Consider the following 72089-nt stretch of genomic DNA (forward strand, 5'->3'; position numbering starts at 1 on the left):
GGACTTCTGTCTTCACTGACTTAAGTTTTCATCAACATGATGTAATTACCTCTTTGAGTCCCTACCTGACCTCTGCATGTTATCTTTTGTATGTTTACTGATAGCCACTCTTATTGATAGCAGACTAATGCTCATTTTGGTTTTAATTTGACTGGTCTGGTATTTTAAATATTATTATGTGCAATTATTGAGCACTTGCACGGTGTCTTTTGAGAAATCTACTAATGTGCATTGCTCATTTTAACTAAATTTACTTAGGGATTTTCTATAGGAACAAATTCTTTATATGTCTTGGATAACAACGTTCTGTCAAATATGAAGTTAGTAAACATTTTCTAGACATTGTATATTTGTCTGATTTATTACCTATTTTTCTATGTAAACATTTTTGATTAAATGTAATTAAATGATCTATTTTTAGATATTTAATTAGATATTTATTAAAAAACCTTTTAACATCTGAACATCCTGAAACATTCTCCTGTATTGCTTTCTTTTCTGTTGCTATTAAGAAATGCCATGACCAAAACTAATTAAGGAAGGAAAAAATTTAATCGTCTTATACCTCCAGGCCACAGTTCACCATTGAAGAAACTGAATCTGTCACTGTAAGAACTGAAGCTATGAGTGGAGTTGAGAACACAGAGGTACACCGCTAACTGGCTTATGTTCAGCTCTCGTTCTTACACAGCCGGGCCCCATCTGCCTTTCTCACAGATCAGATGATTGATGCTTTTACAATCTTCACTGATAAACAGAACAGCTTCAATTATATATGAGTTCTCATAATTGCACTGGATCTTAGCTTTGGTTTGTCTTTTCTCCCAGTGTCAGTGATGGTTGTGTTGAAGAGTCACAGTCAACACTGTTGATTGCACTTCAGCTTCTGTCAGCCTTCCTGCACCTGAGGGAAATAGATTCTGTTTGCAAAACACCGTGAAGTATATGCTTTTTGTAGCTTTCTATTCCCATAACGTGTGCTTATTACCATAAGTGTCCTCTTCTACTCTAGTTCTCCTAATTGCTTGTTTGTTTGTCTTTGCCCTTATTTGTTTTTAGTTTTTGGTTTGCTTTTTATTTCTTCATTATTTTAGTTTTGAGTGTCAGACTAATAGTCCTCCTGAAGGTGTGGACCACCTCACCAGTTTCTCCTAAGAGTCAGCCATCGCAATAAGACATAGATACTCCCACTGTTGGCCAGTTCTCTAGCTACTAAGAACACTCAATGAATAATTTTGCTCTTTTCTGATGATATTTTTACCCAGAAGTTTTAAATTCTGAATCTAGAAAAGCAATGCATAAAACAGTGGATCGTAGTTACTTTTGGCTCTCCTAGGCAGCCTTCATCTAATTGGGCCATTCTTCTGGTGCCTCCCAGCCTTGCATGTATTCATTGAGCTCAGACATTGCAGACCATATTCTTCCCTATTATCTTGCCCGGCATACTCCTGACTAATTTGTACAGGGTCTTATCTCAACCTAGCTTCAGAGCAGAACTATGTCTGTCACTGGGGATAGTGAAGGAAGGGTGACTGAGTACCCTCTAGTGCTGTTAGAAAAGGTCATCTAGCTTTTTAAGCTCTAGGCTTTCAGGCATATCTTCTTTGAAGACATCTAACTGAGATATGCCCAGACAGCCCAGAAATGTGTCTCAACCCCAGCATTTTAAAGTACAGAGCTCCATAGCTCAAATCGGTCCCCAAACTGCTGTTCATCTTTTCTGTTTCAGGACTTCATTTAAGATATCAAATAATTTGTGAACTGAAGTTCCCAGAAAAGAAAAATGTCATGTGTGTGTTTGTATGTGTTGAGCTCTCAAGGCTGATTGACTGGCTATAGAAACCTGGAGTGTTACAGGTTGGGGGTAAGATTTCCTCGGATTATCTTAGCTCCTAAGTAGCCTTTCGTTGCCTGCCTCTTAGCATGATCCTATATCTGTGTGGTTATCAGGCAAAAATACTTTAGGAATGTACAAAGAAAAATCTAAGGTTTAACCACATAAAGGCTAAGCAAGTCAGCATCTAAGGGTACATCAGAGGTTTCCTGCTTTGTTGTAACACATCTTTCTTTTTTCTTTTTTCTTTTTTCTTTTTTCTTTTTTTTTAAGCTCTACCACTGAGCTAAATCCCCAACCCCCTGTCTCATGTTCCTACCAAAAGTTCAAAAAGTGTGTTGTCTTTTGAATGTCCTTGTTTGCTCACTATAAAAACATCATGAAACTACAACTACAATTCGACATTTTATTTGAGCTTTCTTGAATCTACTTTCCCATGCCTGGATGTTCATGTTTGGCCCTGGAATAGACTGTCCTAAGCTCTTTGTGGTGAGTGCATTTGTTTTGTTATAATTATTTCCATAGGCATGTTCCTATGTTGCACACTTGGACTTTGGCTGCTTTATTAGGAACTCAAACTCAGCCGCAGGGTGGGCAGTAAGTAGGTCTTTCCTCTGTCCTTTTGTTCATTTTGTAGTAGGTCATCAGTGCTAATAGTGTGTTTCCTCAGTTTAAGAGCTGTGACAGTAATGGCTTACTACCATATTGAGAAGCAGCATGCTTGATATGGACTCCTCTGTGTCCTAGGTCATGGCATGTGAGCCAGTCTAGATGTTCTGTGACATTCTTGACTGTGTTGTTTCACTTTATGCCATATAAAAAGGAAATAGCTTGTAGGCTCCCAAACATTCCAGGTTCACTACCTCTCCTCCACAGTCAAGTTAGCAGACACAATTCAAAATGAAAAGGGGAAAAGGAGATACATTTAAGGTGCGTATATTAGGAAGAGGAGCAGAGTAAAGGAAACTCCAGACCAGCTTCACGATCTTAATGGGAGATTTAGGCGTAAATAGAAAGCAAAAAGTTGTATGCCTAGCTAAGCAGTTCCAATCAAGATGAACTCCCCATTCTACCCATCATTGCCTCTGTTCTAAGGTGATCTGACAGTCAATCAGAACGATGTGAAGCCAGTTCCAGGAGACAAACCCACCAGCTTTTGAAGCATGAGACTCCTGGGCATATTCCAATTTCTTAAAAGAGCATCATTTCAATATTATAATAGCCAAAGGAGGATGTATAATCATCTCTGTAGACTATATCTGTTTCTGACAGCATGATTATAATAAAATAGGATTTTAGGTACAAATGTACTGAAATTCTCTTAAGAAATGAAGAGAAAGATTATGAAAGGGTATCCTCACACCACATTGTGATGGTTTTACTGTGAATGGGAATAGGGATAAAGGATGGGTTTGGGTAAATCTTAGTACAAGGTGCAGGCGTGAGAATGCTCAGCAAGGAGAGGCTGACAATTGTTTGCTAAGTAAAATTTCCTGTTATGGAAACTCTCAAGCAAACATGACACTCAAGTCACTATATCCTATTTTTCATTCTTGAGTTCTCATTTAATTCAATATCAAAAAAATTTAAAAGCTCCAGTCTTCTCTGAAGCTTAAGTACAAGAACAAAGGCTGCCACTGTGCACACTCTGCTCTTCACATGCTGGGGGTCTATAGAAAGGTCTTGTGAGAAATCGCATCCACCGCGTGAAGCTGAGCACCTTAGCAACTCACAGTGCTTAAAAATGTTGATTTTTCTTTAAGTACAATACATTTTACTAGGAGAGACATTTACAGGGTCAGAGTGCAGATACACTTTCCAGAAGTACAGAGCTTTTTTCAAACAGAAAATCATCTTTCCCTGGTTATGGAAAAGTCACATGCTTGTTGACTTTCTTGAGTGTTTAAGTCAAGGACTTCAATACATACCTGAAGAGTTGCACTAGACCCACTGAGAGGGAACCTAATTAACACATCAGTGGATAAGCTTTCAAGGCACTGTCAGAGACAAAGTGCTCAAGATTATGAAGTGACCTCTGTACACTTTAACCAATGTTTATTTCAATGGATGCAAAGCAGAAAAATGATGTTAATTTTAAGATTTTAGAAGAGATTTTGCAAATAGTCCAGCAGTTGAGTATTTGAAATAAAAGTATTAAGTTTTATTTCAGGGAGAATGTACAATACTGTTGAAGGCCAAAGAAATTCTGTATCAAGAACAATTTTAGGATCAATATTGACTTAGAGGTAGAAAATAAGCAAGAAAAAAAATACATGTTTAGGAAGTAGAAATGTCCAAAACCTTCCAGGATTTAGCTGTTTTAATTAGTTCCCTCTAAGATTTGGGTTGCAGAAGGCTGTTCCCCGGTGTTTTGTGGGTAAGAATGGACCATTCAGCAGATGCTGGCGAGGATGTGGAGAAAGAGTAACACTCCTCCGTTGTTGGTGGGATTGCAGACTGGTACAACCATTCTGGAAATCAGTCTGGAGGTTCCTCAGAAAAATGGACATTAAACTACCTGAGGACCCAGCTATAACTCTCTTGGGCATATACCCAAAAGATGCCCCAACAAAGACACGTGCTCCACTATGTTCATCGCAGCCTTATTTATAATAGCCAGAAGCTGGAAAGAACCCAGATCCCCTTCAACAGAGGAATGGATACAGAAAATGTGGTACATCTACACAATGGAATATTACTCAGCTATCAAAAACAATGACTTTATGGAATTCATAGGCAAATGGATGGAACTGGAAAATATCATCCTGAGTGAGGTAACCTAAAAACAGAAAAACACACATGGTATACACTCAATGATAAGTGGATATTAGCCCAAATGCTCGAATTACCCTAAATGCACAGACTACATGAAACTCGAGAAGGATGACCAAAATGCGAATGCCTCACTCCTTCTTTAAAAGGGGAACAAGAATACCCTTGGGGGGGAATAGGGAGGCAAAGTTTAGAACAAAGGCTTAAGGAACACCCATTCAGAGCCTGCCGGACATGTGGCCCACACATATACAGCCACCAAACTAGATAAGATGGATGAAACGAAGTGCAAGCCGACAGGAACTGGATGTAGATCTCTCCTGAGAGACCCAGCCAGAATACAGCAAATACAGAGGCGAATGCCAGCAGCAAACTACTGAACTGAGAATGGAACCCCCATTGAAGGAATCAGAGAAAGGACTGGAAGAGCTTGAAGGGGCTCGAGACCCCATATGAACAACAATGCCAACCAACCAGAGCTTCCAGGGACTAAGCCACTACCTAAAGACTATACATGGACTGACCCTGGGCTCCAACCTCATAGGTCGCAATGAATAGCCTAGTAAGATCACCAGTGGAAGGGGAAGCCCTTGGTCCTGCCAAGACAGAACCCCCAGTGAATGTGATTGTTGGGGGAGTGCTGTAGTCGGGTGAGGATGGGGAGGGGAACACCCATATAGAAGGCTAGGGGGAGGGGTTAGGGGGATGTTGGCCTAGAAACTGGGAAAGGGAATAACAATTGAAATGTAAATAAGAAATACCCAATTTAATATAGATGGAGGAAAAAAAATTCTATGTCTCCTTTTCCATACAGTTGTTTATTCTACTCTTCCTATATCTCCCCTTTTAAAGTCCAATAAAGTAGTATATTAAATAGTCTAATAAAAGATGTTTATGAATGAGAATAAAAATTCAAATATAATTTAAATGATTTTACTTTAAAATGTTAAGTACACCTTTTATAAATAAAAGAAGACATGTACTTTTATCTTTATCAGCCTGTAGATATTCATAAAGGCACTGAAGTAATTTAATTTTAGAAAAAGTTAGCAACTACATAACTAATCAAATGCAAATATACATCTAAATCCTTGTGTGCTAATTGACCTTAAGTGATTTTAAAACAAATAAATTTAGAAATATACAAAATAATTTTTATTAATACTCATTGATTTACAAAAATCTTTACTTCTCTCTTGCTGTACTAGGGTAGGACCTAGGGCCTATTAGAAGAATTGTCAAGCACTGAGCTTTATTTGAGCTTCTTCTACATACATAAATACATATGTTTTCAATATTTTACATATGTATATATTTTATAATACATGTTGATATAATATATGCATGTTTTACATGTGTATGTATATATGCACATGTAATATATATGTGTACCTTCTCAGTAAGTTATTCAAGCAGGACTTGAACCTCTGACTCTTCTGTATCTGCCTTCTGAGTAGCTGGGAGCATAGATGATCCAGAGACTCTTTTTATGGATCTCATTCTGTCATTATCAAATATGTCCTTTGAACATATTTACCTCGATTATCCTTCCTGTCTGCTAATGTCTGCTTCCTCTTCTCAAACAGTTCCCTTCTGCTTTTAGGACTTTTCGTCTACATTTTGAGTACATAGGAAATATGAAACATCTGTTCTTCTGTAAATATTTGGTTTACTTGGCTTAATATGGTGATAACTAGTATACCTGAACACAGGAATTTTATATCCATATTCATTCCCTTTCTTTCTCCCACTCGTATTTGTCTCATTTTCACACTTACAAAGTCACAATACTGTTTTATTTGTTTGTTTTCATATACTGAGGAAGGAATTCCTGGCAGAATACACCAGTGTTGTCTCCAGAGTGATGTTCTTGAACCATGTATGCAGTACCTTTAAAATTTTAATTTAATATTTTTATACTGGAAGCATGTGTATAATGAGAAGAATGTGTGTGCCACACATGTGTGGAAGTCAGAGGACAATACTCAAAACTCAGTTCTTTGCTCACACCTTGAGTTCCAGGGAATAAATTAAATTTCCTTGTTATGCAATGGCCACATTTTTTTCTAACTCTCCTGCCTCATACTCAGTTTTTATATCAATCTACTAGTTCCATTTTCCTTGTTAGAGTTTTTTGTTTCTTTAGTTTACTTTGTTTTATTTCTCCAAAAAGACATGAATTTTGTACTACTGCTTCTTGTGGTTAATAATAAAATAATAATAATAATAATAATAATAATAACAAGAAGAAGTAGTAGTAGTAGTAGTACCAGCAGCAGCAGCAGCAGCAGCAACAGTAGTAGTAGTAGTAGTAGTAGTAGTAGTAGTAGTAGTAGTAGTAGCAGCAGCAGCAGTAATTGAAAGTTTTACTTTAAAAAAAAAAAAGGGCTGGAGAGATGGCTCAGTGGTTAAGAGCACCGACTGCTCTTCCAGAGGTCCTGAGTTCAAATCCCAGCAACCACATGGTGGCTCACAACCATCTGTAATGGGATCCGATGCCCTCTTCTGGTGTGTCTGAAAACAGCTACAGTGTACTTGTATACAAAATAAATAAATAAATCTTTAAAAAAAAAAGAAAGTTTTAATTATAATAAATCACTTTTCCTATTCCGTTTAATCTTTGTTGCGCCACTCAAGTCCTCACTCTCCAATTCATTCCATGCCTCTCTACTCTCAGACTGATAGCTTCTTTTTCTTTGATTATTGTTACACACACACTCACACATGCACATGTGTGTGTATAAATATACATGATAAAAATACCTGATGAATCCATATTTGTTGAATGTAATACTTGAATTTATATTAAGATATATAAGATATATAGAAATAAATATGGATGATATAGATACAAATATGCAAGTATTGAGAACTGACCACTTGGTTTTGGAAAGCAGTTTAAGGGCTCATCCCTAGGAGAGGCTAATTTATCCTCACGTGGCATTCATTACTTGCCTATAGTTCTTTGTTACATATTAATTTTTTGATAATTTCAAATACAAGTTTAGTATTTATATCATTCCCACCCTTCTTCCCTCCTTCTTTACTTCTCTTATGATCTCTCTACTCCCTTCAATTCTTGACCTTCCGGGATTTTTTTTTCATTTTTTTCTTTATATTGCATATTTTTTAAATTACTTTTCAAAAGTTATCCCCTTTCCTGGTTTCCTGTCCATAGGCCCCCAAACATATTCCCCTACCCCTGCTTCTATTAGGGTGTTCCCCCAGCCAACCACCCACCCCTTCCCATCTCCCTGCACAGACATTCCCCCACACTGGGGCATCAAACCTTGTTGGGACCAAGAGCTTCTCCATCCACTGATGCCCCCAAAAGGTCATCCTCTGCTACATATGAAGCAGGAGCCATGGGTCTGCCCATATGTACACTTTTGATGGCACTTTAGTCCCTGGGAGCTCTGGTTGGTTGGTATTATGGTTATTATGGAGTTGCAAACACTTTCAGCTCCTTCATCCTTTTTCTAACTCTTCCAAAGGGGACCCCCTTCTCAGTTCAATGGTTGGCTGCAAGTATCTGCCTCTGTATTTTCATACTCTGGCAGAGCCTCTCAGAAGACAGCTATATCAGAATCCTATCAGCATGCACTTCTTGACATCAGCAATATTGTTTGGGTTTGGTGGCTGTATATGGGCTGGATACTCAGTTGGGGCAGTCTCTAGATAGATTTCCCTTTAGTCTCTGCTCCAAACCTTGTCTCTGTATTTCCAACAGTGAATGTTTTTGGTACCCCTTCTAATAAGGAGTGAAGTATCCACACTTTGGTCATCTTCTTTGTGAGCTTCATGTGGTCTGTGGATTGTATCTTGGGTAATCCAAGCTTTTGAGTTAATATCCACATATCAGTGAATGCATACCATGTGTGGTTTTTGTTTGTTTGTTTGTTTGTTTGTTTGTTTGTGATTGGGTTATCTCACTCAGGATGATACTTTCTAGTTTCACCCATTTGCCTTTGAATTTCATTAAGTCATCATTTTTAATAGCTGAGTAGTACTGCATTGTATAAATATACCATATTTTCTATATCCATTTCTTTGTTGAGGGTAATCTGGGTTCTTTCCTGCTTCTGCTATTATAAAGAAGGCAGCTATGAACACAGTGGAGTATGTTTCCTTGTTATATATTGGAGCATCTTTTGGGTATATGCCCAGGAGAGATATAGCCGTGTACTCAGGTAGTACTATGTCCAATTTTTTGAGGAACCTCCAGATTGATTTCCAGAGTGATTGTACCAGCTTGCAATCTCATCAACAATGGAGTATTCCTATTTTTCCACATCCTTGCCAGCATCTGTTGTCACCTGAGCTTTTGATTTTAGCCATTTTCAGTGGTGTGAGATGACATCTCACTGTTGTTTGATTTGTATTTCCCAGATGACTAGGATGTTGAACATTTCTTTGGGTGCTTCTCAGCTAATTGATATTCCTCAGCTGATAATTCTTTATCTGATCCTGATTTAATTTTGATACCTGGTATCTAGAAAATTGTCCATTTCACCTAAAATTTTCAGTTTTGATGAGTAGAATCTTTTGTAGTAGGATCTGACAATTTTTTGATTTTCATTGGTTTCTGTTTTTATGTCTCACTTTTCACGTCTGATTTTCTTAATTTGGATAATATCTCTGTGCCCTCTGCTTAGGTTGGCTAAAGGTTTATCTATCTTGTTGATTTTCTCAAAGAACCAGCTTCTTATTTTCTTGATTCTTTGTATAGTCCTTTTTGTTTCTACTTGGTTGATTTCAGCCCTGAGTTTGATTTTTTTCCTGCATTCTACTTTACTTGAGGGAATTTGCTTCTTTTTGGTCTAAGAACTTTTAGGTGTGTTGTCAAGCTGCTAGTGTATGTTCTCCCCATTTTCTTTTGGAGGCACTCAGATCTATGAGTTTTCCACTTAGCACTGCTTTCACTGTGTTCCATAAGTTCCAGAAAATTCAAAAAAGTCTTCAATTTCTTTATTTATAATTTCTTCCTTGACCAAGTTATTGAGTAGAACATTGCTCAAGCTTCCACGTATATGTGGTCCTTTCTGTCATTTCTATTGTTATTGAAGACCAGTCTTAGTCCATGGTGATCTGATAGGATGCATGGGATTTTTTTTCAATCTTCTTGTATCTATTGAGGCCTGTTTTGTGACCAACTATATGGTCAGTTATGGAGAAGGTACGATAAGGTGCTAAGAAGATATATTCTTTTGTTTTATGATGAAATGTTTTATAAATATCTGTTAAATCCATTGGTTTCATAATGTCTGTTAATTTCTCTGTGTCTCTGTTTAGTTTCTGTTTCCATGATCTGTCCATTGATGAGAATGTGGTGCTAAAGTCTTTCCTACTGTTATTGTTTGAGTTACATATTTTTATGAATGTAGGTGTCCTTTCATTTGATGCATAGATATTCAGAATTGAGGGTTCATCTTGGTGGATTTTTTCCTTTGATTAATATGAAGTGTCCTTCCTTATCTTTTTTGATAATTTTTGGTTGAAAGTCTATTTTATTTGATATTAGAATGGCTACACCAGTTTGCTTCCTGGGACCATTTGTTAGGAAATTTGTTCTCCATCCTTTAACTCTGAGGTAATACTGTCCTTGCCACTGGGGTGTATTTTCTGTATGCAGCAAAATGCTAGGTCCTATTTATGTTAGTCAAAGTCTTTTTATTGGCAATTAAGTCCATTGATGTTGAGAGATATTAGGGATAAATGATTATAGTTTCCCATTACTTTTATTGTTAGGGGTGGAATTATGCTTGTGTGCCTATCTTCTTTTGGGGTAGTTGAAAGAAGATTACTTTCTTGCTTTTTCTAGGGTGTCGTTTCCCTCCTTGTGTTGGAGTTTTCCATCTATTATCTTTTGCAGGGCTGGATTTGTGGAAAAAATATCGTGCAAATCTGTATTTGTCATGAAATATCTTGTTTTCTACATCTATGGCAATTGAGAGTTTTGCTGGATACAGTAACCTAGGCTGGTATTTATGTTCTCTTATGGTCTGTATGACATCTTTCCAGGATCTTTTAGCTTTCATAGTCTCTGGTCAGAAGTCTGGTGTTATTCTAATAGGTCTGCCTTTATATATTACTGGATATTTTTTCATTTCTGCTTTTAATATTCTTTCTTTGTTTTGTGCATTTGGTGTTTTGACTATTATTTGACAGGAGGAATTTTTTCTGGTCCAATCTATTGGAGTTCTGCAGGCTTTTTGTATGTTTATGGGCATCCCTTTCTTTAGGTTAGGGACATTTTGTTCTATAATTTTGCTGAAGATATTTACTGGCCATTTAATTTGGGGATATATGCTTTTCTTCCATATCCATTATCCTTAGGTTTGGTCTTCTCATTGTGTCCTGGATTTCCTGGATGTTTTGGGTTAGGAGCTTTCTGTGTTTTGCATTTTCTTTGACAATTGTGTCAATGTTTTCTATGGTATCTTTCTGCCCCTGAGATTCTCTCTTCAATATTTTGCATTCTGTTGTCAATGACAAGGTGTCCATGACTCCTGATATTTTTCCTAGGTTTTCAATCTGCAGGGTTGTCTTTCTTTGTGATTTCTTTATTGTTTCTATTTTCAGTTTTAGATCCTAGATGGTTTTGTTCAATTCCTTCACTGTTTTGGTTGATTTTTGTGTTTCCTCTTTAAGTGCTTCTACCTGTTTATCTGTGTTGTCCTTTATTTCTTTAAGGGATTTATTTATGTCCTTTTTAAAGTCCTCTAAAATTGTCAGGAGTCGAGATTTTAAATTAAAATCTAGCTTTTCTGGTGTGTTGGGGTATCCAGAGCTTGCTGTGGTAGGAGAACTGGGTTCTCCTGATTCCAAGTGGCCTTGATCTCTGTTCTTTAGTCTTTTGCCCTTCCCTCTCACCATCTGCTTATCTCTGATGTTAGCTGATCTTGCTGTCTCTAACATTGGCTTGACCTTCCTGTAAACCTGTGTGTCGGCACTACTGTGGGACCATCTCTCTCCCAGCAGGATCTGGTTATGGAGAGTTGTGGCACAGAGTCAGCTCAGGGTGCAGACAGAAACCTGAAGGATCCTGACACACATTGTTCCTCGATTACTGTGTCCTGAGTGCTCCAGGCAGGTCCCTTGGAGCAGAAGTGGTGGTCTTACCTGTGCTCTCAGGTGTGTCAGCACTCCTGGGAGACTAGCTTTCTCTCAGCTGGATCTTGGTGCAGAGAGCTCTGGCACATGGTCAGCTCTGGGCTAGGCTGCCACTTTGTATGAACAACCTTCCATTTAATTACCGCTATAAAATCAACATGATACACAAATGGATGCATGCATACAGGTATGTATAGCTTATCCAGTTCATTGCTTGCATATACATGTTTAGGGATGACTTCTTTGGTTTGGGTAACATATCAGGGAACTCATGCCTAGAGAAGATGCAGTATTTTTTTCTTAGCACTAATTGATTGTCTATAGCTCTTCATCTAGGGATGGGACATTGGGAAAATTCCCTTGTTCCCAGCATTGTCATATCATCTGATAAAGTCATTAGACAGGCCTTATTTAGGTAACTTTCTGTTGCACCTCACTACTAAGGTTAGGGTCTATCATATCTGGACCATCTTCCTGAGCTCAGTGCAAAATAGAAAACACTCTTTTCTTAGTGGGACTTATTCTTCTCCACAATACCTGGGGAGCCCAACTCACAATCTTCCTGGAGAGTGCCACAAAATCCCTGGTAAAAACACACCTTCAACTTCCTGGAATGTTTCTTCATACAATAAGGTATCCCCTGTACCTTAAGCCTCAACCAATGAAACTTTACCCTAAGAAGAATCCCTTCTCATTCTATGTACTGGCTAGTTTTATGTGTCAACTTGACATAAGATGGAGTTATCACAGAAAATGGAGCCTCAGTTGAGAAAATGCCTCCATGAGACCCAGCTATCAGGCATTTTCTCAACTAGTGATCAAGGCGGGAGGGGAGGACCCAGCCCATTGTGGGTGGTACCATCCCTGGGCTGATAATCTTGGGTTCTATAAGAGAGCAAGCTGAGCAAGCCAGGGGAAGAAAGTCAGTATGTAACATCCCTCCTTGACCTCTGCATCAGCTCCTATTTCCTGACTTGCTTGAGTTCCAGTCCTGACTTCCTTTCAGTGATGAACAGCAACATAGAAGTGTAAGCTTAATAAACTCTTTCCTCCCCAGCTTGCTTCTTGATCATGATGTTTGTGCAGGAATAGAAATCCTGATTAAGACAGTCTCCAAGGCTTATATATGTATCCCTGCTGCATCCCAAATGAAGTATATGTATGTATACAAGCTCACCCCAAATAAAGATATGTGCATAAGCTAAGATTGTCATCAGGGAAGTCCTTATCTAAAAGAGCTGTAACACTAAGATCCTCAGGGAAGGCCTCCTCCCTTTCCCACCCTACTCCACCACTGCTCCATTCACTCCCAGCCAAACTAATGTCTTGGAGACCCTACTTTTTTTCGGTTCTGTTTCATCCTTGAAGACATTGTTGAAGGAGGATATTTCTGGTTTAAGCTATCTCCTTCTCCCACCCTGAGAAAGACTGGATAGAGATGGCTTGGTTGTGATGGTTCATTAATTCCTTTGTCCAGAGATGTCAAACAATATCCCCATAAATCATCAGAAAGCATTATAGGTTTTTCTGTAAAGTTATGGGATTTTAGATGCCAATATCTTCTTTAATCAGATTGTGGAGAAATAAGATTTATTTTATTTTATTTTATTTTATTTTATTTTATGTGAGTACACTGTGGCTGTTTTCAGACAGACCAGAAGAGGGCATCTGTTCCCATTACAGATGTTTGTGAACCACCATGTGGTTGCTGGGAATTGAACTCAGGATCTTAGGAAGAGCAGTCAATGCTCTTAACCATTGAGCCACATTTCCAGGCTTCTTCACTGGGGTGACATACTGTTTTGGAAACTATGTGTTCCCTTTCCTTTTGTGAGATGGAAATGATGTTTATTGCCTAAAAGTCAAATTCCTTAAATCTGTTTAGTAATCTCTAAACAGTCATGTACCCTTGGGATTATTATCCCTGTTAGCAATGCATATTGTGCCTTTACACACTGAAAATATTTTTCTTTGCAAAAGAAGAAAGTGTGTCAGGCTTATCCAGACTTCTAATATCTGTCAAAATTCTGAAATCAAACAGGTATTGTTGTTTTGTGCTATTGCAGACTCCAGCGATCTCATGGTAAGATGTTTCTTGAATATTAATTTTAAATCCCTGCACAATGCCTATGTTATGCTTGTCCAATTAAGTGTTTTCATATGAGAAATATTTTGTATGCCTGGGTGGTCAGTAAATTTTAATTTATCTATTTGGAGGCCGAATCAAATAACTGTTTTTTAGTGTATGCTATTTTTCCTTTTCTAAAAATTATAAAAATCATCTAAACTTCTATGGGAATAGCACAGAAAATGAGGTAGGAAGAATATAAAAGTCAGCTGACAGATAGGGGAAATGACTTCAGATTGCCATTTTCTGTGCAATAAACCATCATTGAAATCATTAACTCAGAGCAACTAGGGATGCCAGCAGTGTATTTATATAACAATGTGTCTGTCAACAATGTGTCAATGAGGCTTGGGTAGAAAAGGAGCTTAGGAGTCTTTCCTTTTCCTGAACTAAATACTTGCTACAGATAGATGGGAAGTCGGGAGCTGTGAACTGTGGACTGCAAGTACAACTCTACTTAGGGTGGGAATCCAGATAGAATTAAGAATCAGAATCCAGCTCCCACTAAGAAGTCAGCTGATACAAATATTCTTAACAGGAAACATAAGTATCTCCTGGAAGTGTTGCCTAGCACTTCCCAAAGGAGCTTTTGTGAGTTTCATTAGTACAATACTCACAGGTGGAGGTCCTGGGGAGCAGTAGCAGAGTCTCTGCTTTGTATAATGTTTTCAACTCGGTGTCTATTTCTGTGTTGTTTAAAGAATAAAGACACCAAAAAGTTAGGGGGAGGGTAATAAAGACATCAAAATTTAGAAAAGAAGAAAAGAAAGAGAGTGAAAGAAAGATAGGGAGAGGGAAGGAAAGAGGGAGGGGCAGGGGGAGGGAGGAAGGGAGGAAGGAAGGAAGAAAGGAAGGAAGGAAGAAAGAAAGAAAGGAAGGAAGAAAGGAAGGAAGGAAGGAAGGAAGGAAGGAAAGAAAGAACAATTCAACACCCAGATTTTGTCTTGTTCCAGAGAAAGCCCAGCTCAACTCCTTTCACCACAAATATCTCGTTGGGTATCTTTTTCAGGCATGGAGGATAGCATGATGTGCTCATATCATGAACACTAATGTATTCTTTCCTACGGCACCTGGAAGTATATTTCTTTTTCTCGGTGCTATGTGCTACTCCTAATCCCTTAATGATGTGTCTAATTTCTTGCTTATTGAGCATGAACTTCCTCTTATATGATCATGTTTTTAATTAAACTCTCCCATTTTTATGGTTGAGTTACTTTATCAATTATATTAAATCCTGACTGTTACCCGTAACTGGAAACACATCTCAGAAGCCTTTCTATCTATATAGGGAATAGATGGAGCCAACAAAATCTATTGCGGCATTTGTCTATGCTTCTTTGCCTATTTTTTGTTCAATGAACATTATGTGTGAACTTCGTTATTATTTTGAATAATTTTTAGCAGAGTCTGTCTTAAATATTTGATGCTGGGTTTAAACATATGAGTTTAAATATTCAGACTAAAACACAAAATTAGTATGATATATGATCACTGTTGGTTAAATAGTAAGTATAAAGCCAGTCTACATGAGGCCCTGTCTGAAAAAGCCAAAGACAGAAAGGAGAGAGAGACAGAGACACAGACAGAAACAGATACACACACACACACACACACACACACACACACACAGAGAGAGAGAGAGAGAAAGAGAGAGAGAGAGAGAGAGAGAGAGAGAGAGAGAGAGAGAGAGAGAAAGAGAGAGAGAGAGAGAGAGAGAGAGAGAGAGAGAGAGAGAATCAGACAGACAGACAGACAGACAGAGAGTCAGGGAGACAGAGAATGCCAGGCAGGTTGTGTCAGGAGTTCATTGTATTTTCTTCAGTATTTCTATCCTGTCATGAACAAATTTTGGTAGCACTTAAATAAAAATAATTTCTAACCATAATCTTTGGAGTGATATATCATAAAATCAGTAATGTTTGGTCACTTAGCTTCCCAAGCTGTTTTTTCCGGTTTATATGGAAATATCTCTAAAGTCTCAAACTCTCAATAAAGGACATGTTTGCTTGATGCTTGTCCTGGGAGTACACTGTTCTGGTTGCATTGAAAATACCCTGTGTTTTCTCAGCTCTAAGGACTTGGTTCCTGGATCATAGTGTTAATTTGGGAGTACAAAAAACTTGAAGACTTAGTTGATCAGATAGGAAGAGGTTCACCATGGTAATGCCTTTGAAGGGTGTCTTGACTCTCCTTTCTTTCTGTTTTCCCATCTACTTCCTAGCCACCTTTAGGCAAATATCCTTGACCACTGCATTGATATCGATGTTTTTGCCTTACCTTAAGTCCGAATCCATGGATACAAATGTGTTTTGATAAAATATCTTGAACCATTAACATAATTGATCTTTGCTTTTTGCAAACTATTCCACTCACTCAGGTATTTCTCCCAGGACTGGTGAACTGATCCAACATGCAGCAAGCATGTGGGTGTTAGGGTTGAGCTTGAGTCTCCATACTTGTTCAGTAAGCACTTTGTAAGCACCCCTCTTCCCAAACCCAAGATTTTTGCCTCTTTTTTAATCATTCTTTTTCCTTTTAATTCTTAATGTCCTTATTGATTCTTACAATTATAAAATGTAGAATAGCTGTGGAGGCTGGCAAGTCGCAGCAGATTGTGGACTTCCTAGGTCTGAGAAGCCCTACAGTTGCTGCACAAGAAACAGTGGTCACAGAATTCCAAATTGGAAAGCTCAGTGGCCATGAAGCCTGACCTGGGAGAGCTTAACAAATAGTGTCATCGTGAAGAGAGCCAATGACCATGGAAGAATACAAAAATAATAATTGCACTATTGCATAGGAAGAAGATATCTGGATACTAGAGTGATAGCTTTATACTGATGAGTGCCTATTAAGTTTCCCAACAACCTATGTTCCACTCCCAGAACATACCCACTGTCTCTTAAGTGCCTTATGTCTCTGGGACTTGACTCACTACCGGACACTATAGATATAACATAGGTGGCACAAACACAGACACACATGGATAAATAACTTTTGTTCATCATTATTTTGATCTGTCTGGGTATTTTGTCTGCATGTATTTCTATGCACCAAATGAATGTATTGCCTGTAGAATCCAGAAGAACATGCCAGATCTCCTTTAACCTGTAGTTACAGGCGATTGTTAGCCATTATGTAGATTGTGTATACATATTGAATGCAGATTTTCTAGAGGAGCTATTAGTCAGTGCTCTTTACCACTGAGCCATATCTTCAGCTCTAAAAAATATTTTAAAGCCTGTAAATTTCTATGGGATCAATTTTAAAAGTACCCTGAAAATCTCAGGGTTGCATAAAGGATGGGATTGTTGCAACCAAAGGAACAATAAACTTGTTCTAGACTCATAAACATAGGCAATTTAAATCAGTAAGCATAATAGAGTAGGAACTAAAAATAAGGCGGACCGCATTCTCCTACAGGATTAATAATGGCGACAGCCAGGTTTAAAAAAAATGACCTTCAGATTTCAGAAAACAAAACTCCGTTTAACATTCAAAATGTTATGTTCGAGATCTCTTAGTATCTTTTAAAATGTCCGCAGCCATTTACTGCTGCCAGAAAATGATCTAATTCCCTAGAGTTTCAGTTTTATAGGAATGGCCCTCCACTTCTTAGAAGACTCTCTACTATAAATCAGTTTCACCCAGTGTGCTGGAGTTTATTCCATTAGGGGTTCTTAGGATGTGGACATCAGTGAGCCTGCTCAGATCTCCATCAGAAAGCACAGGTTTTCTTAGCAATTAAGTAAAAATTTATCCAGGGATAAAAAACATTAAGATCATAAACAATAGGTTAAAAATCTACTGTAATTAAATATAATTACAGCCTTGATAATATCCCAGGAAGTTTTATGAGGAAAAACTAGCCAGGCAGCCTGAAGTCAGTGGTTCTTTGGGGTTAGAGGAATAGAGTAGACACAAGGAATTTATTTTTAAAGGAGTAATAATTCTAATGAGAACTTGAAGGAAATGTGTGAATCAGAGAAAAGAGACAGAAGAGTGTGTTCCAGGCAAAGAATATCAAAATCTGAGGTAGGAAAGTGAATGTAGCCCATTCAAGTTAACTTGAAGAAGAAAGGTCTGCCTGGCAAAAACCCAGAAAAAGCTGCAGTAAGAACGTTATCTCCTAATGTGATCTTGCTTTTCCCCCTGAATGCACTTTGTGAAGACACAGTCATTAACATCCATTGTAATAAAGAGTTATTGCTGGACTTAGCTTGGTATATTCAGCCTTTGAATTGTCTCTGTGACTCACACTCTGAAGTACCTACACACAAAACTTGTATGTCTCACTCATCTGATTCTTTTAATGACATCATATTTTCTGTTCACTCCATCTCCAGAGAGTTTCGATCATCTCTTTCATTTGACTATTTTTGCCTTGATATCTAGTTCACATATTTCTTTGCAAACACCAAGCTCTCAACAGATACTTACAAGAGTGTGAATTGGCTTGAGTGATATGTCTTACACATGGATAATATACATCACATTGCTGTCTCATTAAGTATTTATGAACACCATCTTAGCATGAGGCACACTGCTGAGAATTAAGCTGCAGTGATACTTTCTAAATGGTGTTGTGTGTATCATCAGGATTTCCAAGCCATGAAGAAGAGCATTGCCAAACGTGAAACTGAAGGGTAGGAGATTTAAACAAAGACAAGCCTCCTGCCTTGGCACTGGACTTAACATCTGAGGGCAATGTCCACACACTCTCCTTTCAGCAGATATCTATGGACAGATAGCTTGTGCCATTGTTCTAGAAATATGACGTAGTCTAGAGAATAGGCACCTACATACAGAGCTTGTATTGTGGTTGAAGAAACAACTAGGCAGATTATCAAATTATGTGGTCTCCATTGGCCATTGCCAGTGCTACTTCAGAACAGTGAATGATCTGATCCATGATGCCACATTGGCTGAAGCTCGGGCTTCAACTATCTTCTGGGAACAGTTTTTAATTAATTGATTATTTTATTTTATTTTATTTTTACTTATTCACCTTACATCCCACTCACTGCACCCCTCCCAGTCACCTACTTCCACAATTTTCCCCCACTTCTAGCCTCTATAGCCTAGTAAGTCAATGGATAAAACAGTGAAAGCATCTCAACTCACTGCTGCTGTGAATGGATATGAGCCAGAGAAATCTCAGGAAGTCTACTCTTCCTTAATCATAATATGATCACAAAATAATTTCATGAAGTAAAGAAAACCTGAAATGGGTCTTTAATTGTATTGCAATTAAAACACAATATATTGATGGAGAACTATCATTAAGGTAGCAGTCCCCCATGACCGTATGGCATTTTGAGCTCCATACAGTAAGGCTTCCCTGTCTCTGCCTATCTCTGTCTGAAGAGTGTCTCTGAGCGCAGGTGGCTGGGCTCGGCTAACCATGTCTAAATAGTATAGAACTATCTGCAAGGTTACTTAGCTCAGCACACATGTACAGATCTGGCTTCCTGCCCACATGATAATTAGGGGCTATGTTATAAACAGTCAGCCCTTCTTGTTCACCTCATTCTATGACCAATTAGCCCTTTCCACAAATAACCCTAAAAGACCCCTAACACACCATCTTTTGAAACAATAAAGTAGAATCTTCTTGCTACAGCAGTCTGTGAAGGTCATTCTGTCATACCCATGGAGGTCTAAACCCTGCTTTCCACCTCTATCCTCTTTGTTCTCTCTTGTTCTTTTTGTTCTAGACAATATTTTATATCTCCTATAAAATTTTCTGTTTCTCACTTTACTATTGCCTTTGTCTATTGAGCTTTATTTTCTATCTTCATATTAGACAGAACCTGGCAGCCTCTCTTCATTTGTGGATTTAAACATCTGTTCAAAAAACACCATGTGTTGTTCAGACTCAGGTATCTAGACAGAGAGCACCATGTATTGCCTAGGCTCAGGTATGTGAACAGAGTTGCAGACACTTAATGTAGCTGCTTGTAGTATGAATGCTAATTATGTTCCTAAAAACACTCAGTTTGTTTGAAAGTGTCTGCCTGGAGCTTCTGGGAATCTGTCCCCAGTTGCTTCTGATTGGTAAATAAAGATGCTAACAACTGATAGCTGGGAGGAGCAGATATAGGGAGACAGAATTTCCCAGGCTTGAGACTCAAAAGGGGAGGAAGGAGATCTACCATGCCAAGATAGTGTGGAGGAGAGGAGAGGTGTCATGCCTGAGAGTAGTACAGAACAGAGAGGTATAGCCACCATATGAAGGAGCCAGGAGAGCGCAGACCAGAGCACAGCACAGCTGGGCAGTTCTCTACATCCAGAGTAGCAGATATAGATTATAGAGGCTAGCAAGTAATAATTTGGGATTGCTGGAGGAGGTGGATTAACCATGTGGAAATGAGGCAGTCGCCCAGCTGTTGTGCTGATTAAGGCATATCAAAATATAAAGGCTGTGTGTGTGTGTGTGTGTGTGTGTGTGTGTGTGTGTGTGTGTGTGTGTGTGTGTGTCTTTCTTCTGGAATGTAAACCACTAAGAGAGGTAGCAAACTCACTGCCACGATTTATTTATTACACATTAATACTACTACACCCACACTGTTCAGAACATTAGTGTTTGCGCCCACGGTCACCCACAATCATATTCACAATGAAGGTTTTCCTATATTTTACCTGAAGTTTCCTGTCACTATTGTCAGTAAAGTTGAAATAATGTGAGGCTGGACTCTTGACTGGACACACACTCGCTGCTTTTGTTTTCACACTACATAATCTTCTGCTTTATCAGTCACTCTGTGGACATCTGTGGACAGAAAAACAGTCCACTCAATCCTTCTGAAAAAGTGCTGTCAACAGAAACAAAACCTTGACTTACATTTGCTACATTGCTTTTTATTAAGCAATTAGCATAAAACTTGGTGACATTTGTGTTTCTTCTTGGAAGATCCCTTCTCTCTATTTATTGGAATGACATCCAGGTCATATTATTGTCTTCTTATCAATAAAAGTAAAAATAAAAGACATTGTTCATCATCAGAGACATCTTTCCATTTGATTTCAAGTAGGAATGGTAACAGGATCAGCTCTGTATGGAAAACCTGTGTTCTGAATGGTGTGGAAGCATGTGCCTGAGGCAGAGACAAATCAGTGCTATTAGCATGATCAACTATGTGCTGTCTTCCAGGTTTATCATGTCCCTATTTATTTTGTGAGTGTATGGAGGTTTTTTGTAATTTTTGTATATTTAATGTATTCTTATTGTACTTTTTTGATAATATAATAATGCACTCAAGGCTTAAATTTGTTTCCCTTCAACTTATTTCAACTTACAAAATATTGAGATATTACCATAGAGAGCAAAGTTGGTGTGTGACAAATAGGAATAGGATTTTCCTTTACTTTTTCAATTTTATCAATGCTGAAGATAAAAGCCAGGACATTATATCTTTTAGCTACAGCCTCTACTACTGAGCTGCATCTGTAGACCCATGATTTCTTTCTAAGAGGGACAGGCCTTGAGAGTTTGAAAGTGTTGTGTTCTATAAGTTTATTGTTGGAGATATTTGTTCAATCTGTGTCTGGAAATTAAAACTATAAAGATATAAAGAAGAAAGAGGAGGATCTATAGGATGATGAAGAATTATTTATGACTTCAGAGAGGAATTGTTTAAGATTATTCTAGCTGTGAGACTCTAGCAAAGTAGAAACCAAAATTATAAAATTGTTTTATCTTAGAATTATATTTTGCTCTTATCAAAACATGGTAATGGATTCTGTTTATGTCTCAATTATAAAGTGTCTTCTTCTGAGTAAACATGTGCTAGTAAATGACTACCCTTCCAGACTTGACACAGTCAGATATATAGGAAGGAGCAGAGTGTGTGTTTTGTTTATTACTGGTATGAATTGTTATTCAGTAGTTACCATTTATATTTTGTGTTGTCTGGGAAAAAGATTTCAAAAAAATATGATGAAGCTCTCAGATAAAATGATTTATAAATAATTTGATTGGATTGTGGTGATGCAGAGAGAAAAAGAAATGTGATTCCAATTGGAAGATTCATTAACTTAATAAATTATAAAATAAATTGGTTTATATATGTAATTAAACCAATTACATATTAAAAAGATGAAATATTAGAAACCAGCATCCTATGCTATTGCCAGCTAGGCACCAACAGACAAGCCTACCTGTTCTTAGCCCAGCAGACTGTGACTCAGAGTTCTGAAACAGCTCTCTCCTCCTGGCTCACTAAGTTCCTATGGCTAGCTGTTACACTTTTGCATACTATGCTCTGCCACTGTACATTTCTCAGGAACCCAGGTGAGTTGCCGCAGGAAGGAAAACACCACACAATCTTAGTTTAGAATCAATAGGTAACACAATTGCTGGTCGCAGAGCCTAACACCCTAAATTTGTAAATAGGGAAAGGGGATAACATGTGAAATATAAATATATAAAATATCCAATAAGAAGGAAAGGAAGGAAGGGAGGAAGGAAGGAAGGAAGGAAGGAAGGAAGGAAGGAAGGAAGGAAGGAAAAGCAGATCAAAATCAAAACCAAACCCAACTATCCATCCATCCAACCAACCAACCAACCAACTCCAAGAATAAAGCCAGGTTTGCCAACATGAAAAATAAAATCCTTGAATGGCAGATCCTAGTGGATCCTTCACTTAATCAGACAGCCTCTGACTTCCTATGTTCTGTCTGCCTTCCTTGTTCCTGCTGCCCAAAGAGGCCAATCCTTTCCCTGCCTTGCCTCTTCCTCTTCCTGACCCGGACATCCTGCCTACTTGCCCAGTGATTGGTCCCTTGTAATTGTTACTCATTAGGGAAAAGTTCTGCTACAGATGTAAGACAGAAAACATTAACATAGTGATAAAATAGTGAAAGCTATCTAAAATAGAGCATAGCAGATTTTTTGGATGTTTTTGGTGCTGAAAGATAGAAAAGACTTCATACATGTGTGGTGTCTACTGTCACTGAGCTACACCAAAGTCTGCAAAGCTCTTTTTATACTTGTTTTACTACTTCCTCTTGTATAGATCACAATTTCTCTCACAAAAGCTTTCTAGGGCTAACATGTTTAATTTTATACAATAATGTATTAATATTTGTCATGGCTTTAATATGTTTGGCCCAGGAAATGGCATTATGAGGACATGTGGTCTTGTTGGAAGAGGTGTGGCCTTGCTGGAGGAAGTGTGTCTCTGTGGACTGGGCTTTAAGACCTTTGTCCTATGTTCCCCCTGTGTGCCCTCAGACAAAATGTTGAACTCTCAGCTCCTCACGTGCCATGTCTGCCTGGGAACTGCCATGCTCCCACCTTGAAGATAATGGGCTGAACCACTGAACCTGTAAGCTAGCCCCAATTAAATGTTGTTCTTATAAGAGCTGCCTTGGTCATTGTGTCTGTTCATAGCAATAAAACCCTAACTAAGACAATATTAAAGTTAGATTATCATCTGATTTAGAATTGATATACTTACATATTTCAAAGACATCTAATATTTTTGTCCCCATCCTACCATCTTATTTCCTGAAAAAGCACTAATTTGGAATCAATGTATCTTCTTTAATCTCTAGTTAAAACAATGGTGGATTCTTATGATCTAAGTTCAGAGGTCTGATACTCTTTCAATATGTTCAAACACCTGGGTTTGATGCTTAATGGTACAAAAATCAAACAAAATCCTTATTTGTGGGTACCCAAAGGTCTATGTAATGCTTAGATTAGCCCTTGTAATAGATCACTAGTTTCTCATTGTAAATACTTTTTCTAAGTTATAAGAGATTAAATAAAAAGCTTCCCAACTTGAAATAGCATGACTCTCAAAGGAACCAGGATTGGGGATGTGAAGCTTGCTATACATGTGTTTGAACATCTTTTGATAGTAAGATTCTAAATTGCTAAAATACCATTACCCTTATAGACTTGGAATCATTTGTGGTGGTACTTAGAGAACACATATATAGTCCCTCTATAAAATACCTTAATGGAAGCCTGTGTATTTGGGTAAACTTTAACACAGCAGCAGGAACCTGAACACTTTCGTTTTGGGAATCATAGCACCTCAGTTCAACATTTTTCTTGAACTATCTAGAAAATAACTAAGGCCAAGTTATATGTTATACCCATAGCTCTTGATATTACTTGTGTCAGTATGGAAGACCTTGTGGTGCTATTAAATTAAAAGCTACTGTGATTACTCAATATAGCTCTTTTAAGGTTTGCTGGTGAGATCCATATATTTACTAATGATATTAGCAGCTTTTTGCATATGTTTCAATATAAAGTGGAAATATAGACATTGCTATATGTAGGTAGTTACATGTACATATAAGAAATGTTATTTCTGCATAAGAAACTAAATACTACTGATCACTGATCACTGGAAGCAATTGACCTTACAGAGGTTTAATTTCAGTATGACTTATTTTGTAAGCACACTTCTTAGAGAAGCTCCAAATTCTTTTTGTTTCAGCTAAATCTCCTATGCAAATATGAATAGCCACAGGAGTGATGATGTGGAAATTGTGAGAATGCTGAGACAGAGAGCCATCTTCCACAGTTGGCTGGAAGTAAAGCTCACGTAGGATAAAAGCTGATTAGCTCTGACAAGATCATGCAAAGAACGCCTGCCATCTGGAAGTTCAAGAACCATCATCACCAATAAAATCTCTGTGTGATTGTGCCACACAGAGAGCTCATATTTTAATTAAAAGTTCATGTTTGATTATTATACAGGTTTGGTAGAATCTAAATTTTAAAAGACTAGAATTTAAATACACAAGAAATAGTCTCCACTTTCTAAACATAAGAGCTACACAATACTGCTGAATTATGTGAAAGGGATGGTTTATATAAATAAAGTACAATACTGATAAATTGACCAGGAACATAGAAATGCTATATACTGATCAATGAGAGACAAAACCATCCTGGCATAAATCAGCATGACAACAGCTCTTTATATCATGGCTAATAACCCTGTTGTGTACCTCAGCCACAAAGGACACCAGACATATGATCTTCTGTGCTCCGGAAGGCCTAGATTACAGGAACTCAATCTAATGTTAACCCCACTGAGCAGAGAGAAAACGATGCCCATCCTTTATACTCTGGATTTTAAGTGTTTCGTGTTATATTGAATACTTTAATCTCAAAACAGTCTAAAGTAGGTGCTATGGTCATCCTAGTATATAGATAAGGGAGCATAGAGTGCCTCAATGATTAGGCAGGCACTCAGGAGTTCAGGATTGAAGCCAGTGGTGAATGTAGGTGATGGAGTTCTGAGGGCCGACAGGCCATTACTGATCTGTTAATGTTTGCTGTTGTTGGTTGATTGGTCGGTTGGTTAATTGGTTGGTTGGTTGGTTTTCCAGTATTTACAATATGTTTACATATACATTTAGAATATACATTTAGAATAAATACATTTCTTTTCTTTTCTTTTTTGGAACTGGGGACCGAACCCAGGGCCTTGTGCTTGCTAGGCAAGCATTCTACCACTGAGCTAAATCCCCAACCAATAAATACATTTCTTAAGCTATAGATGAAAATATTATACAGATTATAAAAAATTACATTTATATCTTCCTAGAATTTTGTGTATATAGCTAATGCTTTATATTTCCATGCGATGAGAAAATGCAAAATTCCATTCCTATAAAAGTCTCCACAGCCTCTATCCTCATACACCATATCCAACAGGCCACATTTTGGACCATTCTCTTCGTAATTGATCTAAATGTGCTCTATTTAAGTCAATCCCTTTAAGAAAGTGCTTTCATTCAGACTTCCTTCAAATTGAAATCACTTGCAAAAGAAAAGGTTTGCCTATTACTCCTGGATCTGTAATCCTCATAATTTATAATTAGTGACATTTATTTACTAGACATTTTCTCAATATAAATGTTCAAAGCATCCTATGAAAACAAGAAAGGGGAACAAGAATACCCTTGGCAGGGAAGAGAGAGGCAAAGATTAAAACAGACACAGAAGGAACACCCATTCAGAGCCTGCCCCACATGTGGCCCATGCATATACAGCCATCCAATTAGACAAGATGGATGAAGCAAAGAAGTGCAGGCCGACAGGAGCCGGATGTAGATCGCTCCTGAGAGACACAGCCAGAATACAGCAAATACAGAGGTGAATGCCAGCAGCAAACCACTGAACTGAGAATAGGATCCCCGTTGAAGGAATCAGAGAAAGAACTGGAAGAGCTTGAAGGGGCTCGAGACCCCATATGTACAACAATGCCAAGCAACCAGAGCTTCCAGGGACTAAGCCACTACCTAAAGACTATACATGGACTGACCCTGGACCTCATAGGTATATGCTACCTCATAGGTAGCAATGAATATCCTAGTAAGAGCACCAGTGGAAGGGGAAGCCCTGGGTCCTGCTAAGACTGAACCCCAGTGAACTAGATTGTTGGGGAGAGGGCTGCAATGGGCGGAGGATGGGGAGGGGAACACCCATAAAGGAGGGGAGGGGGAGGGATTAGGGGGATGTTTGCCCGGAAACCGGGAAGGGGAATAACACTCGAAATGTAAAAAAAAAAAAAAAAAAAAGAGAGAGAGAGAGATGAGAACAGGCAGAATGGCTTGTGAAGAATAAGGTGTGTCTTAGAGTTATTGCTGTGAACAGACACTATGATCAATGCAAATTTTAAAAAAGGACAACATTTAATTGGGGCTGGCTTACAGGTTTATGGGTTCAGTTCAGTCCATCATCTTCAAGGTAGGAGCAGGGCAGCATCTAGGCAGGCCCGGTGCAGAAGAAGTTGAGTTCTGCATCTTCACCCAAAGGAAGCCAGGAACAGCCTCAACATCCTAGGAGCTAGGAGGAGGGTTTCCAAGCCCAACCTACAGTGCCACACTTCATCCAACAAGGACATACCTTCTAATAGTGCCACTCCCTGGGCCAAGCATATGCAAACCATCACAGGGTGCTATAGAGACCATTTCAAAACATGAAATAAGAGTGACATGGAAATAGATAGGGGGAAAGCAATTCAGAGAATGTTTAAAATATGATACCCAGTTTCAAATATACTGTTTCAAATTGCTTCAATTAGAATGCTGCTTATAGAATATGCACATAAAATTGGGAATATTCAAAACACATTTTGAGAGTCTGTACAGTTTTGAAGAATTAGAAAAACGATCTATGCCTCAAATCATGATTATCTCAATAAGACTTCAAACTTAAAAGGAAACTAAAACATATATCAGAGCTATATCACTGAATTGGAAACTTTCATTACAGAACAACCTGTCATCTCTCAGCCAAATGAAATGCATTATGTCGTTCTGCGTGTTAATCATTTGTGCAAAATACAAATCACATAGCAAACACACAAAGTTTATTTTAATTACTTATGAAAATAACCAAACACATTTTTATTAAGACTAGATTAAGTTGACTAGTTTAATATCAGATAACCACTTACCATAGGGCAACCGTGTTAGTTACCTTTCTCATTGCTGTCACATATACCTCGTGATAGTGACTTAAAAGACTGAAGTGCAGAATTTGTATTGTAGATGTATCCCCTGGATCTGGGCACAGTGTTAGCCATGGCAACTCATCAACATAACAGCCTAAACATGACCTAAACTAATATGGCATCAATAGAAATATAAACAAGGAAGGGAAAGAAAGTCTCACAGGGTTCCATACCTAAACAAAGACAGGCAGTGAAGGAATGCTCAAAGCCTGGCCCAGGATTAACCCTGTTTCAGCTCTGAAATCACATTACACATATGTGACACCAAGTGGGATAAGAAATCTGTATCTTTCTACGTACACGCACACGTATGCATATAGGCCATGAATTTGAAGTAGAGCAAGGAGAGACCTGGGAGTCGTTGAAGGGTGGTAATATAAAGAGGGAAATGATGTATGTTGAAATTGAGAAATTTTTTTTAAGTAACAAGAATGGCAAAGTGTCCACTACAGAAGGGAAATCGTGGTGGCAGAAACAAAAAGCAGCTGGCCACTTTGAGTTCACAGGAAACAGAGCATTGAGTGAGGATGTTTTATTCCAGTCATATTTTTATTTAACCAGAGGGATGGAATTTCTCATATTCAGAGCAAACCATTCATACTCATTAAAGGTTTCTGAAAACAATTTCTAGCTTCAACCATAGCTGTTTCTCCCAGGAGATTTTTAAATACAGTGAGAGTCCCAGTAAGGACTTGGTCTCATAGAAAGTCTATTTGGGGCTCTGAGAATACAGAGTTCCCCACTGTGGATTCTGAGAGAAAGCAAATGCAGCCTTTGTGTACACCCAAGGAACCAACTCCTCTTAATATTAACACTCTTTGACAGGAAATAAAAAAGGAAAAGGGAACCTGGTATAATGTTACCATGTCACAAATAATGAAATTTAAAAAGCTCCAGATTTTCAATGTCAAATAATTTTCAAAGAATTAATGCTTAGATTTCTGGGGTCTATTTCATTTTTTAAAATTAATCTCTCTCTCTCTCTCTCTCTCTCTCTCTCTCTCTCTCTTTCTTTCTCTCTCTCTCTCTCTCTTTCTTTCTTTCTTTAATTTTCATTCTGACCACAGTTCCCCTCCCTCCCCTCCTCCCAGTACTCCCCCATCCCACCCCATCCACTTCTCCTTCCTTTCTTTTCAGAAAAAGGGGAGGCTTCCTGGGAGTTTCCACTGCTAAGTTTTTAGCTCAAATGTACCACTTCTTAAGTTGACATTGTCTCTAACATCAAAGGTACTTGGCTCAGTGCCTAACAGCATACCTATAGCTAATGTATCCTCAGAGAATCAGAGGAGACATCCACCTGCACAAACTGAGTAGAAGGCTGTGTGCTGTTGTCAGCAGCACCCAGCGTGACTTGATTCCAAGTCTGACATACGTGGTGCTCTTCAGAGTTTTGTTTCTTTAAAATAGGTTACCTTGAAATTCCTGCTACAGAAATGTGGACAATTTAATCACAAAGCAGAAGCAAACAAGAGTCCTGAGACCATACCATACTGAAAGGTGAGAGTGGGAGGTCATTGCCTCTAAGAAAGAGGGTAATTGGATCCCACAGCTATTGCTCCCTTGTAGTCTGCATTACCTTTGGATATGGTTTTCTGATTTAAAAACATGGTGCCACTCTTAATGGTACAATCTAAACAATAAATGTGACAAGTAAATTTTTATAAATCTAAACAATAAATGTGACGATTTTCTCATTTATTGCTATTACAAATATCTTACTGACCTGAATATATAAAGACAAATGAATACAGGAGACAGAGAGATCTGTTACAGCGCGCACACTAACAGATATTTAAAAAAACAAAAACAAAAGCACAGTTAAATATTCAGCAACTGATCTAACATAGAAACAAAAGATGAGAAAATTAAAAAGGACAATGTCCAAATAGCTTAGGTCTGAAGAAGATTTTCAAGTTATTTACCTATTTAACTCTCCCCAGATTACTGATTCCCCATCGGATGCCATGATCAGCACACTATATTTTAACTTGAGATTTATGAGTGAAATGATGCTTTTACTAATCTTAACATTTTTTTATCTTAGGCTGAGTAAATTTAGGTGAATGTTTTCTATGTAAAATTTCAAAGTTGTACAGTTGGTAGCTTGATAGTCATTTATAAAAGTTTAAGCGTGGCTATTTAACATTTATTTCAAAACTATCAAATTTTATGTCATATATTTCTAACATTTCTTCCAGACAAATTTCTTTCACCTTTTGTGTATTCCATCATATATCAGCATATGTCTAAGAGTTTTCTACTCTGAAGATTGATAATCTTTGTGACAAGCTAACAAATGGAAAGCCACTTCCAGAATGATCACTTGAAGCAAACTTCCACCAGCTGGGTTATAACTGAAAATGAAAAATGTGTTGAAGGCAAATTGTGGTTTGCTCAAAAGAATACAGAGGAAAACATAAGAAAACATTTCAGCCACCGTGTGAGAAAGACAGAAGAGAATCATAATCCAACCTGCTGTTAGTTAATGTGGAAATTGTTCTCAAAAACCTTTTTTGACCTCGTGGAAGATGGCCCAAGACAACTGAATCGTGATGACAACATGGTTGCATATGTGTGAAATATTTGTCTCTTAAGTAATTAGAAATAGTCTATATCATTTTATTTCTTCGAAAATCATTGGACACACTCTCAGTTTGTAAATAATTAAATTACATGAAAAGAATTAATTCTCTGGGCACTAGTGAATTTCTTCTGGACTAGTGGATTTCTTCATCTAGATTTTGAATAGATACACATTGTTTCAATGAAACAGTATGAATTAGATTTACAACAAAGTACTAGTTGGTCTCTCTTAATTGTTATTGGAAAATAATAATGCTGTGTCACGATATACCCAAAAAATTACAAAAGCCTTAGTCCTGAAAAAAATACATGGCTACTCTGACATCCTAAACCATTGGGTGGTTCTTTTAAGAACCATTTGTCTTCTTTTCTAAATTTTTGTTCTATTCCAAAAGCTTTCTGTGATCTTTTCTTGGCATTTAAATCATGTCATTTAACTCTATGTTTTTAATGACAAATGTAACAAGGAAATAATGAGTTGGAGTGATTTTCCACTGCCTTCCTAGAGTTCAAGCTGCGACTGTGATATATCAAAGACCTAGTAACAATTAAACTTCCCCACTCAGAACTTTATAGACTGAAAGTCTTGCTAGCCTACCCTGCCTAAGGGTCCATAGTTCAGATGGTAACTTCTGTTTGTGTTCTCACAAGACAAAATGTATTTGTATAGTGACTTCATGAGGGTTTATCCCAGGTCTTTCTTGGCTTATAACCAATTGATTGGTGTTTGGATCATATTATTTATTTATTCATTCATTTAGCCATTTATTAATGAGCTATGTAGGTATGTGTTATCAGGCATATGTATATCAGTGCACACAGCCCAGCCCGTTTCAGACCCTCCCAAAATATGTCATTGAAATGGAATTTTGTGGTATAAAGCACAAAAATGTTAATGAACAAATTAGGAGCAAAATATCAAAACATTCCAGTATGGAGCAGCCTCATTATAATGGGTGATGCACCTCTCCTTTCTGCTTGACCATGCTGGAGCTTCAAGAAGTTCAGATTGTGGTGGTCCAAATGTTTCATTGACCTTCCCTTCATTTCTGCCTTCTCCCTGAGTGCCTCTATGCACCATGGCGTGCATATGGTATTGGAGGGCAATTTCTTTCCATCTGCCATATCAGTTCTTGGATAGAACTCAGGTTGATGGCAAGTGCCTTCACACACTAAGTCAAGTTTCCCACCCTTTGTATTGCTTGTTTCTTAATGTAAAAGTTAAGCTTAATTATTGTATATTGGTATTGGCTCAAAATAATTGCTTTCTGGCTCAATGAGATGTCAGAATCTACTTAAAACCAATGAGATACTATTAATGAATCTTTGACTATGTTATCCATACAGTGTTGCTGTGACTATTGAAGCTCTCCAGAAAACATAGAAAATAATAGTCTGGAAAAACCAAGAAATAGTTTCCTGTACCTGGAAGACATCATTTCCATATTAAACAACTTATGGTCTAAACATATTTATTTCTAAAATTATGATACTATACATAGCTATAAAGAATTAGAGTAACAAATTACAATATAAAGAGGGAAGAAAATAAGACACACATTTATGTTTTAAAACTATTAGCAAATTTGGTTATGCCATCCCAATTCCATCATGTATGCAAGAAAATAATAATAAAGTAAAAGTATAATTAGCTGTAAAAGAAAAACATACTAAAGTAAATATGAAAATAAAATATTGCTCAAAGTATGTTTGTGTGTAGAAAATTGTGCAAGAATAAATAAGGAACATTTTGGGATCATCTACTTGTTTTTAATTTATTAAAATCTGAAATATATGTTTCTCTATAATACCCAGTTTTGCATGCTTAATTTATACTCTACTGGACTGGCCATTTTAAAAATATTATTCTGTTTTATAGACATTTTCAGTTTTATTTTTGGTTGTAAGTCTAGCTTTTAACAACTGAGACATCTTTTCATCCTGACATTTTCAGTGTAAGTGAGGAAAGAAAAGGCAAAACTTTTCATAGAACTGCTCTAGGTAAATAAAATAAGAAAACAAAAATTCCCAAAAAAAATCTGACAAGAAAGATGTTCAATTATATATGCATGAAAGAAGTAAGAAACGTGCACCAAAGAATTAGAATAAAATATGTTCACTGCCTATTGTAAAATTATATTGATATTTCTAGAAATAACTTTAAAAAGAAATCTGACTCCCATAATTTAAATGTGAAATAATGCTTTAATATTTTAGCCCAGGTACTGAAAATCTGAAATAGAATATGCATCTTAGATGCTGAGACTGCTCCATATATGACTAAGATGTGTGTTCAGACACAAAATTGACCATGAATAAAATTAAATTTGAATAGAAATAGAATTTCAAGACAGGAACTATTATTTTTAAACTAAAAGTAGTAAAGAATGTGATTAAAAAACAGTAAGAAAACACAGGCAGCATTGATAGCCTGTCTTCCTGCTGATTCCCTGTGGAAAGAAGAGTGAGTGGCATATATCATCAGAGTTGACTAGTGTCTAACGATTCCACATCTTGTACAAGGGAGTTCTTTCCACACAGTATCACAAATGTATTATTAGGGAAACTAAAGCTTAGTACAGAAACTGAATTTGAACAAATGTAATATTAAACAGTGAGTCTACATTTTAAAGCTCAAGGATTTTGACTGATTTAAGAGTCAAGATAGTGACAAAGTGAAGTCCTTCAGCCTACACAGAAAGGAGACATAAAGGAAAGCATGCCAAATTATGAGGTCAGGAGAAAAAAATAATAATAAAATAATACATTGTATCTAGGTTTTGCTCTGTATCATCATTCTCATGAAATCTTCCATTCACTTATTTATGTTCTGGAGATTAAAAGATTATCAGGGCAGGATGTTCCTGCACTAGTGACCTACCACAGTCTCTCTACAACTAATCTTTAGATAAAATTTTGCTTTAATCTGTGGCTAAAGAATATTTAAGACAGATGGTAAAATATTCATTTTGTATATTTCTTACGAATTTCATAGCAATTCATTTTATCTTCTTTTTATTGGATATTTTTTATTAAATTTCAAATGTTATCCCCTTTCCTGGTTCCCCATCCATAAACCCCCTATTCCATCTTCCCTCCCCCTTCTTCTATGAGGGTGTTCCTGCCCCAGCTATACATCCCTTCCACCTCTCTGCCATGACATTCCCCTATACTGGGGGTTCCAGCTTTGGCAGGAACAAGGATTTCTCCTCCTATTAGTGCCCAACAAGGCCATCCTCTGCTACATATGCAGCTGGAGCCATGGGTCAGTGCACATGTAGTCTTTGGGTAGTGGTATAGTCCCTGGGAGCTCTGGTTGGTTGGTATTGTTGTTCTTATGGGGTTGCAAGCCCCTTCAGCTTCTTCAATCCTTTCTCTAACTCCTCCCATGGGGACCCCATTCCAGTTCAATGGTTGGCTGCTAGCATTCGCCTCTGTATTTGTCATGCTCTGGCAGAGCCTCTCAGGAGACAGCTCTATCAGTCTCCTGGCAACATGTACTTTTTGGCATCAGCAATATTGTCTGGGTTTGGTGGTTGTATGTATATGGGCTGGATACCCAGGTGAGACAGTCTCTGAATGGCCATTCTTTCAGTCTCTGCTCCAAACTTTGTCTCCATATCTACTCCTATGAATATTTTTGTTCCTCCTTTTAAGAAGGACTGAAGCATGTGCACTTTAGTTGTCCTTCTTGAGCGTCATTTGGTCTATGGATTGTAACTTGGGTAACTCAAGCTTTTGGGCTAATATATCCTTACCAGGGAGTGCATACCACGTGTGTGTGTGTGTGTGTGTGTGTGTGTGTGTGTGTGTGTGTGTGTGTGTTTGTGATTGGGTTAAGTCACTCAGGATGATATTTTCTAGATCCATCCATTTGCATATGAATTTCATGAAGTCATTGTTTTTAATAGCTGAGTAGTACTCCATTGTATAAATGTATCACATTTTCTGTATCTATTCTTCTGTTGAAGGACATCTGGGTTCTTTCCACATTCTGGCTATTATAAATAAGGCTGCTATGAACAGAGCGAAGCATGTGTCCTTGTTATATGTTGGAGCATCTTTTGGTTATATGCCCAGGAATGGTATAACTGTGCCCTCAGGTAGTACTACACCCAATTTTCTGAGGAACCTTAAGATTGATTTCCACAGGGATTGTACCATCTTGCAATCCCACCAACAATGGAGCTGTCACCTGACTTTTTTTTTATCTTAGCCATTCTGACTGGTGTGAAGTGGAATCTCAGGGTTGCTTTGATTCGCATATCCCTGACGACTAAGTATGTTGCTGGATTGGATCAAACTGAAAATGAAAACCAACCATCACAGTAATCACATCCACAGTATAATTTAAATGTTAAGATATTACATCAATAATCATGAAGGTATGATTTCAATAAAATGAACGGTCACCATGAAAACTTAAAAATATTTCATTTAAAGCCTACTTCACATAAGACAATTCATGCCTTGTACTCTTAACTGGGCCCCAAATCTTTGGCTTGCTAGGTGAGAGATCTTAGAAGAGAACTTCCTCCAAGTATTCTAGTAAATAAATGTACATAGTAATAGATTATGCCTCAATCAGTATCTTTTTAAGTTCACCTGTCTACCATGATTAGAGAAGCTTATTTCACAATAGATGGTGGTTAATAGAGAGACGCACAGTTGGTCATTGTGCAGACGATAAGAAGTTGTGAAGTGCTCAGCTCTAAACGGAACATCTGTGTCACCTCCCTCCCACCAAGGCTTAGAGATTGTCACAGAAGGAGAAATAGAAAGATTATAAGAGCCAGAGCAAGCAGTACACATGCACTGAACCTTATCATCCAGTTGTACACATTGTAGGATCAAAGGGCAAGGAAAAATCACTCTGACTTTGACTTGACCAGGAGCACAAGACCTGGATGAAGATACAGAAACCCACTGATCCCTGAACAGGAAAACCCACCAATCACTGAGCTGGCCCAAGCTGGGGAATTGAAATCTCACTAGTCCTCACCCTTGAAGTCTCTACCCCACTTCCTAAGAATCCTATAAAAACCATGCTTTCTGCTCAGTTCCCGGCTGCTTCTCACCAAATCAGAGGAAGTCACACTCCTGGAATTTACCATCCCAAAAAACGTTTTTGTGAGGTTTGTTGTGTGCTGTGATTTTGTGTTTTCTTTGACTCCTACTGCCAGGTTACTTCTCTGAGTAGAGCTGTAAGAATTCAGAGATGAACTTTTTCTGGGGAAACCTCCCTCTGATGGAGCAGAGCTATAACACTTCTGTAGAAGACTTTCCATTCATAACTATAAAATACACACACATGCATACACAATTACTTGTACTGACTTGAATTAAGATCAAGCCAGTCAAACGTCATAACAGATGAGAAAGGGTCATGAAGTCACACACCTAACTGAAACATAATTTTCAATTAATGGCAGAGTCAATTTCCTTCAAGGACACATTTCCTGAGCAGCTACACATCTCCAGGAGATGATCTCACACTCATGCACAAACTTGCAAAATTGATGGAATGGATTCAATGAATGGAAGAGGGGGTGAGAAATACAGAGAAATAAGAAAGACAGAGGGAGGAAGAGAGGGGGAAAGAGAAGAGGAAATGGAGAAAAAGAACAGGAAGTCAGGAGAAGCAAACAGTGGGCAAGATATTGGGCAAATTGGATTGAGTGAAACGGAGAAAGTTTGATCCAAACACATTATAGGCACATATGACTGTTAATTTTTTTAAAAAGAAACCCTGAAGTGGAGGATATGAATATATTAGTCTCCTAACTCATGATGTATTACCTTCACTAAACACGTTAACAATTAAAAATTGCTAGAAGATGCAAAGTAGTATTTGACTTAGATTCTCCAAAAACAAGGCTGAAAGCCATAACAGGAGAGCAAAGCAGCCATTACAGGGGAGGTTGCCTAGCAACAAGCTCCACATATCATGGAGAACCCCTTTGAGTGTCTCACTGCTAAGAACTCCCAGCCTGTAGGTCAATTATAAAGACAGGAGATAAAGACAGAAGTGAAGATGTTAGCAAAACGCTCTGTGGAGGAAAATAATATTCATATGCTGCAAGGCAAAACCGTCATCAACACCTCTGCTTATACATTTCTTTCCTGCAGGAACATGTGTGCAGATACACGAGACTTTGAAAATAACCCTTTATCATTCAAGAAGTAACAAATCCTGGGCCAGAAGCAAGCACTGATGTTGTTTCCTATCACAACTAAGGCAATGCTGATTTTTGCTGTTGTTGAGTGATTTTTGTTGTTGAGTTTGTTTTAAAATGCAGTTTTTGGTTGTAAGAAATATTGAGTAAATTATTTTGGAATTAAAATAGTATGATATTACATAGTATTCCATTCAGATTAAAGAGCAATTTCTATACTTTTTTCACATTAAATGTTTAAAAGTGTCATTGGAACTATTAGGATGTCAAATATATTAAAAGGCAGGAAACAAGAAGTTTCAAATTCTCAGTGTGCCTTTTAATTATTTAATGAGGAGCTTGATGAATATGTCCTATTGTCTGGGCTTTTATTCTCCACCAGCAGTCGTAATGTCAAAGACAACGCTTCTCACTAATGTCAAGAGATACAAAATTTAAGAAATTAATTATGCAAATTTCTATCCAAAGGACAGAGATCTATAGTTCTGATGCCCAAAGAAGAGGAGCAGAGAATGCCCCAGGCCCAGAGGGATGGAGGGAAAAGACAGAGGGCCATCTCTCCCTCACCTCCACTGTATTATTTGATTAATATCCATACATGTGTGGCTCTCCTTTATTCAGTTCACTGTGTGAATCACCGTCTCTCCTGGAAAGACTCCCACAAACATACCACCTTCAGTGAATTAACTCATTCTTTTCTCAAGCGAATGTGAAACCTAAAATTAACTATTTTATCAATCCCAATTGACCTCGATATAAGTGTCCAGCAACATGGTCTTCTGTTATTGGAAATAAATTTCTAAATTTCATTTTAGAGCACTTTTGCTGATCTTTGAGAGTAAAGCATTTTGACTACTCTGAAGTGTTTAGTTGCATGTTCAGCACAAAAGCAGAATCAGGAAGGTTTTTCAGTGAGTAGGCAACAACATGTCAGTTTTTCCTTACAGTTCTAGCAAGCTCCACACTATTCGCTACCTATTATCATGTACCTAATACTGAACAAAGGGATCAATGACTCTGAGTGATAGACTGCCTTTTTCTTGAGGATTTGATTTTATGCCTTAGCCTTTAACAATTTAGAAGTCTTTCTATAAACTAAATAGTGTTTATAATGCCAATTATAAGTCAAACATCAAACGAAATTTTACAGCATCCTTATACAACATTATATGCTCAATTCTGGAACTTAAATGTCTTTTACAGTGAAGTACAACTAAGCAAAGTCCACCTACAGACATCCTCAAGTGAAACTAGATATTTAGGTGGCAACTTAATGGGTCACTTAGTAATCTAAGATATGGTCAAAATGAGCAAGGAATAACATACTGTTAATGTATTCAAAGACTTATGGAGGAAAAGAGAAAGGCTTACTCATTAAACCAATTAGTAAGTCACTCGCTATGAGGCAAACAATAGAAAGATAAGATCTTATACTGTAATTCAACGATCTGACATATACACAGCACATTGTCCTATGACGTTCATTTTATGTGGCATAGTCCTGGCATTTTCACAACTATTTCAAACAATGGGTCCTAATATCTCTCTACTTGACAAAGGAGAACATGGAAGCATTGAGAATATTTATATTTTGTCTAAGATGAAACAGTAAGAAAACAACAAACACAGATTATAAATATAAGTACTCAAACTTCAAAGATGTAATTCTTATAGACATATTATGTTCCCTAGTATTATAAACATTATGATGCAATTACTCAGAACCTGTGTGCTTCTTGCTCTTCATGCAAACACACAACTGAGGTCTGCATTTTATAGCTTATGTGGAAGAGGTAATTTTATCTTTTTTTCCTCTTCCTTGTAAATATTTTAAGCTTTCACAGTTAAGTTAATAGTGACTTCATTACTAAACATTTCATTGGCCAAGCTTTCAAATCACTTAGCTAAAGAAATGAGATCTTCAAGGAAATAATTTATCTTTAATATATTCCAGATAAAAATAGAAATTCCAAATCTATTTAGCACACCATAAAAATATAATACTCTCTTTATTTTCAAAATGATTATGAGACATTATCATGCATTTATTTATTCATCTTCACAAAGGTATTCTATTATATTTGTTTTGGCGAGTGCTTGGAGCTAATTTAAATACTCACTGAATTACTTTAATCTAGGCTATAGTTGCTTTACATCAAGCAACATTTTGCTGTAGATTTTAAGGCTGATGGTGTAGTTTAACTTTTAAGACTCAGCAAAAAGAAATCTCTTGAGGGATACAGTAATGGTAAACTGTCTCCAAGACAGCATTGTAGTCGATACGATCTGGTTGTTAGTCCAGGTTTGCCTTGTCTGTGGATTTGGGCAAAACCCTAATTGTCTCTAAGCCTTCTTCATGTGTTAAATGCTCAGATAAACAACAGTTTAGAATAGTATTGTAATGATATAATAAAAATGTATATGAAGTTGTTTATTTCTTATAAGTTCAATCAATTACTTATTTGTTGTGTATATGCACACAGGCACAAGCACACACACACACACACACACACACACACACACACACACACACAGTCTTATAGTATTATGAACCACACCAACACCCATTCACCCAGTCAGTACTAATCCAGGTGAAGAATTACATTTAGAGTTAAATATGATGATTCCTGTTTGTAGCCCTAGATCTTAGGCAGAAACACAACTGCAAGTTCCTGGGAAGCCATGAGGATGGTGAGATTGTGCATCAAAAATAAATTATTGATTTTCATGGAATTTAGCAGTGATTGTGAAGGTACTTAGTTGGCAAGCTGACAACATAACTGAAAACTTGGCGTAATGATGACTGTTGCATCTATTCTTGGGTAGGAATGAGGGACATAGGAAAGAAAGTGAAGTTTTCAAAGGCTTATTTCAATAGAAGAATGTGAGTAGCACTATACAGAAAGGTTGCCTGTGGCTTTGTGTGTGAAATAGGAGCAGAAACTTTTCCCCTTTGTGTAGGGCTAGCAAGTTAGAATCTGTGATTGCTTTTCAAAGAGAAAGAGTAAGAGTGTGTGCCTAGAATTACATCACAAAGTTGGCTACATTTTCTGAATATCTGTAATCCCAGTGTATAGTATGCGTGGAAGATAAAATAACACACTTTAAAAATTAAAAAGCTAAGATGGGTATTTTGAGTTAATCTTGTATCAAGCCACTTTGCTGAAAGTGTTTATCAGCTCTAGGATTTCTCTGGTAGAATTGGGGAGGGCACTAATGTATACTATCACACCATCAGGAAATAGTAAATTATGCATTTATTCCCCTCCAACTTGTATCCCCTTGATTCTGTTTAGTTGTGTGATTGCCCTAGCTGAAATTTCAAGTACTATATTTGAGTAGACAGGGAAAAAATGGACAGACTTCTCTTGTTCCCAATTTTAGTGGAATTATTTGAGTTTCTCTCCATTTAATTTGACATTGGCTATCAGCTTACTGTATGTTGCCATTATTGTGTTTAAGCATGTCCCTTGTATTTGTGCTATCTCTAAGGTCTATATCATAAGGGGATATTTGGTTTTCCAAAAAGCTCTCTTCAAAACCTAATGAGTTATTCATGTGTTTGTTTCTTTGTTTATTTTATCAAGAGGGAACACATGAATTTCCCTGTGAATGGGGAAATAGAATAGGCATCACAGTGACAGAACCTCGAAAATGTGGGAAGGACTTTAACACTCATCTGAAGCAGATTCTCCGAGCTGTCTACCAGACATCCCTCCTTCAACTTCCCCAGGCAGGGGACCTAGCCTCTGCCTGAATGCTTCTGGAGACGGAAACTTATTCCCTACAGGAAATGAAGCTTCTCAGAGAAACTGCCGAAAGTTGCATTAAAAAAAAAATTACAGATGAAATAGCTGTCACTGTCTGGGACAGTGCCGAAACCAGGTGTTCAAACGGGTAACAGAAATACTGTCTTCTGAGAAATGGCACAGAAGCCGGCAGGCATCTTTAAGGGTTATGCCTAGGCAGACTACTAACATTGTGAGAATGCCGTGTATACCTCACGTACTGTGTGCTTTATATTTGTACATTTTACCTTTTATACATATGTCCGATTGTCGTCATTGGGCTCTGAGGCTTGTTTTGTCGTCTGTGTCTGTCTGAGGAACCTGTGTGTCCAGAGCCACGCGAAATGTGAATGACTGTTGGCAATATAATCTTGAGAGGATGGTGGGACTTGGGGAGGAGCAGGGCCAGGCCTCTGTTGGTATTGCCCTGCTCCTGTATCTATGATACATTCCCTGGCTGAGGACTTGGAGTTGACCTGGGCATTCGCCAGGACAGCTGGAAACACTAGGTCTCCTTTGCGTGTGTGGAAAGGTAAGAATGGCACATTGTTGCTAACTTGTAGAGAACTTTTAATAAATATGTTTTCATAAAGAAAAAAAAAGAATAGGCATCACAAATCAACTTGGGATGTGGTTGATTTCTGAGGATTGGTAGGTACATACAGGAACAGAAAGAATCATGTTGGGGGGAGGATTGAATGAGATAGTACTGGGAGAGACAATTCAAATCAGGGGACATCTCTGTAATGAGCTAGGAACCTAGTATAATGGAAATTCTCAGTAATCTACAAAGATGACTAGCAGTTGGACATGTAGAATGTGAACTGGCCATCTCTATAATCAGACAAGACTTTCATTAGAGTGATTGGGACACCAAACAAGGCACAAAACCTTTAGCCTAAAATTTGTTCTATCTACAAGATAAGCTGGGGTAAAGGTAGCACAGACACTGTGGAATACAGCCAACCAATCACTGGTCCACTTTGAGACCCTATGAGAGGGAGTTCAACCCTGACACTGCCTGAAGTACCAGAATCCAGATTCTGCATAGTCCAGAGACCTAGAATAGAAAATGATTGCTAATGGCTTTCTGATATACTCATAGATCGTGACTAACCCCATTGTCATCAGAGAGGTTTCTTTCAGCAACTGTGGGAAACAAATACAAAAACCCACAGCCAAGCATTAGGCGGAGTTCAGAGATTCCTGTGGAAGAGAGAGGAAGGATTGTATGTGCCAAAAGGTTCAGGGACACCTCAAGAAAACCCATAGAATCAACCAGCCTGGGCTCATAGGGGCTCACAGAGAATGAACCAATGACCACCAGTAAGCCTGTTTAGGACTTAACTAGCTTCTCTGAATATCTATTCTAGATGTATAGCTTGTTTTTTTGGTAGGACTCTTAACAGTGTACCTGACACTTTTGCTGGTTTAGGGAGCATTTCTTTCTACTGATTTGCCTCATCCAGCCTCAGTAGTAGTCTTACTGCAATTTAATATTCCATGTTTGATTTGATATTCATGGGATACCTGCCCGCCCTTTTCTTAAAAGAAAGGGAGGAGTAGATGGATAAGAAGGGGTGGAGAGAAGGTAGAGAAGACTAGGAGGAGATGAAGGAGAAGAAACTGTCCTAGGGGGAGGGAGAGAGAGAGAGAAAGAGAGAGAGACAGAGAGAGAGAGAGAGAGAGAGAGAGAGAGAGAGAGAGAGAGAGAAGAAAGGAAGAAAAAAGAAAGCAAATAACTGTATTCATATATTATAAACTGTGTATCTGGTTGTTGTGCTGGCTTCTAAAACATATGGACTTTTTCTATATTCTGTATTTTATCCTATATCTGTATACTCATAATAAATTTGCAATCTTGTCTCATTGTCAGCTTTTCCTGCCTAGAGTAATATGACAGGGGACGCTCAAGTGAGGAACTATGTAGATCATGTTGTTCTCTAGGAATACTTGTAAGGATTTATCTTGATTATTAGCTGATATGGGAGGGCCCATCCCACTGTGGCAGCAATATTCCTTGGGTCTTCCAAGGCAATAAAAATGCTAGTTCAGCATCAGCAAGAGAATGAGTAAAGAGGAAGCCCCAAATAGTGTTCCTCCATGGTTCTTGCCTCCAGATTGTGCCCTGACTCCTTAGATGATGGATGGTGACCTGGGAAATAAGACATTCCTTCCTGTGAGTTGATTTTCATCAGTGTATTTTATTACGGTGTTAGGAAGGAAGCTAGGACAGAAGTCAGAGATTAAGAATAATAATGAATTACCTCACTAAATTGAAAGAAAGCCCTCAGCATCAGTATGGTGGATCTTGTGCTTTGCACCCATTATTAAGCTAAATTAGGGAGACCTGGCTGTAGTTCCTGATACAAAAAAGGGTCATTGTAACTGAAGCTGACACTTCTACCAATGGGAAGTCAGAGGAGGCGGTGTGCTAGCAAACATATTAAGCCAGAATCTCTCCTGTCGAAAGGAAATGCAGGGACAAAGAGTAGCTCAGAGACTGAAGGAAAGGCCATCCAGAGACTGACCCACCTAGGGATCCATCCCATATACAGACACTAAACCCAGATACTATTGCTGATGTCAAGAAGCACTTGCTGAGGGGAGCCTGATAGAGCTGTCCTCTGAGAGGTTCTTCCAGACCCTGTCTAGTACAGATGCAGATGCTTGCAGCTATCGGACTGAGTGCTGGGACCCCAATAGAGGAGTTAGAGGAAGGACTGAAGGAGCTGAAGGGGTTTACAACCCCATAGGAACAATATCAAACAACCAGACACCACAGATCCCACCAACCAAACCACCAACCAAAAAATACACATGGAAGAACGCAGGAATCCAGCTGCATATGTAGGAGAGGCCCTTGGTCATGTGGAGGCTCAATGTCCCAGAGTAGGGGAATGCTAGGGTGGTGAGGTGGGAGTGGGTGGATGGGTGGGGGAGTACCCTCATAGAAGCAGGAGGAAGGGTGCATGGAATGGGGGTTTGTGGAGTGGAAATCAGAAAGAGGATAACATTTGAAATGTAAATAAATAAAATAACCAATAAAAATTATTTACAAGGAGAATACTCAATGCTGTTTTTGCTCAGGAAAAGATAGAGGAAGACAGAGTAAAATTGTGTCACACTGCCCAAGATTTCAAAATTAAACATTCTTTACAAAGAGTAAATTTGGAATATGGTTGACCTCAGACAAATTAAGCCGTAGAAATCAAAATGGAAGACACATGAGAACTCTGCCTAGATGGTCTCATGAGATTACCACAGAGTTTACATCGGTGTCTCATCTCTCTTCAAAACACCAGTCTTACTGAGTTCAGGGACCAAATTGAATATAAATGCATCTTAACTGGATTTTATCTCCTGAGTCACCATTTCTAAGCACGGCTGGCTCTACAAACAAATTTGGAAATTATGTGCGTTCTAATACCTTGTGCTTATTCCACTGTTCATACTTACCCTCACCAAAATTACATATAAACTATAAACTTCTTTTCTGTTTCCAAACATCTTCAAACTTCTTAACCAATTCTTTTGTTAAGTCCAAAGGTCATATAAATTTAATAACTCAAAAGTTAAAAATATTATTATACAAGTAATCTAAATTATTCCCATCAGAAAGTTTGTTAATGTTTAGTTTAAGACGTATTTTCACTAGTGGCCATGGTCACTGCAATATAACTAAAAATAGTAAGAAAACTATGTAAAAATAGGTTCTGTGATATATATTTTAGAGATCGAGTTTGGCGTACAAAATATATCTCTTTTACTTACATGAATTCACAACTATGAGCAGTAAATAAAGTATTGGAAATGAAAATAGTAATTACATTTTGGAAAAAAAAATTTCTAAAGAGGAAAGATGAGACATAATGTGAGCCACAATAGTGAAAAACGTGTTCTACCTGTTAAGTTGGCTAGGATCTCTGCTTCCAGAGGTACATGTACATATACAACATATGTGTAGTTATACGCTTAAGTTCTGTGCATTTTATGGACGTTAGAACCTAAAAATAAGTCACAATAAGATAAATTGTGAAAATCAGTTTTTACTCTTCTCTTCCTAATACTTCAAAAATACTTTACACAGACTCAATCAACAAAGGGCTCTTAAAACAATGCCAAGCGAGAATGAGAAAAACAAATGTACAAATCTGTAGAAACTGATAGTAATCTCAAAATTTCTCATATTCTTGTTGTTTCCAGAGACTTTATTTCCACAGGGAATGGGATGATGTGTGTGGTTTACTTACAGAAAATGTCAGACCTTACTTCATAGCAGGCACTGTTATCTGGCATTTGTCCATGATTTTGTTCAAAGGTAATACAATTTATTTTAGGCATGTATATGGATATTGATTTTTATTTCTCACTTATCTGATTCTTTTATTAACCTAGAAATATTCTGGGGAGATGGAGCTGAGAGGAGAGCACAAAAAAGAACATCAAGACCATGTTCAGTAATCAACAAAGTGTAGAAACCCATTAAGATTATAACTGCAAAAAGTTCTAGTGTACCACACCAACCTTGACCATGGGAAAATGGAAGCATAGGTTCATGGAATTTAAAAATACAAAGAAATTGGATTTAGAAATACGTATTCCTTTAAGAAATAATATTTGAAACAGCATATGTGTAATGAGAAAATCGTACAGCAAGTCCCCGATAACACCATCTCCCCAACTGAATGCATATTTTTCAAAAAAATGTTTTGATGATTTTCAAAAATTGTCTTTAATTATTCCCTCTTTCAATTTTCAAATTTGATAGTGCAGAAAGGGTAAAGTCTAACTCGTTTTTTAGAATCTATGTGCATCTTGTGAGAGGTGTGCTAATGTATTAGATGACAAAATTGTGGTCTCCATTTTCTTTACTGAAAATACAGAAATGTGAATAATGCAACAAGAAAGGACTTCAGTATTACTGGCATTAAAGTACCACTTAAAGGACAGTTTAATATTTTGCAAATGAATATTTGGACAAGATTTATTTTTTTTATCCCTTAGAATTCACACATTGTCAGTGAATTCATTTGCTGTTTCCTTTATACAAAATCAATAGCAATGCCAAGTGTTGCATCACTGCACAATAATTTCTCAAGGTAACTGGTTAGTTTTTAGGTTACTTTTTTTTAAATTTTTATTTATCTAATATATTACAGATGGTTGTGAGCCACCATGTGGTTGCTGGGAATTGAACTCAGGACCTCTGGAAGAGCAATCAGTGCTCTTAACCACTGAGCCATCTCTCCAGCCCAACTGGTTAGTTCTTAATACTACTGCTGTGATCATCACCTTTTGATAGATGCAAGGACAGAGGAGAATGCCAAGGACTTGGTTATTGGACTTGAACATCCTCCAGGACTCCTGAACTTGTGGCTAGTTTAGACATGCAGAAAAGAAAGATCTAAACTTCTTCAGTTTTTGGCTTATTGGGTGAGAGTTGTGATAATCGGGGCCTCTTATAAGTTGATAGTAAATAAGATTAGCCATAGAAGAGAAACTTGAGAAAAATACATTGCAAAAATGGAGATCAAAATGTCTGCAATGACTGCCATATTACTAAGATCAAGACATAAATATGAATCCAGTGAAAGGAAGTGTTATTCGTCTGAGTTATCTGAGTCTAAAAAAAATCAGTTCTATAAATGTTTTGCTAACACTAATAATCATAAGCATTGATTGTTGAAATAGTATGGCATCTCGCTTAATTTATGTATTAGATTCAGTCACTGGAAAAGATAGGGATAAATCCAAAGTTTACTGCTAGAAACATCTGTTATACGTGTTTCACAGAGCAGGAGATTTTTCACATCACATGACCATAACCAACACAGCTTCTCTAAATACAGGATCCTGGTATCTACCCAGAATGTCTATTTAATTGGTGAAGTCTGGGCTCAGTCTTTTCTAATGAGTTTTGTATGATACTGTATTAGTAGCTTCATATCACTATAACAAAATACCTGAGTTGATTAACTTAAAATAGTAAAGGTTAACTTGGGCTCATAGTTTTGCTGTTCATGTCCGTGATCTGTTTCTTCATACGATTAAGGAATGTGGCAAGTCAGAGATTACGGCAGAAGTTTTCCATGACTTCGCATTGCTTATTTTCTGAGTGGGAAAGCAAATAGGGAAATGAAAGCTGATAGTATCTAAGATTTTAGTCCATCATGGTGTGTAAGTTCCTACAATTAGGAATGTGGAGCACAAATGTTCATAAAGTGGTGGACCAGCAAGAAGAGAGGGACTAAAAATGGGGGTCAGGGTACAACATTTAGATGTCTGATGCTAACAACCTTCTCCAGTAGTCAGGATCCAACTATTAAAGGTGCCACAGCCTTCCAGAAAGCATCCCCAACTGAATAACACCTGCCTTGAGCTCCACAATGAGCTGAAGTGAAACATTCTCCAGGCACGCATGCTACACAACTATCTTAGGAACTAACCTTTAGCACATGGGCCTTTGGAAGGATATTTAATGTACAATGTACAATAGTATGATGAACAGATCAGATCACATGATAAGGTGCTATTGTCTATGAAAATAATAATACCATTTAGACATGTTTCTCAATAGAATAAAGTGACAGAAAAATTGTAATGTTTGATAATTATGAAACAACTATTTATATAAATTCATATAGTTTAAAATGACATTGCAGTAAGTGCTCATTGCTAGGAAGAAAACCCATGAGGTTGCTTTATAGTTTTGATTAGTACTTCATCCAACATAATTCAATTCATCTGATACACCTCAAAGGTAATGGTTGTATACTGAAACAATACACAGGAAATTCACAGCGTATTCAGGGACCAAGATCATAAGGTTTGAGAATAGTAGAAAAATACGATTTATTCATAAAATCTATGAATCATGTGGAAACAGATCCTAAAACATTATTTCCACAGCATGTGGAGAATAATACTGAATGAAAGTGTTCTCTCACAAGAAATTTTCAAAACTCCTCAGCATGTTTCCTGATATAAAGTGTGGGTAAGAATTGCATGGAGTCACTTGGATAATCTGATATTTTCATTATGGCTGCTGATAGGAAAACAAATGTTTTTCCTGAACAAATTGGAAAAGAAAAACTTCAATCTGACACAGGATAAGAGAAAAGGGAGCAGAAACATACTGAAACAAGGAAAAAGACACTAGAGTCTGACTACTTGGAAATTCCTCAATTCATATTGGTTACAAAGACTAAAGCAAAGATTTGCCTGGAGCCTGAAGCTGTTTGTTTGCAGTCTTGGGTTTTAGACTTAATTTTTAATTTCTGTTGTTTGAGGCAACCGTTGGTGGTGATCCATTAGGGTGGCCCTGGAAAACTAATGAACTATTCTGACTCAACAGAAGAGAAACTTGTTGAGTTAGATTTGGAAGGACAGACATTAGGACAAAGATACATCTTTGAACACACACATGTGCTCCTTATGAATTATAATGACTATTAAATAATTAATAAAATGAAAGTATCTCATGCTGGTACATGGAAATATCTATGGTCATATCTCCCTTGTTTGCTAGTGGTTCTCCATAATTAGATGTCATCTTGAAGCTAGACACAATAGAACTAGGATTGGCTAGGTGGCTCAGCCCTTAAAGGCTAGGCTCACAACCAAAAATAGAGTGATAGGAACATAAGTTTGTCAGTGAGAACTCACCATTGCAATATAAGGTATTCCCCATGAAATAATAACCATAAATAAGGCTTTGTTTATAAGAAGTAAACAAAATAAACATGAAACAAGACAATCTACAATGCATTAAGACTGAACGATGTATAATAGAATGTCTATTTCAGAAATTAATACTATTTAAACCACTCTACTTTAAAAATTGTAACATATATTCAAAAACTATATTTTCTCTAGTAAAACCACATTTGTTGTAGAATGTAAAATTGTTAACAGAGATTCAGTGAAAAATTATCTAAAACATCTATAAAAATTCACAATACCAATGGACTAACACAGATTTACCGATCAAGAGAAGCATACCTTTTTCTTAATCTATTTTCATCCTTTTTGCAAAATATATAAACTGGATAAATTTATTATCAACCAATTTAAATATGCAAAACTGATGAAAATTTATTCACCAAATGTTCTGTTTACTTGTTACACACATAGCAAATAGCAATGAATCACAAAAGTGTCATTCAGTGAGGGGAAAATAAATGACATTTACACTCTGTAATGTAGAATATGCTGCAGAAGCAACCAGTTGTGTTATTAGTTCAGTAAGCCTCATGTCACCATGGAATGATTTTCCCTCCTTCTCTTAGTGGGATGATATGGGTGGAAAGGGTATATATAGTGAAATAACATCAAACCTCTTTGTTTACAATAACCTTCTTTTTGTAAAAGAGGAGAAATCATGTAAAAGATGAGACACATATATAAATAAAAAGTATTTTCAATGAATCTTCACAAAAAATATAAAAAGAAGAAGAAAAAAAAACAGAAACGTTACATGAACTGAATGGGGAGGCTTTGAATAAATTTCTTGAGAAATCCTGAAATGAATAACATTTGAATGTATACCTCAATGTACAAAGAAACAAGACATTAAACACAGCCTGAAGGAAGAGAGGAAGGAGGAACCAGAACAAAAATGAAGTGGAGGGCTGTAGCAGCTCCAAAGAGGCAGTGCCCCAGGGGGTTTGAAGGAACTTCTGTAGGAGAGTTTACACTATATTATGGAGGACATTTTACTAGGAGATTTCTCCTAGCCTTTTTCAGGGTGTTATATAGCCAAGGCTGATCTCAGCCTCACTATGCAGACAAGGATAAACCTGATCATCTGATCCCCCTGCTTCGTCCTCCCCATTGTTAAAAGTATGCACTCCTTTGTGTAGTGTGAACAATCTAACTTAGGACCTTGTGCTTACTGGGAAAGCATTGTACAAAAAAAGCTGTATCCTTAAACCAAAATTTTATTGTTTTGAAGCAGATAAGGAACCTCACTAGAGGTCGGAGTTAGTGAATGTTATTTTACCTGACAAAAGAGACAGTTACAAACCATCAAAATTAAAGGCCCTGCTTTCAAGTCTCCGGGCCATTGTGTGCATAATGACAGCTTGTTAGACTTGAACAGGCCTTTCTGAGTTGAAAAGGCATCTTTTTTTGTGTGTGCTAGGAAATGTGGCTGACTACAAATTCATTTGGAAAATTCCCCTTTCCCACACCAATTGTACAAGGCATGAAGAGTTTGCACCACTGTGAGAAGCAAATGTTCTTTCAAAGTTTTCTGTGGCTTAGACAGAATGAGAAAATGCAGATTTCTCCATTTAATCTGTCGATCTATTGCTTTGCTATAAAATTACTACTTTTTATTAATAAAATGTAATAAATGTAAACCTTCCTACATCCTCAAATATCATTGTTTAAGCAACGGAGATATCAGTCATTTGTATCTGCTTTTCAGGTTAATCTTGTGAATGTCAGTAACAAGAATGTTCTGAGGACATTGTAGGTGATTTATCTGATGTGGGAAGCTTGCTGTGTATTTCCAGAAATCCAGGAGGCATAGGCCCCACAATACTGGGTCTGGTTTATGACACACGGCATCACATATGTAATTCACCATGGATGAAGGACTCTGCCACAAAATTACATAAACTCAATAGTATTGATCTTCAGCTCTTAATTAAATTTCATAGTTTCATTGAAAATTCTGAAATTTTAATTGCAGAGCTCATTTATTTTGTTATTTATACACTATGGTTTCATATATAAGATGAAAACTATGTATTTATACATTGTTTATCTTTTCCCAAATCAGTAAACACTTAAGGTAAATCAAAGATATTTCATGTAAGATACAACTTAAAAGATGTTGAAATACAATCTGAAATTTCACAAAGAAAATGGGAGAAGCTCTGGTCAAGGGCAGTGGAAGGTTGCTGGAGGCATTCTTAGGGAACTTCTCTAGTGATGGACTTCTAGGTGTAATCCAAAACTAACTGCTCACAGTCAGGCCTGAAATCATAAATAGGACACATGTACTCGCAGACCCTGTGACCACTGAAAAGGGATATAAACGTTTGACTTCCCTGTTCTGCCTTCCCACCAGTCTTCCTACAGACATCTCAATTGGTATAACATAATAAAAGACTAGAAGAGCTAGATAGTGAAAACCTTGAGTTATCTCTCTCTCTCTCTCTCTCTCTCTCTCTCTCTCTCTCTTCCACACACACACACACTCACACACACACACACACACACGCACACACTTGATCTACAATGAATAGTCAACAAGTTTAATCTCTAGCATCCTATTAATCTTGTCCTGTGGTAATGAGATCATAATTCAGTTCTAATCACTCTATTCTCCACTATTACATTCATTTGTAAAACATATTACAATGCCTATCATACTATGGTATTCAAATGTGCTATAAATGAATTTTGAGCCACCCAGTTGCATAATAAAATAATTATTGCTATTATACTGAAACATTTCTTATAAGAATCTTAGACAGATGATTAGAAAGAAGGAACCTTTTTAGTTTTACAGTACAATATAGAATGATATAATTGACCATAATAGGGAAAAGTAGAATGTCCCCATTTAAGAGTAATGTGAGCACAGAAAGCGCTCAAGAAAACATTGCTGTGCTACCGTCCCTCTCATTTGTGAGAATTATGAAGCGCCTTTTGAGGAACTTGCCTGATTCCATTCTAAAGGCCGGAGCCATTAGGCTGCATTGTTAAAAATAAGTTTCCACTTTACTATAAGAGGTGAATTGCTGCTTTTCAATCTGTTTCCTAGAATTTTACCTGCCCTAGCCCATGACCTTGACTTATTTTTGAGAATATCTTGGCCTCCCTGACCCCCCCTGACCGTCCCTAATCACCCTCCCTAATCACTTGGTGATCACATGGTATTCTTTTAAAAATATTTTTCTGTATTATTGCCCCATTATCCCTCTTCTGAAACCTGATGTGCAACTACTTGAGATTTTAATCCTTAAGAGGGGCCCAGGAAATGGATTTGGGAGTACTCTCACTAGACTTAGGAGGCAGTCACTGTCCAGCATTTGGGTGAATCCCCATAAACTCAAGCTCTTCAAATTTGGTTCAAAATTGTGGTAGTAGTTTTACTTTTACCTGGTGGGATTCTTTTTCTGGGGGCTGTAGTGAGATTAGACCACCTACTAAAATTGTAAAGCTAGATTGTTACTCCAGGATACTTGGGCCAGAACTGAGGGGATATCTCAGTAGGTATGTACTTTGAAAAGTTCCAAGGTTCCAAGGCAGGCTTTCAGTTCAGTTTCAAGGATTCAGACTGTCAGAATCAACTGTACTACTGAGGAAAGCAGTAAGAGCATCCCCATAGGCCTCCGGAGTAAGCCATAGTCTAGTCTGTTGGAATCCTCATCTGGAAACCTGAAGCAGGGTGGTCCCATAGAACCCAAATTTTCTCCCATCCAGGACAAAAAAGCAAAACATCACACTGACCCACCCTGAGGTCCTTGGTCTGCTTTTATGTCTCATTTGTCTTCATTTTTTATTACTTGTCTTTGGTTTCATATTTACTGCCCTCTCTCTGTCTTTTGTATTTCTGTGTTAGTTTATCTTGGAGATGAGGCAACTCAATTGACATACAGTATGGGTGATATGATTAGCAAGCCTATCAGCCCTCTAGCCTGTATTCTAAAGAAATTTGACAAACTTTACTCACATATAGTCAAGGAGGGTTATGACTATCCTATCACTGAGCTGCCTCCAAACACTCTTTAAAATTAAATGGCCCATATTTGGGGTTGACTAGCTGTTCCAGGATACTTGTGATTCTCAAATAGCCTAAGCAGTGGGAAATATCACCCTCGCTATCCCTGTACACCCAGATCACATTGGGTATAACTTGCCTTATGCTGAAGCAACTTCTAGCTTGCCCCTTTAGATGAAGATTTGTATGGTCTCCAATGGGTAAGAAGGACAAGACCTGATTCATGGCAGATGGACCCTTTAAAAGCCCATAAAAAACCTAAGAACCACCTCTGAAAACTATTCTGCTGGACTCACAAGATGGAGAATCCATTCTTCCTCCATATAACCATCTTTACCACCTGATCCTTTTATAACCTCAACCTCCACCTTTACCAAGCAAGTCCCCACCACCATGGCCTCACTTTGCCCCTTTGTCTGCATCTACCCCTACTCCACCATTTAGCTCTTCCATACCTCCATCTATCTTTTCCCTGCTAGCTCTTATCTACCCTTGTTTTTTGCCCTCCCTATAACCACCAGGGCATCCCATATGGATTTCCTGTCTCCTTTGGTTCTGGGGTAGCATCTGTTTTGGTTCTTGCTCCCCTATGGCTGTTTCCTGACAATTACTACGTATATGTCCCATTCTCCACTATTGATCTCTACACCTGGAAGAACCATAACCCTAACTTCAGCACTAACCCCGATTCCTTATTTTTTCTAATTGATTAAACCTTTTTTGTAATCATGTCCTCATGTGGAAGAGCTGTTAGAAGATTCTCTGAACATTCCTCACTACAGAATAAAGGAAATGGATTCTCATGAAAGCAACTGAAGCACTCCCCAGAATAGCTTTAATGATCAATGACCAGAAGGCAGAGGCAGTTGACGGTGCTCTGCAAAGATGGAGACCTCAATGGGACTACAACACAGAGAAAGATAGTACTCAATGAGTACTACTAGGTGGAGGCAGAGAAGAGCTAAATGATGGGGAAGGGGTAGATGCAGACAAAGGGGTAGAGTGAGGCTGTGCTAGTAGGGACTTGTTTGGTGACGGTGGAGGCTGAGGTTATGAATGGATCAGCTGGTTAAAAAGGAATGAAATGGGCAACCTGAAAGCTCACAAACCTAAGATAAAAGATTTAAATCATGGACCAGATTAATCACCTTTCACTTTCCTTGAGTGGCTCTTGGACGCTTATTGGTTACACACCCATGTAGACACAGACAACCTGGCAAATCTCAAGGTCATTAACCTGGCCTTTGTTACTCAGTTACCCCTGATATACCTAAAAAGATACAAAAGGTCAATGGGTTTTTAGAAGAGAACAGGACAGAGTTATTAGAAATAATCCAGAAGGTGTTTGACAACAGAAGCAGCAAAGAAGGTCTTTGATAAAGAAGATGGGATATTCCACTAAGGCTGAATTACAAGCCTCAGGCACTTTTAACTCTGCCCATGCACCCCATGATAAAATGAGAATACCTTTATAGAAGGATCAATATGCTTATTGCAAAAAATGGGTCGTTAAAAATTAATACCCATAACAGAAACAGGTACCTCCCCCCAATCCAAGCCAATTCTGGTTATGGAGGATTAGCAAGCTTGAGGCTCCTTTGATCTAACTCCCTAGGAGCCTTTCATAACTTTCACCATAGGAGGGCAACCTGTAAATTTTCTGGTGCAACAGGGGCTATTCATTCAGTATTATGGGTGTCTTGAGGACACCTTACCAACTAAGCATTGGAAGCACAAGAGACAACCGGAGATATCAAAGAATATAAATATACCACAGACCAGACTATTAACCTAAAATAAGGAACTATGCTGCATTCCTCTATTGTTATTCCTAAATATCCCTATTCTTTAGTGGAATGGGACTTCTCAAACAAGGTTCAGCCAATAATATCATTCTTAGGAGACACTCTTAGGCTGTGACTGGGAGGCCCTGAAAAGGCTTTAACTATAACTTGCTCAATATGTGAGTAGTACTTACTACTCCAAAATCTAACTCAGTTCCTAAAAAGTGACTAGAAAAATTGTTGAACCAGAAAATTTCTAGTTTGGACAGAGGACAATTCTCCTGGCTTAGCAAAATATATGGCACTCTGATAGTTCAACTGACATCTGGAGCAAAGACCATTCAAGTCAAGCAGTACCCCATCAGTTTGGAAGCCAGGGAAGGGTAAGGTTCATATCAGGTGCCTCTCTGAAGCACGAATACTTATTTCTTTCCAGTCATCCTTGAAATAAGCCCTTGTTGCCCGTCAAAAACCTGGGAACTTGAGGGGTAGTGAAAACAAATTGGTAGAATGTATTTACACAACTGTTCCAAATCACTACAGTTTGCTCAATTTATTACCACCAGAACATAAAGTCATAAAACATACACTGTATTAAACATAAAAGATGCATTCTACTCCATCAACCCATCAAAATTAAGTCAGACTGTCTTTTCACTTGAAAGGGTTAACTCTGGACTGGAGATATCATGACATCTGGCCTGGAACAGACTGCCTAAAGGGTTCAAAGACTCTCCCACCATTTTTGTTGAAGCCCTCATTTTCAACTTAAGTGTCTTCTATAGTAAGTTCCCTGAGGCAACCTTGCTTCAACATGTAGATGCTTTATTATTATTGGCTGTTAGAGATAAGGGGGACTGATTGAGAGTCACCAGAGGCCTTTTTGGAAACTGTAGCTCAGCCAGCCAATAAAGTTTCTAAATGACAGGTACCTACTTGGGATATGAACTAAGAAATGGGAAGACTGTTGTCCCAGGGCTACATAGAGTGGTCACAATGCAAATCCCAATTCTAACTGCCAGGAAACAAGTTAGGGAATTTCTAGATATTAGGAATTCTAGAATAATTTCTAGAAATTAGGGAGTTGCTAGATATTACTGCCTTTGGATACCTGCTATTGCCTGAAACAACACTCCTTTTGAATGACTGAAGAATATGAATGACAGGCCTTTAAGAACTTAAAAGAAGCTCTTGCACAGAACCCCACTTTGACTTCCCCTGTTATCTCTAAGCCCTTTCAATTTTATGTTGATGAAAGAATAGGAATTGTTAAGGGAATTCTGGCTCAGACTCTCCATCCCCAGAGAAGACTGATAGCTTACATTTCAAAAGAGACTGGCTCTTACAACCTCTAGATGCACCTCTTAATTAAGAGTCATGGTAGCTACCACAATTCTGGTTACAGATGTTGACCAGCACACATCAGAACAGACTCCTAACTATTATAGCTCCACATGCTGTTGAAATTTTTGCTGAGGGATGCCACTGGTTGGTGGATGCCAAATGCCAGTCGGGGCCTTTCCTTGATAAAATCTTGGCAATCAATGACATCATCCTGCTGCAATATGACCACTAGGAAGAGCCCATCCGTGGCTTCCTAGACATGCTGAACAGCATCCAAGACACATGACCTGACATACCATGTGTTCTTTTCACCAGCAGAGATGTGAATCTCTACATGAACTGTAGCAGCTTCATTCAGGAAGGAACCAGGTATGCAGGGGCAACAGTGGTGACCGGCTAGAAGGTGGTCATTCAGGCACAAGCCTTGCTCAGGGGCTCATCTACCACGACAACAGGATTCATTACTGTGACACAGGCTTTAAGATGGGCAAAATTAAAAGAAAAAAAAAGATGAACATCTACACAAACAGCCAATGTTTTTGCTAAGGCTCATGGTCATAGATAAATATATAAACAGAAGAGTTTACTGACCTAAGAAAGAAAGACTATTAAAGAAACGTGAAATTGTTCAATTGCTAAAGGCAGTCTGACTACTAACCGAACTGGTCGTAATTTACTGGCCAGGACAACCCCAAACTCAAGGTAACAACCATGCAGCTCAAGTCCTTAAAGGGACTGCTCTCCAGGAACCCAAACTTCAGACCATCCTAGAACTATTTGCTGTCCCTGAGCACTAACTGCCTCAATGAAGATATCCTTAGGTATAATCCAGGAAAGATCAAGTCATACAGTGACTTAAAGGATATTGCCTGTTGGTAGAATCTGCATGCCAAATGTACAGGGTCAAAACTGGCTAACTGCCTTGCTCTGCTCCATGCACTTCTCACATAAGTAAATCTCAGAACATATATTTCCTCATGTCTGGCTTTCCGGACACTAAGAAAATCTTCAGAGCATTTTAGATTGCTGCCTTACTTGTGTCCAGGGAAATGCAAAGAAAGGCACACATCTCCCAGGTCAATGGTGTCAAGGTACTTGCCCAGGGAATTTCGAGAATTGTACTTTACTGAAGTCAAGCGAGAATGATATGCTACCAATATGCGCTGGTCTTTGTCCAGCCCATGGTATCATTGTGGGCTAAATAGAGGCATTTTCATCCTAAGCAGAAACGGCCCAAGTGGTATCTAAAAACTTAATAATGGATTTTTTTTCTACAGATTTAACTTCCTCTTTTCTCTGTGGTCTGACAATGATCTGGCCTTTATGGACAAGTTGTCTCAACTGTTCTCTAAGGGTCTTAACATAAATTGGAAACTTCATTGTATGTATCATCCTCGTAGCTCAGGAAAGGTAGAGAGGACAAACAAAACTTTAAAGTGAATTTTAACTAATATATGTTCTTGAGACTGGTGGTAATTGGGCTGACATTCTGCCTTACAACCTTCTCAGGGGCCAATGTACCCATTACCAAGAAAAATACGGTTCCTTCAGAGTAGTCTATGGGTGACCACCTCCCATAAGCCCTTGAGTACATGTTATCAGGTTGCCCCACTCCAATCTCTGAATAGTTAAAAATGATTAAATTAAACTTGGAGTAGATTTTTCCCCTCTGGTCAATGGGTTGAGGCTGCTCAACCCAATGGGTACTGCCCAGCCAGATCTCACATTCCAGCTGGGAGACTATATCCACAGATTACAAACTGACCGGCTTGAACTTAGATGAAAAGGACTTATGTTGTTGTTCTTTGGACACCTACTGCTATTAAGCTTACTAGTGTTCCTACCTTGGTTCAGCACCACACCTCCAGAAAGTACCCGAGAAACGCAGAGAGGAAGAGCCCAAATCCCAGAGGTGGAAAGTGACTGAAAAGGGCTGCTAAAAAAAAAAAAATTGAACTTTCTAAGGTTTGACAATCTAACATAACTTTAAACACTGTGTTCTTGCTATTGAAATTTGCACCATGATTGTCCTGTGGCTAACAGTTTTGTTATTTTGCTTTTAACCTATAAAAGTTGAACCTAAATACATCTTGACAGGAGAAGGAAAAGGCACTCCTAAAATAGGAAGCACCCTGATATTATCTTGCCATGGAAATGATTCCTTTATCCAGCAGGGCCCATAATTTGGACAAAACAAGGAAATAAAATAGTCTTTAGCCAGATGGATGGAGGACATTTGGGATGGCCTAATCTAATTTACCAACCCCAGTATAATATAGTCAAATATTCTTTAAAGGGTTCTGAAAATGTAAATTATAGGTGTGCTAAAATAAGGAGGGGAAGGGAAGATGCGTCAATCACTTCAATTGAATTTAACATGTACAAAGGCTCCGTGTATATAAGTAATGATATGAAGTATAACCTCTGTCTCCATCTAGCACTGAAAAGCCAATGAGAAGTCTCCTGTATCAGAGAAGATTCCTCTATTCCCAAGACTCTGAAAAAAGATTTTGTACAGAATAGAGGTTTACTATGAAAATTGTACAAGGCTAATGGGGAACAAAATGGAACATACTCTTAGTAAAGTTTTAAAAGCTGTGGCTGATGTTTCCATTGATAATGTCCTCTATCTCCACTGTTTATTTCTCTTTTTTGTTGCACTAATGTCCCTTCTTATTGTCTTTGCAATTCTTATCTCCCCCTCCCCTTTGATAAACAATTGCCCTTAAGACCGACTTTATTCTGGAAAAATAATAGTTAATTCTGTGCTCACTGCGAGATACAAAGGTTTGTGTGGGAATAGGATGATTACACCTACACTATTCAGCAAATCTCTACAATCAGTTAATAAAATTACAGGAACACTTCATGAGAATTTTGACAATTCCTTACATCTATTAGACCCTGCTATAGCTGTTGCTATTACCATCCCAAGACTTGTTGGACTACAAAAGAGATTTCTAAAATACTCTAATTTCAAACATCAGCTAATAGAGCAAAAATACTAGCCAAAATTAATCAAGAAACAGCAAGCCTGAGATCAACTGTTCTATAAAATAGTGCTACTATAGATTACCTATTCCTTAAACATATTCTTCATTGTCAGTAATTTACTGGAATGTACTGTTTTAATATCTCTAGGTTTTTCAGTACAATTTACAACCAAATTGATGATCTATGTAAAAGAATGAAATAAATCTCTCAAACAAATTTTGACTTGCCAATATGGCTGAGACAGTTCTCACCTTTCATTGACCCTCTAATATTATTTCTCCTGGTTATTATCATAATTGTGCATGTGCCCTCCAATTTGTTACTAACTTGATCCCTCACCAGATAAACAATTTTAGATTTTCTCCTAGCCATGATTTGACAGAGACATAGAAGTCAGAAGTTGGGGGAGAATAAGAAGCCTGTCTGACTCTATTTTGAAGGCAGGAACATTATGCTGTATTGTTAAAAATAAATTTCTATTTACTGTAAGAACTGAGTTGTTGTTTATAAGTCTGTATCCTGGAGCCTGATCTTTTCTGACGCATTTAATTTGTTTCTGAGAATACCCTTACTATCCATGACCAGACCTAATCACCCTTTCCAATCTAATTACATGATACACACCGTGTGATTCCCTTCCTAAGATTATTCTGAATTTCCTTATTTGCCCAATAGTTTTCCTTCTGTAAAGTTGCATTGCAACTACTTGTGATTTTACTCCTTAAAAGGGGCTCAACAATGGATTGAAGGATGTTCTCTCTAACCTGATTTAGGAGGAGTTCTTGGCCAGCTCTTGGGCACCCCAATAAAATCAAGATTGTTTCAAATTTGGCTCACAATTGGGGTAGTGGTCTTATTATCAACCAGTAGGATTAATACTTTGTAATGCAGAGGAGAAGCAGATCTTATTCTGACTATGTCAGAATTTCAGCAGCCAAAGTAGCAATTCACACTCTAATATCAAAGACATCAAAAATTTCCTCCATATATTTCTCAGCTGCTTGAGGATATTTTATAGAACAGATGAGGCTAAGCAAATGAGTGTGTGAGTCCTTTAGGGCAGGGTTTTGTGTGGTATGAATATTTTCTATTCCCACTATTACATATTTCTTTTGATGTTTATCTCTTAAACCTTAACATGATCAATGTGTTCAAGAAATAAGTTGCTGAACAACCTTCCTATAACTTGGGAATAGTTTTAACCATGTAAGCATACAGGTGTGTAATTTTATATTTAGCTGAGCTGTTTTACAAGACTTTCAAAATACTTTTTATGTTTGAAGGTAATGTAGGTAAGTTTGCCTGTGTGGATGAGTCAATAAACAGAATATGCATTAGGCGATGCTCTTCCCAATTAAAGGCAGCTGGGTGTCCATTTGCAAATGTGTGTCAATATGCCTTATATACAAATATGTTTGTGGTTCAGATTTTAATTTCTAACATTCTACAAGTTTCCAATTTAATTAATGAAATGATAAGATGATTAAGGCAGGTCAATTTATGCCTTTTGGAAAACTGCTAATGCGTGTATATGTGTGAAAATGTCTCTAGGTTATATTTCAGCAATACTTTTTTTAAACTTTGAGATGTCAAATTGCAAGAACTCTGATTCTTTTTTAATTGCATTGAATTACTTCAAGGAAGAAGATAATTTTAAATACAAAACAATGACAATCTCAAATACTTTATTGCTAAATGATAATTTAACCTTAATAGTTAAATAAAATGTCTTGAATTTCTAGTCCCAGGGCAGAAAATCTTTCAGGATATATTTGATTTCTGAAATAATACACATTAATTAAAAATTATTTTTGCTGACAATACTCAGAAGAAGCCTGACTCCCAGGTGCTCTGAAATGGCCAGAATCACAGGAGAGGCCACAGCATCTGCCCCAACACAGGGAATAACGGAGTTGCCTAGGATCCAGGGATGAAGGAACCCACGTCCAGCCAGTGGCACAGGTTCCTTCCAATTTCAACCAGTGCACTGAGTAAACCTTGGGTGCTGGCTCTGTACCCAGTCCTGCAACACTCAGAGGAAGCTTGACTACACAACCAGAATCACAATTTTAACCTGCATCTGGAACAGAATTGGGGCACTGGATCTCCATCTACACTTACAACACACAGAGAAAGCCCAACTCCCAGGACCTCTGAAATGCCCAGGATCACAGGATCACAAAGGAAACTAGACTCCTAGATCCGAAAGCAACCAGGAGCACTGGAGCTCTGACAAACTCAAGACCTTAGCTGAGACCACATCTTTCCCAACACACATCATAACTGAAACCCCACATGAACCAGGAAAACATAAATCCCTATTCATCCAAACACATGGCTTACTTCCAACTTACACCAGTGACCAGTGCAAACCCAGGGCTCTTGCTCTCCACCCTGAGAAAACTTGCAACATCCTGAGAAAGCTTGATTCCCAAGAGTTCTAACACAATAGTATCTGAGGAGCTTGGTCACACCAGGATCTCAGGATCACAGAGGCAGCTGAACTCCCAGGAGCTCTGATACTACCAGAATCTCAGAGTCACAGGATCCCAGAATCACAGGATTACAGAGACAGCTGGACTCTGAAGAATTCTGAAACAACCAGGATCACAGGAGGAACAGGTTCTAGTGAGAGACAGCAAAGGCGGGTAGCACTAGAGATAAGCAGATAACTAAACTGCACAGGGTGCAGGAGCCTCAGAGCAGCCTGCAAAGGGACTGTTTCGGTTTCTATCTGCTCCCAAATTTGGGGCTGTCCCACAGCCCTCAGACCCAAACCTGCCCACAGAGAGCTGTTCTGCCAGGAGTGCTCTCACTCCTAAGCTGACTGGGGAGGGGATCCCACTTTCCCTCCACTGACTGTTCAAGGAGAGACCCCAGGAGAGCATGCAGGACTTGGGAGCAGGGCAGCATACAACAGGACACTTCTGGTCTCCATCTGTACCCAGAGCTAAGGCTGTCCATCCCACAGCCCTCAATACCCAAAACCTGCCATGAGAGAGCTGATCTTCCAGGAACACTATCACTTCTAAGGTCTCAGGATCATAGGCCCACAGGAGGGACAAGCTCCAATCTTGTACAGCAAGACCAACTAACATCAGAGATAACCAGATGGCTAGAGGCAAGCCCAAGAACCTAAGTAACAGAAACCAAGACTACTTGGTATCATCAAAACCCAGTTCTCCCAACACAGCAAATACTGGATATCTCAACACACCTAAAAAGCAAGATTTGGATTTAAAAACACATTTCATGATTATGATAGAGGAGTTTAAGAAGGACATATATAATTCCCTCAGAGAAATAAAGGAAAGTGCAGGGAAACGAGTAGAAGCCATTAAAGAGGAAACAAAAAAAATCCCTTAAAGAGTCACAGGAAAACAAAACAAAACAAAACAAGTAATTGAACAAAACCAACCATGACCTAAAAATAAAAAGAAACAATAAAGAAATCACAAAGGATGACAACCTAAGAAAGAAAGAAAACCTAAGAAAGAGATCAGGAGTCATAGACGCAAGCATCAGCAACAAAATACAAAAGATTGAAGAGAGACTCTCAGGGGCAGAAGATACCATAGAAAACATTCACAAAATAGTCAAAGAAAATGCAAAAAGCAAAAAGCTCCTAACTTAAAACATCCATTAAACCCAGGACACAATGAGAAGACCAAACCCTAAGAATAATAGGTATAGAAGAGCGTGAAGATTCCCAACTTAAAAGGCCATTAAATATGTCTTCAACAGAATTATAGAAAACTTCCCTAACCTAAAGAAAGAGAGGCCCATGAGCATACAAGAAGCCTACAGAACTCCAAATATATTGGACCAGAAGAGAAATTCCTCCTGTCACATAATAGTCAAAACACCAGATACACAAAACAAGGAAAGAATATTAAAAGCAGTAAGAGAAAAAGGTCCAGTAACATATAAAAACAGACCTATCAGAATTACACCAGACTTCTCAACAGAGACTATGAAAGCTGCACAATCCTGTGTGATGTCACACAGACCCTAAGAGAACACAAATGCCAGCCCAGGCTACTTGTACTGGCTAGTTTTGTGTGTCAACTTGAGACAAGCTGGAGTTATTAAAGAAAAGGAGTCTCAGTTGTGGAAATGCCTTCATGAGACCCAGGTGTAAGGCATTTTCTCAACTAGTGGTCAAGATGGGAGGACCCAGCCCATTGTGGGTGGTGTTATCCCTGGGCTGGTGGTCTTGGTTTCTATAATTCTATAAGAAAGCAAGCTGAGCAACCCAGAGTAAAGAAGCCAGGAAGTAACATCCCTCCATGGCTTCTGCATCAGCTCCTGCTTCCTGTCCTGCTTGAGTTCCAGTCCTGACTTCCTTTGGTGATGAAACAGCAATGTGGAAGTAAGTGGAATAAACCCTTTCCTCCCCAACTTGCTTCTTGGTCATGATGTTTGTGCAGGAATAGAAAGCCTGCCTAAGACACTACTACTATGTCCAGCAAGACTCTCAATTACCATAGATGGAGAAACCAAGATATTCCATGACAAAACCAAATTTACACAATATCTTTCCACAAATCCAGCCTTACAAAGGATAATAGAAAATTCCAACACAAGGAGGGAAACTACACCCTAGGAAAAGCCAGAAAGTAATTTTGCAACAAGCTCAAAAGAAGAGAGCCACATAAATACAATTCCTCCTCTAACAATAAAAATAACAGGAAACAATCAAAGCTATTCCTTATATCTCTTGACATCAATGGACTCAATTCCCAATAAAAAGACATAAACTAAAAGACTGGATATTAAAATAGGGCACAGCATTTTGCTGCATACAGGAAACACACAACAGTGTCAAAGACAGACACTACCTAAGAGTAAAAGGCTGGGAAAATTTTTTTCCAAGCATATGGTCCAATGAAAGAAGCTGGAGTAACCATTCTAATATCAAATAAAATCAACTTTCAACCAAAAGATATCAAAAAATATAAGGAAGGACACTTCATATGGATCAAAGGAAAAATCTACTAAGATGAACTCTAAATTCTGAACATCTATGCTCCAAATGCAAAGGCACCCGTATTCATAAAAGAAACTTTATTAAAACCCAAAGCACACATTGCACCTCATATAATAACAGTGGGAGATTTCAACAGTCCACTCTCATCAATGGACAGATCATGGAAACAGAAACCGAAGAGAGACACAGTGGAACTAACACAAGTTATGAACCAAAAGTATTTAATACACATCTATCGAAATTCTATTCTAAAACAAAAGAATAAACCTTCTTCTCAGCACCTCCTGGTACCTTCTCCAAAACTGACCATATAATTGGTAACAAAACAGGCCTCAACAGATACAAGAAGATTGAAATAATCCTATCAGATCACCATAGACTAAGACTAGTCTTCAATAACAATAATAACAACAATGACAACAAAAATCAATAAGAACAACAGCAAAAAACCCAGAAATTCCACAAACTTATGAAAACAGAAAAACACTCTATTCAATGACAACTTGGCCAAGGAAGAAATAAAGAAAGAAATTAAAGACATTTTAGAATTTAATGAAAATTAAGGCACAACATACCCAAACTTATGAGACAATGAAAGCAGTGCTAGGAGGAAAACTCATAGCTGTAGGTGCCTCCATAAAGAAACTGGAGAGAGCACACATTAGCAGCTTGACACTACACCCAAAAGCACTAGAATAAAAAGAAGCAAATTCACCCAAGAAGGAGTACATGACATGAAGGAAATAATCAAACTCAGAACTGAAATCAACCAAGTAGAAACAAAAAGAACTATACAAAAAAATCTACAAACCAGTGGTCTTTTTGAGAAAATCAACAGATAGATAAACCTTTAGCCAGACTAACCAGAGGGCACAGAGAGAATATCCAAAATAACAAAAATCAGAAATGAAAAGAGAGACGTAACACCAGAAACTGAGGAAATTCAAAATATCATCAGATCCTACTACAAAAGCCTGTATTCAAAAAAAACTGGAAAATCTGGAGGAAATGGCCAATTTTCTAGGCACCACGTACCAAAGTTAAATCAGGACCATCTAAACAGTTCCATAATCCCTAAAGAAATAGAAGGAGTTATTAAAAGTCTCCCAACAATTGCAGACTGGTAAAACCATTCTGGAAATCAGTCTGGAGGTTCCTCAGAAAATTGGACATTGAACTGCCTGAGGATCCAGCCATACCTCTCTTGGGCATATACCCAAAAGATGCCTCAACATATAAAAGAGACACGTGCTCCACTATGTTCATCGCAGCCTTATTTATAATAGCCAGAAACTGGAAAGAACCCAGATGCCCTTCAACAGAGGAATGGATACAGAAAATGTGGTACATCTACACAATGGAATATTACTCAGCTATCAAAAACAACGAGTTTATGAAATTCGTAGGCAAATGGTTGGAACTGGAAAATATCATCCTGAGTGAGCTAACCCAATCACAGAAAGACATACATGGTATGCACTCATTGATAAGTGGCTATTAGCCCAAATGCTTGAATTACCCTAGATCCCTAGAACAAACGAAACTCAAGACAGATGATCAAAATGTGAATGCTTCACTCCTTCTTTAAATGAGGAAAAAGAATACCCTTGGCAGGGAAGGGAGAGGCAAAGATTAAAACAGAGACTGAAGGAACACCCATTCAGAGCCTGCCCCACATGTGGCCCATACATATACAGCCACCCAATTAGACAAGATGGATGAAGCAAAGAAGTGCAGACCGACAGGAGCCGGATGTAGATCGCTCCTGAGAGACACAGCCAGAATACAGCAAATACAGAGGCGAATGCCAGCAGCAAACCACTGAACTGAGAATAGGTCCCCCGTTGAAGGAATCAGAGAAAGATCTGGAAGAGCTTGAAGGGGCTCGAGACCCCAAAAGTACAACAATGTCAAGCAACCAGAGCTTCGAGGGACTAAGCCACTACCTAAAGACTACACATGGACTGACCCTGGACTCTGACCCCATAGGTAGCAATGAATATCCTAGTAAGAGCACCAGTGGAAGGGGAAGCCCTGGGTCCTGCTAAGACTGAACCCCCAGTGAACTAGACTATGGGGGGAGTGCGGCAATGGGGGGAGGGTTGGGAGGAGAACACCCATAAGGAAGGGGAGGGGGGAGGGGGATGTTTGCCCGGAAACCGGGAAAGGGAATAACACTTGAAATGTATATAAGAAATACTCAAGTTAATTAAAAAAAAAAGAATATTATGGCTATTATACAAGTAAAAAAAAAAGTCTCACAACAACAACAACAAAAAAAAAAAAAAAAAAAAAAAACCCAGACCAGATGGGTTTAGTGCAGAATTCTATCAAATCTTCAAAGATGACCTAACAACAATTCTATGTAACCTATTTCACAAAATAGAAACAGAAAGAATGCGACCCAATTCGTTCTTTGAAGCCACAATTATGCTTATACATAAACCACACAAAGACCCTACCAAAAAGTAAAACTTCAGGACAATTTCCCTCATCAATATCGATACAAATATACTCAATAAAATTCCCCCATATTGAATCCAAGGACAGGTCAAATGATCATTCACCATGATCAAGTAGGCTTCATGCTACTTGATGCAGGGAGTGTTCAATATACAAAAATCCATCAATGTAATCCACTATATCAACAAATTCAAGGGAAAAAAAACACATGATCATCTCATTAGAGGCTGAGAAAACATTTAACAAAATTCAATGCCCCTTCATGGTAAAAGTCTTGGAAAAATCAGGAATTCAAGGCCCATAGCTAAACACAGTAAAAAGCAATATACAGCAAACCAGTAGCCAACATCAAACTAAATCAAGAGAAACTTGAACCAATCCCACTAAAATCAGGGACTAGACAGGCTGCCCACTCTCTTCCCTACCTATCAAAATAATACTCGAAGTCTTAACCAGAGCAATTAGACAACGAAAGGAGGTCAAAGGGATACAAATTGGAAAGGAAGAAGTCAAAATATCACTATTAGCAGATGATATGGTACTATACTTAAGTGACCCCAAAATTCCACCAAAGAACTCCTAAACTTGATAATAAACTTCAGTAAAGTGACTGGATATAAAATTAAGTAAACAAATCAGAAGCCTTCCTCTACTCAGGTTGAGAAAGAAATTAGGGAAATGACACCTTTCACAATAGCCACAAATAAGACAAAACACCTTGGTGTGACTCTAGCCAAGCAAGTGAAATATCTGTATAACAAGAATTTCAAATCTCTGAAGAAAAAAATCAAAGAAGACCTCAGAAGATGGACAGATCTCCCATGCTCATGAATTGGCAAGAGTAATATAGTAAAAATAGCCATCTTACCAAAAGCAAGCTACAGATTCAATGCAATCCCCATCAAAATTCCAACTTAATTCTTCATATAAAGAGCAATTTGCAAATTCATTTGGGATAACAAAAAAAAAAAACAGGATAGCAAAAACTATTCTCAACACTAAAAGAACTTCTGAGGAGAAACATCATTCCTGATCTCAAGCTGTATTGCAAAGCAATTGTGATAAAAACTGCATGGTACAGAGACAGGAAGGTAGATCAATGGAATAGAATTGAAGACCCAAAAATGAACTCACATACATATGATCACTTGATATTTGACAAAGGCTCTAAAACTTTCCGATAGAAAAAAATGCTAGCATTTTCAACAAATGGTGCTGATTCAATTGGAGGTCAGCATGAAGAAGAATGCAAATTGACCCATTCTTATAGCCCTGTACAAAGCTCAAGTTCAAATGGATGAAGGACCTCCACATCAAAGCAGATACACTCAAACTAATAGAAGAAAACTTGGGAAAGAGCTTCGAACATATAGGCACAGGGGAAATTTTTCTGAACAGAACTCCAATGGCTTATACTCTAAGATCAAAAATCTACAAATGGGACCTCATAAAGCTGCAAATCTTTTGTGAAGCAAAAGACACTGTCATTAGAACAAAATGGCAACCAACAGATTGGGAAAGATCTTTACCAATCCTACATCTGGTGTAGGGATAATATCGAAAATATAAAAAGAACTCAAGAAGTTAGACTCCAGAGAATCAAATAACCCCATTAAAAAAAGGGGGACAGAGCTAAACAAAGAATTCTCAACTCAGGAATCCCAAATGACTTAGAAGCACCTTAAGAAATGTTCAAAATCCTTACTTTAGTCTCAGGAAAAGGCAAATCAAAACAACCCTGAGATATCCTCCATTGTTGGTGGGATTGCAAGCTGATACAACCACTCTGAAAATCAGCCTGGAGGTTCCTCAGAAAATTGGACATTGCACTACCTGAGTGCCTAGCTATATCCCTTCTGCACATACATCCCAATGATGGTCCAATATATAACGAAGACACATGCTCCACTATGTTCCTAGGAGTCTTATTTATAATAGCCAGAAGCTGGAAAGAACCCAGATGTCCTTCAACAGAGGAAATGATACAGAAAACATGGTACATTTACACAATGAAATACTACTTAGCTATTAGAAACAATGACTACACGAAAGTCATAGGCAAATGGATGGAACTAGAAAATATCATCCTGAGTGAGGTAACCCAATCACAAAAAAAACATAACATGGTATGTATTCACTGATAAATGGATTTTACTGCAAAAGTAGGAATACCTAATGAAAAAAATTCACAGATAATATGAAGATCAAGAAGAAAGAAGACCAAGATGTGGATGCTTCCATCCTTCTTAGAATGGAAAACAAAATACAAGGAAATACAAGGACAAAGTGTGCAGCAAAGACTAAAGAAAATGTCATCCAGAGACTGCCCACCTGGGCATCCATCCCATATGCAGCCATCAAACCCAGTCACTATTTCTGATGCCAAGAAGTGCTTGTTGACAGGAGCCTGATAGGGATGTCTCCTGAGAGGCTCTGCCAAAGCCCTACTGATACAGAGGACTTTGCTTGCAGCTAACAATTGAACTGACCTCAGGGACCCCAATGGAGGACTTAGAGAAAAGACTGAAGGAGATGAAGCGGTTTGCAACCCCATAGGAAGAGCAACAACGTTAACAAACCAGACCCCACCAGAGCTCCCAGGGACTAAACCACCAACGAATGAGTATACATTGAGGGATAACTGGCTCCAGCTGCATATGTAGCAGAGGATGTCATTGTCCAGCATCAGTATGAGGAAAAGCCCTTGGTTCTGTGAAGTCATTTCTCCAATGTAGGGGAACGCCAGGTAGTTGAGGTGTGAGTGGGTGGGTGTGAGTAGGAACATCTTCAAAGAAGCAGGTGGAGTGGAGATGGGATATGGAAGAGGGGGAAAGGGGATGACATTTGAAATGTAAATACATAAAATATCCTAGAAAAATAAAATAAAAAGCTAAAATCCAATGTAAAGTGTAAAAAGAGAATGAATCAATACATGCCACATGAAGAAACTAAAACAAAAATATGTTAAAAATGATTTTTATTGTTTACAACATAGAATATCAACATGTTTGAATAAGGTGGCCAATATTGCCAATAGGCTTAGATGTTTTTTAAAACTTACTTTAATAAGGGTTCTTAACCCCCATCACTTCTAGCCTACCATCCAAACATAGGGGACAAAAGATGGTAAATAGGATAAGGGGATATAGACCTGTTTAGCATTAGTTCTTTCGGGGCTATTCCAATCTTCATTTGTAAGATACCAGCAGTCCAGTCCAGTAGTGTCAGGACACCAACAATCCAGTTTAAAAGTTTCACCAAACATGAATCAGCAACAGTGGCATGATCCAGCAGAAACGGACAGGGCTGCTCGAAATTGGCATGAGTCAGTGGGAGCAACGAGGAACAACTGGCATGCCAGGAGTTCTCCGCTGTGCCTCTCTCAAAAAAATGAAGATCAGCTAAGACAAAGACCAACAATATGTCTTTGCATGGAAAGCAATGCCCAGTTACTGTCCTTTGAGTGCCACTTATACTTTCACCAAACTTCATATGTCCTCCCATGGGTCTTGCCTCAGCAAAACACCTTGTGAGTCAGAATCACATGACACAACCAGAAACTTCCACTTCAGTTGTCTTTCCAGGAACTAAGACTAAGCAACAATGTTAATGCACTGCTTATTCATGAATCCTGTCGAAAGGTTCCAACCACTCCCTTCCATTTTGTTTCACTAGGGCTGTAAGGGAATTGCAGAGGAGAATAACTATTACACCTCTCATTACTGATCAGTTCTTTGAAAGTGGGACTATGCATACAGACCTTCTGCTTGGGTATCAGTGTGTCAACATTCCTGGTGACCTGCACAGAGACAGCTAAGCAGACTGGCAGCATTTCAGAGACTTGTGATTGTCTAAGAGCAGAGGCTATTCTCTGGCTGACTGAGCTGTAAACTACACTGGATGATCAGATTTTGAAGAAAGTAACCCTAGAGAGTCATGGGGAGCACAGGGCTGAGAGAGGGCTGTGCTGAACAAATTCACATACTAAGAAGGCTTTCTCCACCCCTAATGCCATGTTTATTACTGCTCAAGCACTTCAGTTAATGGTTATATGCACTCTCTTCTGTTTATGTCTGCTTTCTTCAGTACCATATAAAGTGTAATACCTTTCTATCTTCCTTTTTCTTAACCAGGCATCCTCTCTAAATACAATTCCCCACCTTCTCTAGGTTCAAGACTTGAGACTGATCTCCTAGTCACCAGTAAAGTCCAAAAGCCACATTGTGCTTGTAGAGAAATAGCTTTATGGGTCACTCTATTTTTTAAAAATAAAATACATCAAAATTTCTCTATGTTTATGCTACTTTTAAATTACCCTAATTTTGTAAGTGACTTCAGTCATACCAGAGATACCAGAGTTGATACACTATTTAAAGCTTTTTCTTGTATTTGTTAATTGAAAATAGGTACAAATTAATTTCTGATACAACTTCTGTGTCTTCTATATTATCTGTTCAAAAAACTATTATTTCAGTGACACTCAAATATTACTGACAGTCAGGGAAACTCAAGAAAGTTTCCAAAAATCAGTATTGGCATTACAAGTTCACGAGACAATGTAGTGTTCATGCCCATACCTATAATATACCTGATGCTTTTATTATCGTTGTCATAGTCATCGTCGTCGTCGTCATTGTCATCATCATCATTATTATAGGAACAAAGAAAATATCACATTCAGATAAACAATAAATATAAACTTTGAAGTGATATGATATGTGACAACTATTGTGTAAATTCTAGAAATCACCCTTGAAGAAAAATGTTACGTGATAGAAAAAATGATGTACCTTTACATAGGACATTATGTATGACAATCTATGTATGGCACCCTGTCAGCACGTGTCTAAATGCATGTTTGAAATCTTCACTTTCAAATGGAAAGGGAAGGATAAACACTCCTGTGGCGACCACAGTATCACAAATGTGCTGCAGGCAGGATTTGCTGCCCATAGATTCTGATTTCAGTGAAGGCAAAAATAGGCAAGAGATATGCTCTCTTGACATTGGCATGCATCAACTCATTGCTGGGAAACATAAGCAGGTAAACAATAGGCTAGCTATGGGTTTATAACTCATGTAAGGATTTTAGCATTAGGAATATTGTGAGTTCGATAAATACTTCCTGGTTCTACAATACTGATAGCTATGTTTTAAATTAAACATAATTACACATCAGTACATTCTCCTTAACTTTAGCGCGCGCACACACACACACACACACACACACACACACACACACACGCAAAACATGTACACATATATAGGTACATATAGAAAGAACTATAGAGAAGGGTCTGGGACTGGGTCAGATATAAACCTGAAAATATATTTGGTGGTGTTTCCATGGACGAGGGATTGTTAGATTTAAAGAAGACACATAGTTAAAGTATATCTATAAACTAATGTAGATTATATAGATTCAAATTTCCCTATGTTATCAAATAAATACAAAACTTGTTGATAAGGTAGCCATGCATTTTGAATTTGGTATAGGGAAAAAATAAGAAATCATTATGTCAGTATAATTAAACTGGAACTGAAAATGTTAAGACTTCTAAATTATGACAGTTTTCTGGTTTTTCTAAGTTATCTACTTTACAATGAAATATATTTCTATGTCCTATGTCTATACAAGCCATAGTCATCATTTAATCATTCTACAACTTTCCTAAAATGTTAAATCTAAAACGTTGTCTAAAACTAACTGAGTATAGGTAATTTCCAGAATACAAATTAAACATAGTTGTAATTGATTATCTCATATTTCCAGATTCATTAAGGATTAATTACCTGTAATCATTATTTATTATTTCTCATGCTTGTATCCATTGACCCCATAAATTCATGTGATTCACTAACAGGATACTATGACTCAGTTACTAGCTTCAAAGATCTTTCATAAATAATATATTTCAAATATGAAAATGTTATTCTCTTCTTTAGGAATTGTTCTAAGTTTGATTGAATAATATAAAGGTTTTTTTAACTTCTGTCTATTCATCTTTGTATGGATGGGAAACAGCTCTGGAAGTAGAAAAAATGTAGACGTGTAATTACTTCTATGTACTTCAAAGGGATAAATCACTTTGCTCTTAAAGAGAGGCGATGGATGTTCTGCCCTGGAACCAAATAAGCTTTGAGTATTAGTGGAACTAATTTATGAGTGAACAGAGGAGGGAAATGAATTATTTCACAGAGAGGAGAACTTTGAAGTATTGATGTCATGGAGGTGAACATCTAAAATTACTTTATCTTCCTTTTAGAAAAATTGAAATTTAAATACATAATTTAATTTCAGCTTTAAAAATGTTCTGTTCCCAGCACAAGATAAACAGCGGAACAGCAAGAGTGTACTTCGTTAGCATCCTCCTCATAAGTCTAAGGATGCAAGCAGTGATGAATCAGTGAGCGACATCATCCGTGAGAGCCAAACTTTAGATTTAGAAGTCAGTAAATATGGGTGTTTGAGGACAAAATATTAGCTGAATGTGTTATATGAAGCCATATAAACCCAGTATTTTTAAAATCTTGCTGAGGCAATAACTATATTTTTCAGGTGATGCACCAAGAACAAAGCTGTAAACCTTGTATGTTCAATTATGTCTTTATTTCTCCACTTCAAGTTCTTGGAACACCTGCTAGTATCCAGGTGCTATCCTGAACTCTAATGTACTAGAGGTCTTTAAATACAGATTCCCACTTCTAGGGAAAAAGAAAAACAAATTTTTGATGTGCATAATTTTGTTCATGTTAAACTTCCAAAATGTTCTATTACATTGACTGATTCAGCTAAATGAGTTATATTTTCAATGGAATATATTCAAAGGAAAAGAGAGAGCAAGAGCACAAGGCCTGTGGCTCTGACTTGTCATGAAGCAGGACACAAAGGC

The sequence above is a fragment of the Rattus norvegicus genome, chromosome 1 (genome assembly GCF_036323735.1).
Source record: "Rattus norvegicus strain BN/NHsdMcwi chromosome 1, GRCr8, whole genome shotgun sequence".
Classification (NCBI taxonomy): Eukaryota; Metazoa; Chordata; class Mammalia; order Rodentia; family Muridae; genus Rattus; species Rattus norvegicus.